At 38.4% G+C, this 65,000-nt stretch overlaps 7 protein-coding genes, 3 long non-coding RNA genes and 2 pseudogenes across 13 annotated transcripts; 9 read left to right on the forward strand and 3 right to left on the reverse strand.

Moving 5' to 3' along the window:
• Positions 1 to 587: 587 nt before the first annotated feature.
• Positions 588 to 6,121, reverse strand: LOC111344309 (uncharacterized). 2 transcript variants are annotated; one of them, XR_015988495.1, is made up of 5 exons: positions 6,010 to 6,121; positions 5,392 to 5,595; positions 3,378 to 3,532; positions 2,701 to 2,722; positions 588 to 2,418 (listed from the first exon to the last, which is right to left on the reverse strand). It is a non-coding gene; the product is annotated as an uncharacterized LOC111344309 (long non-coding RNA). The 2 variants fall into 2 exon arrangements; XR_015988496.1 differs by lacking the exon at positions 2,701 to 2,722.
• Positions 2,332 to 3,566, forward strand: LOC148729446 (uncharacterized). Of its 2 annotated transcripts, none has more exons than XR_015988500.1 (3): positions 2,332 to 2,468; positions 2,986 to 3,184; positions 3,297 to 3,566. It is a non-coding gene; the product is annotated as an uncharacterized LOC148729446 (long non-coding RNA). The 2 variants fall into 2 exon arrangements; XR_015988499.1 differs by having other exon boundaries at positions 3,300 to 3,566.
• On the forward strand, positions 4,579 to 5,986 carry LOC148729447 (uncharacterized). The gene is made up of 2 exons (XM_088724519.1): positions 4,579 to 4,997; positions 5,230 to 5,986. Exon 2 carries the CDS (start codon positions 5,256 to 5,258, stop codon positions 5,844 to 5,846), a length of 591 nt encoding a protein of 196 aa, XP_088580645.1. The 5' UTR covers positions 4,579 to 4,997; positions 5,230 to 5,255; the 3' UTR covers positions 5,847 to 5,986.
• A 1,927-nt stretch (positions 6,122 to 8,048) lies between the features above and the next one.
• LOC148729448 (uncharacterized) lies at positions 8,049 to 10,320 on the forward strand (annotated as a pseudogene).
• A 4,430-nt stretch (positions 10,321 to 14,750) lies between these two features.
• Positions 14,751 to 18,664, reverse strand: LOC148729449 (TNF receptor-associated factor 6-B-like). Of its 2 annotated transcripts, XM_088724522.1 has the most exons (4): positions 17,483 to 18,664; positions 17,068 to 17,142; positions 16,913 to 16,990; positions 14,751 to 16,680 (listed from the first exon to the last, which is right to left on the reverse strand). In XM_088724522.1, exons 1-4 carry the CDS (start codon positions 17,567 to 17,569, stop codon positions 16,603 to 16,605), a joined length of 318 nt encoding a protein of 105 aa, XP_088580648.1. In that variant the 5' UTR covers positions 17,570 to 18,664; the 3' UTR covers positions 14,751 to 16,602. The 2 variants fall into 2 exon arrangements, with proteins under 2 accessions (XP_088580648.1, XP_088580647.1); XM_088724521.1 differs by having other exon boundaries at positions 14,751 to 16,990.
• A 1,201-nt stretch (positions 18,665 to 19,865) lies between these two features.
• LOC148729450 (uncharacterized) lies at positions 19,866 to 21,603 on the reverse strand. Its single transcript, XR_015988502.1, has 2 exons — positions 21,289 to 21,603; positions 19,866 to 20,653 (listed from the first exon to the last, which is right to left on the reverse strand). It is a non-coding gene; the product is annotated as an uncharacterized LOC148729450 (long non-coding RNA).
• Positions 21,604 to 27,216: 5,613 nt separating this feature from the next.
• On the forward strand, positions 27,217 to 30,075 carry LOC148729451 (uncharacterized). The gene is made up of 4 exons (XM_088725150.1): positions 27,217 to 27,392; positions 27,880 to 27,943; positions 28,405 to 28,506; positions 29,058 to 30,075. Exons 1-4 carry the CDS (start codon positions 27,217 to 27,219, stop codon positions 29,691 to 29,693), a joined length of 978 nt encoding a protein of 325 aa, XP_088581276.1. The 3' UTR covers positions 29,694 to 30,075.
• Positions 30,076 to 30,532: 457 nt separating this feature from the next.
• On the forward strand, positions 30,533 to 33,118 carry LOC148729452 (uncharacterized). Its single transcript, XM_088724510.1, has one exon. The coding sequence runs from the start codon at positions 30,650 to 30,652 to the stop codon at positions 32,213 to 32,215; it is 1,566 nt and encodes a 521-aa protein (XP_088580636.1). The 5' UTR covers positions 30,533 to 30,649; the 3' UTR covers positions 32,216 to 33,118.
• A 2,793-nt stretch (positions 33,119 to 35,911) lies between these two features.
• LOC148729453 (uncharacterized) lies at positions 35,912 to 37,683 on the forward strand (annotated as a pseudogene).
• A 3,897-nt stretch (positions 37,684 to 41,580) lies between these two features.
• On the forward strand, positions 41,581 to 43,387 carry LOC148729454 (uncharacterized). Its single transcript, XM_088725151.1, has 2 exons — positions 41,581 to 41,619; positions 41,828 to 43,387. Exons 1-2 carry the CDS (start codon positions 41,581 to 41,583, stop codon positions 43,385 to 43,387), a joined length of 1,599 nt encoding a protein of 532 aa, XP_088581277.1.
• A 6,691-nt stretch (positions 43,388 to 50,078) lies between these two features.
• On the forward strand, positions 50,079 to 50,732 carry LOC111342010 (uncharacterized). Its single transcript, XM_022949053.1, has one exon. The coding sequence runs from the start codon at positions 50,079 to 50,081 to the stop codon at positions 50,730 to 50,732; it is 654 nt and encodes a 217-aa protein (XP_022804788.1).
• Positions 50,733 to 52,796: 2,064 nt separating this feature from the next.
• Positions 52,797 to 54,368, forward strand: LOC148729455 (uncharacterized). Its single transcript, XM_088725152.1, has 2 exons — positions 52,797 to 53,357; positions 53,991 to 54,368. Exons 1-2 carry the CDS (start codon positions 52,797 to 52,799, stop codon positions 54,366 to 54,368), a joined length of 939 nt encoding a protein of 312 aa, XP_088581278.1.
• Positions 54,369 to 65,000: the final 10,632 nt, after the last annotated feature.

Consider the following 65,000-nt stretch of genomic DNA (forward strand, 5'->3'; position numbering starts at 1 on the left):
TCCCTGACAACCTCATCAAATAGCTAGGTATTGCCTTCGAAAAGTAGGCGGCATCCATCGGGATTCGTGGTATCAAAACAAATGGTCGGAATTATGGCCACATTTCGCGGTAAATTACCCATTTAATATCGCTTCCGAGCTCAATTTTTCCAGAATCAGAATATGAACTCTCCATATCTAAAAGCTGAGTGAGGAATGAAGGTTTTAGGCTTCTGAAGTGAAGAAATAATCGCCCAAATTTAGATCACGACGATCCGTTCGATGTTGTGCTGTTCTCACAAAGGTCCGCACAAAAGAGAAGACCGCTGATAGCTTGTGTCGCATGGTTTTGTTCTATCCCAATTTACACCCCAATGTAATATTTGGGGAGAAAATTGTGGCTGAAAAGAATAAATGCTTTTACCTGGAGTTTGATATGATATAATTAATAAATTAATATCAAATATCCTGAGCTTGCTTCTCTCGGTTCCGCGTTGATTGTGTCCACAGACCAGCAGCCTGGGAATAGCCGGAGATTTCGGCTACCAACGTGATAAAAATTTTGACACATGCTTGGTATGAACAGATGTTAGAAGTGTTGCTTCTAGTAAATTTTCAATCGTTTTAATAAAAAAAAATATCACTGACTGCGAGAAGCTGAACACACTAATCCCTGTTTTTGTTAAAAATAATTTTGACATGAAGAGCAAGGCTCAGTGCGATGGACACTGCGGAAATACGTTTTTCGGGGTCCGGTACAGTATTTTGCTGGTCAGCGGCACCCCTTGCGAAAACAAAAAAATGCCGGTAACTTCTTAATGGTTTTCGCCGCGAGTCTCACCTGCTTCACAAAAGTGTAAAACTTAGAAAAGATACTGCAAACTCAGCCTTTAAACTCGGCTCAAATCAAGGAAAGTTCTTGGTCTCTATTATACAATTTGCCAAAAATTAACGGAGGTTGCACACGATGTGAAATTGTTGTTGTTTCGTGAGGTATTACTTGATCTGCGAGTCCATAGAAACAGTGCATTGTTTTTACGGGATGTTGTGCGCCAAGGCGAAAACCAGACGGCTAAATAGTGGCTGCAGTGGTGTTCTGAGGACACCAACCCCTCAGGTTTGTAGAGCTGGTTGCTTTGGACCCAGTGAGTTAGTCTGTCAACTGCATTTCGACCGCATTCGCCGAGAGGATGACAAAACTTGCTCGTGTCTGTCGACTTGGGGGCATTCACGGAAGTTGCACAGCCATCGTATTCCAGCACGCTTTTACAAAATTCTGGACCAAGTTGGACAGAAAATTTCTACTTATAGACCAGGGACACGTTGGTGTAATCTGTGTAGAGCTGAGGCCTACAAAAGATTCAAAAACTGGCCTCTACTTGGGGGAGAATTAAACAAGGTATGTATTATCATAAAATGCCTATTTAAATTGATACTGTGCTTTTAGAGGAGGGTTGGCAGGAGGAAATTTTTTTTCAGCAACAGTATTAACTTCCAACCGTTTTGAAAGCTCATAATTAAGGAAACCAAGGTTGACAACAATTATCAACTGTATTTCGTTAACTTCTGATAAACAAGACTATTTCAACAGTTGACTGGTTTCTAAAAATAACTACCATCGCAGATGTGTGATGTCAAAATAACTGAGAGTCAGATAGACACTGTTAAACAAGAGGTATGATTGTACTCAATGTGTTATGTGAACTGCCACAGTTACACATGCATAATTTTTCTGTTTGAATGGGCCATTTTCTTTGCATGTACCTCTATTCTCACCTTCATTGTAACACTATTGTAACAGGTATGTCAAGAAACTGAAGAGATGGATTTTGAAGCTAGTCAACAATTTACCTCCGAGGTACACTCTTAACTGTAAACATTGTTTGGTATAATAGTCAATGGTACTATGTAGATCTTAGAATTACAGCATGTTACACCATAATGAAAATACTACATGTGGTTTTGAAGAAAAAGAATGTTTACTACGATAAAAAAGCCACAAAAAGCTCATCCCTATCTGTGTCACAGCGGAAAAATCCTGATTACTGGAGGATTGTTGAAGGACAGTTTGGTGACATGTTAGTTGGTCAGGATGGGGACATTATGCTTGAGGCATCAACTTGTAAACGCATCCGGGAGAAGTTAAATGGTAAACTAACAATTTCATCCTTTATGAAGCTCTTTTTTACGTAGAAGATACACTGTAATAGCAATAATACTACAATTTTGATTGAACCTAAATTGTATTTATCTCTAACAGAAGCAACATTCAATGACCTCCTACAAACTCTAAGCAAAAAAATGGAAAAATGCTCAGATCGGTAGTGACTTGTAAGCCAGCCAGTTTTTAAAGAATTCATAGAATCAAATTCTCCAAAACTGTTTAAGATCATCCTTGACAGTATTCTCTCTGAACGTCATGGGGAAAAAAGAGCAGACCTGCAGGAGAAAAGGGCAACAGCTGTTATATGGCAGCTACTATATTACAGGTATTTTTAGTTATAGGCCACACTGGTACTTATATATGAAATCAAATTCTAATGCAGAATACCACAGCAGACCAAGAACATTCACAGCATTTTAAATGAGTCACAACCACATGCATAATTTTTTTTTACAGGAAATTACAAAACAAGACGCAATGCAAAAATAATAATTTTATGAACAATGCAGCTTTTTTAATTAAATCTATTAAAGAAGTAAAACAAGAAACATATTAACCTGGCAGACAATCCCCTGGACACTATAAAATGAAAGACAGTTGGAAGTTACTTCAATGAAAAATGCCTGCATGTGTTACAAAGCAAAATTTTGAAGGTGGCGGGGTGGTGGTGGCAAAAATATGGATTCAAAATATTTGGGTGTAAGCCTAGCTCCTCCAACTCCACTGTGCTTCCTTTCACTTCCTTGCCTAGCATTACTTTTAGATTTATGCATCTCGGTTCAACTATTAATGTGTGTTTCCAAGTGATCAAATGTGTAAAACCTATTTGGTTTGATAATCAGAAATCAGAGACATGGTGAATTCCTGGACGAAAGTTCGATCTTCTTAGAGCTGCATGGCCTCCAATCTAGTGGAATGGCTCTTGGAAAAGTGTTAGGATTTGCAAGGGATGATGGGAAAACTAACACTCAGAAGAGACACAGTATTGCAACTAGTCATCTGGAGAGGGCAGAATACATGGTTTGCCAAGCAATTCAAAGAGTAATTAAAATTTGTGAAAATACATGTCTACATACATAATATTGTTTTATACCTGGATTTTCCTACAGAAAACTCCTACCACTGAATAATTTTATTTTCTGCGTTGGCCTAGCAGAAATCCTTTCAAATACTATGCATGGATGATTTCCACAACATCAACACAGTTAAAAAAACCAACAGAGCAAATACTTACTAATGCTGTCCATATGACAACTCTTCTCATGGACATACAGTCATCTGTAGATGCAGTTCCTCGACCAGTTGACACAGCCAGCATTCACAGATGCGTAATGGTTTCATCTCCTGGAAGTCCACCCCAGCTGTGCAGAGGAGGGATATCCACCAGAGCTGTCATAACAGAAATAAAAAGATTTTGGCCTGAATTTAGTAAAAATTTCTTCCTAGAGAGCTTGGCCCAACCATACAAGGAAATTGATCTCTTTATGTTGCGGCAATCTTTTAAAGAGCTAAGGCAAGACAGAAAACATCTCACTATTTCACTAATATTCCAAACTGATGACTGAGTGTATATTTCAGCACATCAGTACATGTATATTACTGTAGATACACCAAGTGAACCTTGAACAATCATTTATGATCATGAAGAGGAAAAAAAAAGAGACCAACAGCATCTACAATGCAAACTGGTGTAAAATCTGAGTGGCATTCTTGCTTAATGCTGTCCAGTCTTGGAAAAAGTATGAAAAGTGTAATGATTTGTGGACTTCATTGAATACGCAGTGTCTCATTAAGTCAGTTTGTCTGCTAAATATCTGGTTTCTAAGCTTGTGCATTTTGTTAAAAAGAGTCTCTCCTACAATGTACACAAGCTTGTTTCTAATTATTTAACTTTCTAACACTACTGTATATTCAATAATAATTAATTAATTATTACAGGGTTTATTCCAGAGGAAATCCCGAGGAATGTCAAGCCTTGAAATCAACAATACTAATTGATGAGATTGAACAGACACTGCACAGTAAGGATGACTACCAGGCTTGCCACCAGTACATTTTTGATGTAATACCACAATTCAAAGAATTCCTTAAATTACATGTGGTTTCCACTGCGGGTGACTGGCCAACATGGTACCATCAAAAAAAGATTGTCTGCCATGCTAATTTAGATCAAGAAGTTATTTCCCTAATCCCTGAGTTAGGACAGTTTCATGTATATTTGAACAGTTCAGAAGATGTAGTAAAGCAGTACTATCCCGTTTTCAAAGAGATCTATGCATCGGTGTTTGGTCAGAGAATTAGATTACCTGAAAAGCCCAAGCTAGACAGAGTGGCACTGTGCATTGTGCTAGCATTTTGTGATTGGCTGAGAATCCGCACACAAGTAATTCAAGCATTTGGACAATGCAAGGACACTGAATACAGTTGTCTCTCACATCTTTTGAAGAGCTCAACCCTCTGTGTCTTCTGCATTATCCTGTAATTGTGAGAAGTGGGCAATTTCCACAGCTTGCTTCCTCTATGAAGCGTCTAGCCATCATGTTTGTAGCTATGGACAGACACCATTACAATAAGGCATCGCTTTCGTGGATCAGCGATGAACAATACCAACGGGAAAACTTCCCTGCTTATCATGCTGCCAAGTCTGCTCTTTGTTCTCTTTTGAATGAGAAGAAGGTTGAGATCTTCCACTCCACTTTAAGATCAAGAATACGAAAGACAGATAAGGGAGATAAAATCCAAGAAACTGCAAGGCTTATTGCAAGATCTAATTTTTAGGAAGATGGATTCGAAAAGACCTATGTCCCACAATATCTAAGAGGATATAGTGACCAAGACTTGCTTGTACTTTCAGGTATGTATCAGTAGAAGATCTAAGGGGCCTCTGAGAGTTTTAAGTGCTTCCCTTAATACGCCCACTTGCATTTAACAAAAAAGAAGGCATAGATACAAGTATGTGCACAGCAGCTTTGATAAACTTACATTTATCACCAGATTATGTTGCTGTCAATATAAAGTACAGTGTTGTGTATTCTTCTATAAAAAACGGGTATATAATTTTTGCAATTGACCTGTGTAATCAACAGTTTTGGCATCTGAGGGAATCCTGGCCATGTTTGAGAGAGTAGCACTGAATCTAGGCAAATCTTACATGTTGCCAAGGCCACTGAACAGAGCTGGACGGCCTTACGGCAAAGCACCATACTACCTAGCAAGTTTTCAGAAGGAATTCAGTACCAAATCTTTACCTTTGGCATACAGATGGCCTTCCTCCAGACCACAGCCTTCAGTAGATTGTGATGCAGAAGCATGTCATAATCCATCTCACGCATCTATCCAGCGACTGTCCTGTGGCCACACCTTTCATACTCTGTGCATGTCTGATGAGGGTGGCAACAGTGTTGGATGCATCATATGTCTCCCCAACCTGATTTCTGATATTCAGAGGCTGTCTGAGACATGGAATAAAGGATTATTGTCAGGTATTGATGGAGATGATGGTGGAGGAGAAGTACATAATGATGATGATGATGATGATGACGATGATGGTGATGATAGTAGCAACAGATCTCCCAAGTTAGAAATGCCAAAGGCAAAGGATTACAAGTATTTCAAGTCACCCCTGTTTATCAAAAATATTCAGGAAAAAGTTGAAAAGATGAGATCAGCTGTCAATGCCCAATTCGTACGTCACGAGGAATGACCAAAAGGTTGTCATTAACTTGTAATATGGGAAGGGATAGTCCAGTACAAGATGATGTCCATTTCCTATTTCTTTAAAGGGAAGGGGGTAGTTGCACAGGGGTTAACCAATAAACAATTTTGCTAGTTTCAGTAATATTGTAGATTTCATTGTTAAGCGATACCTATCTGAGAAGTTTACTGTTGTTCCAGTGTCGAAAGAAGTAAAACTTAGCCACATCCCACGATTGCAAACGCTTCGTGTCGAAAAGTACAGCTGTTGGGCAAATTAAAAAATATAAAAAAAGGTAGTAACTACAGTTTCTAGCAAACGTACTGAAAACTTGTAATAGAGATCTTAAGGTGGCTATATATAGTTTCCTCGGCGCGCGAAGCATGGGTACGAATGGCGCGAGCGCGCGAGTATTTAAAAGAAAAACAAAAATAAACATGGCGGCAAGACTTTTTATCGCGAGTCGCGTTCCACTTACAAACTCCTAAAAACGTGTTTGAAAATACACTTCTTTCGTCTTCTCTTGACGTGGTTAAACTGAGGAGTCAATTCGCAGCATTTATTGCGCCGATATCAGAGAGGGTAGACGGTCGTGATCGAACGCGAAGGAAGTCGCAGCGTGGTCAAGGAGCACTTTTTATGGTTGGAGGCTTCGCTTTGAGCTCCATGGGCGATGATACGCTGAAAACAGCTGGAGTGTCTGCAGAGGTGCAACTGACACGGGAAAAACAACCACCAATGCGCGAGGAAAGGGGTCGGTTTTCACAAAGGAAACCCACTCGAAGTGGAAACGTGGATGACAGGACTCGTGAGATAAAGGAGTGGAGGGCAAAGAGGAAATTAGATTTTAAAGGAGTGGTAGAAGATTGGTCGCCACCGAAAAAAAGAGAAACCCGTTTAAGTCAGGTGTAGTTTAAATTTTGTTTTCACTATGCGTGCCACCAAGCAATTCACCTAAACGTTTTGAGAAAAGTGCTTCTTTGAGTCTTTCTTTGCTCTAAAAATTGTTCTCAATTTGAATCGCATCATTGAATAAAATCTCGCTTTATGATTGGTTAATGAAGTGAGGTATTTAGCGTGGAATTGCGAAAATCCACTACTTCACTCGTGAATTCCGCCTTAGATTGTACTTGATATCGGTTTTTGCATACAATTTAATGCAGAATTCCCTCATCAAGTAATGAATTTTCCAATAGAATTTTTGTATTATACTACAAATATTTCATAGCAAGTTGTTTCGTCAATATGATTACACCTAAACATTTTGACATTTTATTTTAAAATTCCAACAAATGTTTGGTTAAAGTTAAAACCTAATAATAAAATTATCATTATCATGTGCATATATTGAATTTTAATATGAAAGAAACAAAGAAGGAAAATTGCACTCCACATGGAAGTAGAATTATGGACTTGTATGTTTTGAGAAGTTCATTGAAATGTTGTCAGCACTGTAAAGCAGGTAGGAGGAAACAATTTTTTCTCTGCCCAAAGAAAATCAAAACTAAAGAAAAATCAAAATGAATTCTCAGTTTTATGGCAAGTACATGTACGCATAACATTGAGGCTGTATAAAATGAACAGGTTTCCAAGAAACAGTTATGTGGTTGATTAAACACGTACATCTTCAAAACATTACAAAAATTCTCATAAGCAATAAATTTTTGGGCAAGTTCTTACCCTATACCAAGTGTCACACAATGGTATTTCTATTGATAGCAACAAAAAATGTTTTTTGGCAAATTTGGAACAAACAAGCAGTTGTAAATTTTCCACAAACCACAAGTAGCATTTACAGCTTTTACAAAATTTTGTTAATTTTGCAAAAAATTTACCTTCGCTCATTTATTTTAATGGAGAAGACAAACTGCCAAAACTAAGTGTCAAATTTTCTTGAGTATCAATATTGTCACTTTCAGCCAATTTGTCACTGTGAAACACAACAGAAGAAAAAAAATATGGGTTAGCCACCTAAGCCAACGTCAGAAATTTGTAAATTCATCAGCTCTCTCACAGAAAGTTATCAACTACTTGGTCAAATGTTTTACTTATAGCGTGTCTCAAAATAAGGGGAATCGATCACCCCTTCTAAAATCTTTAAAAGGCATTCTTCCACACTCCTTTGGAAACCACACAAATTGCAATGAATCCTGGTGTGGTGCCAGGAAAGACCCTATTAACTATAAACACTCTGACTTACCCTATGGCAAAGATCTCTATGGTGATGACTTGAGGAAAGCTTTGGACAGAATTTTTGATGAATATTGTATTGATGTAGTGGGTGCAAAGTTATCACCTGGGGCAAATTCGCAGAGAAACGAGGCCTTAAACAGTGTTATAGGGTCAAAACAGTCCCAAAATTAGATACTACGGGGCAAGTGCATGTAATGACTTCTGAGTGGCCTGTGGCATCTCCCAAGTAAACCTCGGATATCAGTACATTAGCCAAAAACTTGAGAGCCTCAACATTGAACCTGGTATACACTGTTTCAGCCACATTGAAAGGATGGATCACAAGGCTACCCATGACAAACTTAGAAAAACCAGCATTAATTTCAAACGCCAAAGAGCTCAACTACATAAGCAGAAGTTAACTCTTAAAGGTAAAAAACAAGCTAAAGAAGGAAACACATACCAAAGTGGAATAGGACTTAACCTTAATCCAAACGATTTTACAAAACTGATCCAAGAATTTGACATCATCAATTTGAAAATTTCAAGGGAGCTGAAAACCTTTGAAACATGCATTCCTGAATTAACAATCAGACCAGTGGTGGAGAAACTTCCCTATGACAGAAACACTGTTTACAGTTTCGTAATTTACGATAATGAAACAAACACGTGCGGGGAAAACCGCAGAAATATGTCAACTTTCAGCAGTTGATCAATCAGGTTTGCACTGTTTCAACATCTATATATTTCCTTTGAGAGAGGTAGAAATTCGTGCTACAAGGGTAAATGGTTTAAGTGTCCGAACAGTCAGAGGAGTCAGGACCCTGTTCAAAGACAATCAACCAATAGAAACTGCGTCACTTGGAAAGTCACTGGAAAATTTTCTAACCTTCTTGGAGAAAACTGTCAGGCGTGTGAAAAGCGATAACAATATTTATACTGTTTTAATCGGGCACGACTCTCGGGTTTTCGATACTCCAACCCTTCTTCGTCAAGGTGGACATCAACTTTGTGAAAAACTTTCCTGTCGTAAAGTTTTCTTTTCTGACACTCTCCCTGTGATCATAATTAATAGCGGGGTCCCCTCTATTAACTATGCTGTGATGAAGAACTTGGTCAAACGTAAACATCCCTCTCTGGTCTCACCGGATGGTTCCACAGTTAAATTAAATCAACAATCCATTTACCAGACACTTTCCCATGAACCTTTCCCCGCACACGATGCAATGGAGGATGTTAAAGCCCTAAGAAGAATAACCTTTGACTCCTGTTTCACCATTTCAGAGGACATGTTGATAGAAAACATGCCATCAACACAGTACGCAGAAAACGACATGAAGATCCTTGATCGTCGCTACGAACTCCTGCAGACGTTCCGAGGAACTCTTCATCATCCAACAAACGCAGAATTTCCCATCAAGCAACAAATTGCTGAAAAAATAGCCGGAAGTGGCATTTCATACCGAGATCTCAAAAATGTTTTCGAGAAGTTCGGAGCAAAAGGGCTTGTTAGCGTATTGTCTCTGCTTCCATCTTCAACAACTTGCAAAGCCCCGCCAGTAACAAAAACAACCCGTATTTTAGCAAAGATCGTTGAAAACTTCAAAGCATCGGAGGAAACTACAAGTTAACACGCATTTCCATATGTTTTTCCACACGTAGGTATATTTTTCGCCGTGGTGGGGAAAAGTAAGCGGCGATTTCTTAGAGTTTCAACTGGCATGTGCTGAAGAAAGAGCGACGCGAGCATGCGCATTACCGTAACTTGAAGAATTTCTGTTTTGATGACGTCACGAAAAACAAGGGTTTCAGACTGATCTAAAGGCGCATATTGGGCGCGTTCCAGACGGTGAATTTTTTTGAAAATTGGCACATGGATAGGATTTTCCTTTTCCTAGCTCTTACAAAAAAGTCATCGAATTTTATACATACATAAATGTAATACGCGTCAAAAACGAAAATTGCGAATTGCTCCGAAAATTATGTACAGATTTTGTTGTGGCTTTATCAGTTGAAACTCCTTGGATGTTAACTCTGTTTCCCCCAAAACAAAGAAAATTCACCGCGTAGAAACCGAGAAACACCGGTTAGAAGTCAGATAGGTCAAAAAAGCAAGCCAAGCATTTCTAAGAGTAGTTGCCATAGCAACAGCTTTGAAGTTCTGAAAGGGTTTCCATATATAGTTTAAGGCTGTAGGCTTTCATTACTGATCTTCTATCGAGTGCTGTGAGATAAACATTTGCCAAGGGAGACTGAATTATTCATGCATATGTAAAACCCAAAGCCTCGTAAAATACTATATAGAGCCACCTTAAATCGCTTGTTAACAAAAAGGCTTCATGCAAAGAAAAACTGTAAGTGAGTCGGAGTAATAATTATTCGTTCTTATGTACTTACAAGCCTCTTCTATTCTTCTATTTACAAGTAGCCTTGAATAGCCCGTTTCATAAGGTGCAGAATGTCAGAAAGGTGACAGAAACAGCAAAATCCTTACCAATGCAAATAATTTCCAAACTTATGAAGCGCCACATGTCGGCGCAAAGCTAAGTATTTGTGGAATCAACTACCTGAATGCATAAAAAATGCCGAATCTGTTGACTCCTTTAAATGCTTATTGAAAACTTATCTTTTCAAAAATTAAGCCACCAGATTTTTTGATATCGTACGTTGTCAAATATATGTATAACACGTAATAATTCATTAGTTTAGATAGAGTAGCGACAATTGAATGTATATGATTTTTACTGAAATTTTGTTAATTGTAATTGTAAAGTGCATAGAGTTCAATTTTACTGCGCTATATAAGAACTTATTATTAAATTAAATTAAGTGATTATGAATACTTTCCAAACGCGAGAATGGCTCTGACTCACCTCTATCGTTACGAACAAATTACACTTTAAATGCAACTGGTGTTCAAACTTTCTGCCTAAGTATGATACAAAACCAGCCTTCTGCTTTGCTTGGATACCCTTTCGCTGCTTTAGACACTACTGAAGTCGAGGAAAGTAACACGATCGACACTTCATCAGCCGGAGTTCGCAAAAAACTGCACTTTACTCCACACAAAATGACTCCACTGAACCAGTACTCATTCAAACTTGGTTTCAGTTTCAAAAGCACATTTAGAGGATCAAATCTCACAAAAAGCTTGAAGTATCTGGGATATTTTTCACCTTAAACCAACGCAAGAGCCGATACCTTCATTGATCTCGCGAACAAATCGAGGCGCTCCTCACTCTTAGGGATCGAGGTACGTCTCAGTGACCTCTGACCGGTCACTGTGACGTTACGAAAACGTATTTCCACGGTGTCAGTGCGATGCCTATATCGTGTATCAGACACTGCTTGACATGTCGTCAAACTAGGTACTATCTTTCACTGATTTAGTTATGAATTCTAAGTGCGTAAAGCACGACAAGATTTAATGTCAGAGATATTATAAGCTTTGAGTATTACACTATAACAACGCCTTCAGAACTTGATATAGGAACTAAAGGCAGTTTGTATCTGTAGAGCATATTCTACACTTTCAGCAACTGTATAAGACATGTTTCACATAATTCTACAGTGAAACATATTGACAATCCCTAATCACGTACGACAGTTTGTCTACGAGGATCTGCTTTTCGTCTCTCAATTTTACAGGGATCTCAAAATGACTACAGATGGCTCTCAACAAAACCACATTGAATTTTTGAAGCGTGTTATTATGGTAACGTTCACAGAGGTCATACGTGCCGTAGCAGATTGGATGCGAGACTTTAATCTCTTTGTTAACTTTGTCTACCAGATCTTGTCTCTCAGAATTCTCCTGGACGCATTGGACATCTTCCTCCTCGTCCAGCGATAACCCGATCACACCCTGATCTTTGCGTTGCATTGCTGCTAGCCGGGAGAAAAAGCTCTGAACTTGGCTCTTTGTCAGCCACTGTTCTCTAGTGAACAAACGTGCATTTGACTCATTTTTTTTTCGCATATCGCATGTCCACTGCAACTTAGGCGGAATCTGCCTTTCGCCCAGTTCTTTCTCCAAGTGTAAACCATGCCGTTAGGTATTCTTTTACATTCTTTGAAAATTTAACACTGCCCCTCGGTTTGCCTATGGCCCATCCTGTTCTTAGAGGCGAGTGGCGCGAAGCATCCCCAGGAGAAGTGAGTGGTGTACTGGAATCTGACGAACAGCTCGAACACTCGATACCAGCTGTATCTATCGACGAGAACTTAAGGGCCCAATCCATTTTGAATGCATCATACTGACTTAACCTGCTGACTGTATGCTTTCCAACGTCCGGGTGCAGCTCTAGTTGCGAAAACGTTTTGAACACTTCAACACATCCAAGCACAGAGCATTCAAACAATGGCATTGTACTCTCTGTTTCCTTGCTGTCCTTTGAACCACGCTTGACCACACGCTTTTCAGGAGGATCATAAAACCCTTGAGATTGTATGGCTCGAAGAGACGTTTGACCTTGGTGCTTGCTATAAATCACGTCATATGGAGTGTACTTCCCTTTACCAATGCCATAACATCTCCAAACTCTCAGACCGGTATCTCTATGTTAGCCTGAGAAAAGCAGCCGTATTTTCGCTCTCTTCGTTTCCCCGCGAATGGACGGCTGCTTTTCTCAGCCTATCTCTTTTCGAAGTTGTGAAAGCTACTAAAATGCTCAATCTTATCTATACAGAGAGTGTTCTTTGATTTGTCGACTATGCTAACTGTAGCAGTTGTTCCCTTCACTGGGTGTTGCGTCAATGCATCTCTCATGTCCACGGCAGTTAGAACATCGTGCCCTTCGTTGCAGTAAGCACGAATAGAGGACCTCATAGGGCATAGGATACGATCGCAAATGTCTTCACCAGACTGCAGCTCCGAGTAGTGATAACTATGAATTTCAATCCCAGCTCCTTTTGCGACATCTCTCACAGCTGTTACTATGGAGCTATTGTGGTAGCAACCGGCTTCATCCGACCTCAGATGGACTTTTTGCAGCAAAGGATTCTTGACTTTTGTTTTGTTTTGTACTCACTTGCGTGCGAGCTTTGGCCCAAATATTAATCAAATTCCAAAATACTGAATTCTGACATTTACCGCACCTCAATATATGTGTAGATCTTATCTTAATTTAAATCGTGCTCCACATTTCAGGACAATACCTGATTGGTAAGCTAGAATTTACATAAAAATCATACTTACGAGAACCTGTTGGAACGATTTGTGCAAAGATCGTATTAATTTCCCTTGACACGTCGAGATGAACTGCATTTCTAGTATTTAGCTGCTTTTTCCGGCCGTTGTGCAGCAGGTGCTGGCAAGTGCAACGTGGTCGCCAGTTTTTACCCATGTTTCCTCTATGCTTTTCGCCGATCCAAAGTACTTCAAGTTGATTAGGGGAAAGGTCATGTGGCAACCCTGACATGTTAACGATAAGCTCATATTCTTGTACCTTTCCTCTAAGCTGACCTAAGTGACATGCTTGTAGATGATCATTGATGCCACCTCTACATTCTGAAAGCTTTATCAACCTCGCTGAAGACTCCCTACAGACTGACGCCTTTCTGGTTTCGAAAAAGAACTTGCACGCTATACTACACTTGCAGGCCTTCCAGAAAAAAATAAAGGGCCAGCGGGTTCACCCGCAATCGTTAATGCGGACCTCTGTGAAAACGGAACCACAGCTGTGTTCCCTTAGTGCTATCGTCCAGCTTTAAATTCCACATTTTAGCCCCCAAACTTCGACATATAGACTTCTGGAATTCTATGACTGATTTTGGAAGAGAATGTAGCAGTGATCTAAAGTTTCAACAGGACATTAAGCGTGAAACATGGCTTTAGTTTTCGAGTTTAGTTCGCAACAACCAGTTAAAGAAGAGTGTCGATAGATGCCGACCGCTGAAGTTTGGATTTATTAGCTGGAGTTATCATTAAGTTCACCAGTTTGGGGAGCGAGGAACATCTGAAATTTCACATAAACCCAAGATGCACCGAAGGTAAGCTGTATTTATAAAGAACTCTGCTCCAGTGGTTCGATTTTAGTGTAGGTGAAAAGATCGCCAATGCTCGTGCAAGTGCTGATTCAAACGGTCATAACTTTTGAAAAATCGAAAACTTACACGGGTTGTTACATGTTTTTGCCTATAAAGGTCTAAACTTCACGGCTGTGTAGGACAGGGTGGTCAACCAGGTCCCAAATCCCAAAACTTAACGTCTAAATCAAGGCTATTTACGGCCATCGGTCGATGGCGATTTATAGTGGTCAGAATATGTTAAAATTCGCCTTTTTAAATATATTGAGAGGGCAAATTCTAACTTTCTTGGCAAACTAGAAAGGTTTTTAAGCAATCTGATATAGATTCGGTTGCTTAACTATGCGAATCAAATATTCTACAAAGTTACAAAATATGCCTATTTTTCAATTTTCGAGGCGTTGCGACGGTCCCTGCAGACTGGGAAATAATTATGGCCCCTAATGCAGTCAGAAAATTATCTCGAATCAAACCAAATCTGATTTAGTTCTTTCCTATAAGTCAAAGTCTTTCTGTTGACAGAGTTTCAGGCAAAATTATTTTTGAGACGAAATTGACCGGGTGGAAATAAGAGAGACAACCTTTTAAACATTTAAGAATAAATATAAGCGAGAAAGATACACAACGTTTCGATGACTCCATGTCATCATTCTCAAGTGAGAAGAGAATAAAAATGAATAGTTAATTTATACCGTACGAAGGTGACAAACGTAAAAAGTTAAAATTTTTTTTTTTTTAATTTAAGTAAATAATTGCGCGTGTTGAGTTCATAAATGTAAACTATTAAATAAATAGTTCCGCGCGTATGGAATCCGATTGTTTGTTCAAAGAGGGCTTTATCTTCTTTATGAAAAGCATTTCATGAACTAAGCAGTCCAGTTTCCCGGTGCACTTTTTAAGTACGTTGAAATGCTTGGTCAGGTCGCCGATGGTTTGTAGGCCGTGGTCGTTCTTTAGATGTTTGCCGATGGCCGAATTACGGTGCTTATTAATACGTTGATGTAAATGCCGGCTGGTGTACCCGACGTACTCTGCATCACACAGATCACATTTATAATTATAAACAACGCATTGATGGCTAACTATAGGAGGTTTAGGCTCACGTACTCTGAGATCTTCACAGATTTTGCGACTCTTAAACACGAGATGAAGGGTGTGATCGATTTTGTTGCTTAGATCTGATAATTGCCTTTTCACTGCGTCAGCTGACTTTTGATCTTTAAAAGGCAAAACCACTCGGTGAACAGCATTTTCTTAAATTGTCAAAATCTTTACACTGTAATGTGTCTTGTGTTGTGGCTTAAGCAGTTAAACAGAAAATTACTCCAGTACCAACCCAAAAACAACTCAATATAAAAGTGAACTAGTAAACGCGTCAAGAAAAGTGAAAATGGATCCTTTCCTCTTCAAAGAGTCTAAAATCAGACACTTTCCTATGCATCATTTATCTAGGTACTTATTTCTGACATTGATAGTTGATATTCATCGCGAAAGTATTCTACTATACATTTCAGTTGTCATATATCCTACAATTTCCCCTTAAAGTAATTATGACAGGCATGACATCAGTGCTGAAATGATTCGACTCATTTCCTCTAAGTTGCTCAAAATTGTCTGGTCATATTTTTTAAATACTAATAATCCGTCAACGCTGCATACATAAAGGGGAAAGCATATATGATTGGCGCAGATGAAAAAATTATCACCTGCTCAACTGCCGTTCGGGGGAGAGGAGGGGGTCCTACAACCTTGCCCAAAGTTTTCATCTGGGACCATTGTCGGTTCTGAAATAGTGCACCACTGAATTTCTATAAGCATATCAAGATACATCTTTCGTTAACAGTTCTATATTGGAATTTATGGGCACCTTAAAATATCCAAATATTAAAGGTTTACAGGGTCATTTTCTGCTTTCTGTACTTTTCCAGTCCAACGTCCTCACGTCTCAGAATTTAGTTTGGCTGCGTGGACAAACCTCCACTTGAAGAAACATGGCGTCCTCCACAAGGTAACACGATGTTATCATTTTCTTGTGGGATACAAATCTCCTACTGCCGATGGAACTGATGTAAGCATCTGAATTCGGTCTTTTTATAGGGCGATTAATGAAGCGCTCGGACACATTTATCTTGTCCTTTTGGTCAAGGAGTCTAAATGTGACGTCACAACGAAAAGGCCATGGCAAAATGGCGTCGAAATTACCTTTCACAACACGTAGGAATACAGAAATGTACGTGTTCCTCTCTGAGTGATCTCCATCAGGTCGTAAACAAATCGAACATTTGTAACCATGTTTTCCAGTTAGGAATGGAGAGCTATATATATCTTTGCTGGATCTACTCTTGGCGTTTTTTAAGATGTCGCTGCAATCAGTTATCTTCCACACAAATTTTTCGCTCATCAATTCTGACATATTTTTTTCCTGGGCAGTTACTTTTGCTTCGAGAAAAGCATTGACAGATTTTAACTCCTGCACTTGATGTTTTAGGGTAGATTTCTCCTGTATTAGTATTGTTTGGTCAAATTCAAGGGCTCTTAATTTCTCTTCAAATTTAGAATTCGCCTTTTAAAAAATTATGCAGGCGTTTTCAAAGTGGATTCTCATTGTGGTCTGGAGGTGCAGTTCGACTTCCTTTCTTGGAATCTGAAACGAGGAATAAATGTCACGGAGATAACTAATAATTAAGATGTTATGGAATTGGTTGGACTTATCTGCACCAATGACAGCCGCCGTAACACGCTTTCAAATATGAGATTATTTGCAATTATTCACAGAAATTAAATGAGGAAACTGTAATTTTTAAGCAGTAAGGTCGCTTGTTTCCTACTGTGTAAGTGATCAATGATACAAAGAAAAAAAATAGAACAAAAATTGCCTTGGTGGTGCAACCCATATCAACATATGGACAGGAGATTATGGCCAGCAGACAATCGTTGTCATTGTGGGTCTCGATCTGTTGAAAAGAAAATAAACCTTAATCAGCTTAAGATTTCAATGAAATACCGCGTTTATAAACCTCGTTCAACATGCCTTTTCTCGTAAGATGTTTTCCCGACAACCATTTTCGCATACCAGTGGCATCTTTGCACAATCATCCATATGTTTCTGCAAGGACCAAGATAGAGATATCTTTCATTTTTTCAATAGAATGCCCCACCATTAGATCCTACTACTCATTATTTATGATATCGTCAGCATTACAACGCGTCCTATAACTATTTAGAACGAGACAGAAAGAGAAGAAAGAGACCCCATGAGGAAGGTAAATTTCTCTAACAGTACTTTCCAAACCATGGCAGCTGCTAATGACTATTTATATCACAAGCACCCACTGCTATTATGAAAAATGAAGGCCCTAATGATGAATTAGTGTTCAAGGTCTTTGGATAGCTTAGAATTCGTTATTCTTTACGAAAAAAATATACTCGATATTATTGTGACTTACTTTCATCAGACATTTCGGATGTTGCTCCCCACAATAATCGCAAGGAATCATTCTCCATTCACAACTGCTTATCACATATCCTTCCATTCCGAGCCTTTTAACTGAAGCATTGCACTTTTCGTTAGCACAGGGTACAAGATAGAAACTGCACGATATCAGGTGATTCTAGGAAAACAGTAAAAATCTCAGCATGTCCACGTATGTCATCCTCAGGCTGACACAAATAAAAGCTAAATGTACGTAACTTAATTTTTAAAGGATGCGTCAGTGATCTTTCCTGGGGCTTTCTCATTTACAGGCTCCAAAATGCATGAAAATGTAAAGATTACGCTCTTAAGATTTCTTTCCCTCTTCGTTTCTCCTTCTTTGTCTTCTATAGAACCTTCCCTTAGAATGTTTTATTATTCTTGAAGCGCTAGAACCGGTGAGGGTCGTGTCTCTTAGGTCCTGAATCACATAAGCACGTATCTATTAGCACCTATAGCACAGAAAGCATATTTACCCTTTTATACTAGGGTAATCTCTTTTACATCTCTGACAAAGAGGTTAAGGATAGGTAGTGGGATTTAAAATTAACATTTGAAGCCACATAGAGATTCTGTACCTCTTTTTCCCTCAGTTCATCGATCCACTCGCAGCCGTCATTTGGGCATAGTATGGTAAACGAGAGGATCTTCCTTTCAGAACGTCTCAAAGTTTAAATTAAAGTTGAGCTGGATCTATTACCCCCCAGAGCTCCTACACAGAACGGCAAGAATTGGGTTCATTTCAAAGACGACTAAAAAAAGTAGCGCTTGGAATAAAGTAATTGAAGAATCTGTTTACGAATGCATTCTCTTATTACTAAAATACTTTTCAACCCTTTTTAGAATCTGTCTACGAGCTCATCCATTTCATACTGAAATGCTTTTTAAGCTAGGAAGTTAAAATTTTCTGCTGCATTGAATACGGGAAGTGACACAGATACTCCCTGAGTATTCAAGAAACCCCATACTTGAGAAAAAAGGCTCACCACCATCTTGGATATCATCGACTGCACTTACGTATCTGACAGCCCTTTGTTTACAAAGGTTTTTATAAAGTTTTCAAGCCTTTCCTGGACTCTAAAACTCAAGAGGTTGATGACAGTGCGATAATTCTGGAAAATTGTGGCAGTGACATACAGGATCAAACAATGGTCGCTGATTGCTTTGTTGAATACTTTACAGGGATAGCACAGGGTATCGATGACTCTGGGTTGCTGAAATTAACTGAGGAACAATTACGTGACTTCAAGAGTGTTCAAGACATACGCGACAGTATGAGAATTGTGAATGGACCCAAATTTAGCTCCAGTAAAGTCAGTCAAACCGAAGTGCAGTCAGCCCTTGCAAACTTGAACACGAACAATAGTTACGGTCATGATGGGCTGTCTAACAAAGTTCTCAAACTAGTTGGTGGTGCCTTGGTGCCATCCTTAACTAAGATCTTTAATACATGCATTGATGAAAATTACTGGCCCGTGGAATGGAAGAGAGGGGATTGGGTCCCAGTTTATAAAAAGGACAATCCGAGGGACGTTAGAAACTACAGACCGATGACAGTACTGAGTACACTGGGTAAAGTCTTCGAACAGTTACTGGGCAAACAGCTAACTATTTTCATGGAGCCTCGTCTTAACAGAAACCTGACAGCTTATCGTAAGAAAAACAGCTGTGAGATCACCTTAGTTAAGCTGGTGGGGGATTGGAAATGGACACTGGACAACAAACACGTGATCGGAATATTATCGACAGACCTTTCGAAAGCATATGATTCACTTCATCCGCCATTGTTGTTAGCAAAATTGTGGGCCTATGGTTTCTCGGAAAGTGCGATAGACATGAGATGCTACTTCACAGAAAGAAAAAACAGGGTGCGGATGAGATCAGGAGATTTTAGTGAATGGAGAGAGACAAGCAGAGGCTGTCCACAAGGATCAAACCTAGGACCACTGCTGTGGAACATATTCCAGAACGATCTTGTCCAGAATATTCATACAGATAGGCTTGCTATGTACGCTGATGACCATCAAGTGTACTCTGCTGGACAGAAGACTGAGGATGTAGAAACAATCCTGAACGATGAGGGAACTCGTACCTCTGAATGGTATCAACAAAACCTACTCAAGTGTAACCAAGATAAATTTCACGCTTTGAGTCTAGGACCAGGACACAAAAAAAAGAGAATGAACCTAAATATAAAGGAGATTAACATAAAATCAAGCTCCGGGATTGATCTTTTAGGAGTGGCAATTGATGATGACTTGAACTTTACTAAGCATATCAATAATGTCTGTACTAAGGGGGAAAGGAAAGTAGGAGTGCTTATGAGGTTTAGGAATCTAATGCCTACTGAAGCTAAATTAAGAATTTTTAAAGCTTTTATTTTACCCCAAGTTACATATCGTCATATAGTATTGCACCATTGTCGCTCGTCAGACGAGAGAAAGCTTAAAAGGCTGCAGGAGCGTGCAATGAGGGCTATTTACTGTGACAGGGCTAGCACGTATGAAGCACTTCTAGATAAAGCAAGACTTCCAACGTTATGTAATCGCAGACTCCAGGACATGGCTATATTTATGTGTAAGGTTAAGACTAATTTAGTCCCACCATACATTTCTGAACGTTTTAGTTGCGGCATAAGTAGGTACAATCTTAGGAATGCAGACGATTTCTACTTACCAAGATACAACACGGTGACATACGGAAGACATAGCCTAAGGTACATGGGACCTTATATTTGGTCGAAGCTCCACAAATCAATCAAAATGGCTGACTCTCTAACTGCATTTAAAAAGGAATTCAGAGTCCTTGACCTATCAAATGTTACATCGAAAACTAATTGTGAAAATAGTGAGTTATTTAAAACTTGATTTTATCAATTTCATATTGTTTGTATATAGTTTTTCTTCTTATTATTATTATAATTATTAGTTTAGTTTACGTAGTAGGTGTCCCCAATTAGTTTTTACTTGTAAAACTAGAACGATTGACACGTTAATAAAGTTATTCATTCATTACATTCGATTAGTAAATTTGCATTTGCTTTTGCATGAACAAGGCTTAATTGTCACCGGTCATCTGCACCAGGCTGTGCTCAAGTTCCTCTCTGTTAACAGGACAGTTACAGACTTGATGTTGAATTTCTTGTCTATTGAAATTTAAATGATAATAATTAAGATCAAAAATGTTGATTTCGATATATTTTGAATGATATAGTAATATCATTTACATATATTATGCCAATAACCGTGAGCGTTTATATCATTCGACGATAAACAAAGTTTACTTCTCTGCTTCCCCATTTCCAAAATCTGGCCACCACTCGCTTTCAACTTGAACTACATGACTAACGTTGTGGACAAAAACTGTGATAAATGACATATTGCCAAAATAACTACAGGCTAATGGTGCCCTAAAATCGAGAATTGAGACTTGAAATACATCTTAATTGCAAAGATAATAGCGTGCCTTTACCATTGCATTCCCGCCGTTCGTGGACAATAATGAATTATCCACGGTAATGCTTTTCAGTAAAGTATCATCTCATGACCTTTGAATTACGAGTAGAATCGTGAGAACTCTTAATTTTATTTAGTGCGATATGTCAGTCACCCAGCTTAGCTTTCAACGACATTATGCTTTCTTAGAGATGTTATGACAGACTTATCACAGGCACGTTTATGTCGAGTTTCAATACCTTAACGAAATTTCTTAAACGATGAGAAGACCGTTCATGTAACTTGCATTGACGAGGGACAATAAAGTAAAGATGCGAGCTCAAACCTTGCAAGATGTTGCTCGAGGCATTGTCTACAAAATCTGTGGCCACATCTCGTCAGAACTGGATCTTGCAAGGGTAGTTCACAAATTAAACACAGCAAATTGTCGTCAATCGGACTCATAAAATCCTCTCTATAACCTGAAGGTAAATGAGCGTTTTTCAGAGATTTCCATTGGCCAAGACTGTATTTAACTCCAACAAAGTTAATATTCTGTCGACTGCTTCACACCGACTGTCACTTGACTGAAAACAATTCTCTGAAAACAATACAAAATTTCCGAGAAATATCTATGCTTGACTGAGTCGACATTTAATTATACGAAACTCGTGACGAACCGGATGACAATTTCCTTCAACCTGTTTGAGAAAGATGACGCCTTCACGTCATCAGAAAATACACGAGACCTTAGAGTCTTTCTTTTCACCGTTGCATCAGAATTTGAAAAAAGAGAAGCCATTATAGGGTTTTCTTTTTTCGTACTGCAGCAAATTTTTCCAAATAAGTGTGAAAATTTACTTTCCATAGCCATTCTCATTTGTTTCATGCTTTATTTTGCATTTTTAAAGCTGAATTAAAACGAAAAATCTCAATAAATCTATAATTAATCGAAAATATTTGAATTCGTAGAATTAAACAAATTGATCGATAGAGACCAAAAATCATGGCTTGGTTGCGCTTGAAAGATGCTTTGCAATATGAGTCGCATTTTTTTGCATATTGCATCATAATTAAGTACTAGTTTTCAAAATAACGCAATCCGCGTCGAATGAATCTCGCCCTCCTTCGAGACACGATGAAGACTTTGTGGAAGCAGTTGACAGAGATTTTCAGTGCCTGATGTGTCATCTGCCACTAAAGGAACCAGTTCAAACGAGATGTGACCACAGAAACTGCAAAGGATGCCTTCACGCGCATATTAGAAGGTATCAATAAATGATAAACACCTTTCGATATTAATCTTCACTGGCTTATTTAACCATTACGCTGGAAGTGTAGGTCTACTAAGAAAGAAGATATAAATCTGTTTCATGTTCATACACTTCAGTTGCATTGGTAATGACCGCTGTGAACATTTACTAAATGACTCAACTTCATTTAATGGCAATACGTTGCCTTAGTTTCAATCATTTCGTAAACTATATGCTTTCGTTTCCACGCGTCCTTACCAAAATACATTTCAATCCGTATTCACTGCTGCGTCGACTGTTTTCCGAATATCATCTCCAAAGAGTCCAATATTTAGTTCTTATTAACTGAGCGGGAGGTCTGTATGGGAGAATCTTGACCGAGGTCGCCAGTACAGACCGAACGCAGTGAGGTCTGTACCAGCGACCGAGGTCAAGATTCTCCCATACAGACCGACCCAGCTCGGTTAATAAGATGTTATATGCCAATTTTTTATATTCTTTGTACCTTTTTTTTCTAAACCGGTCTAGATGCCGGTCTAGATGGGAAAATCTGGACCACTTTCAATATTGATTTCAGCCAATCAAATTCATGAATTCGTTTGTTCCCAGTCCTTGTGAGACACAGCCATATAATAATTTGGAATATAAAGCGGAAGTCAAATAATTTGATCTTGCTTGAGATACAGTAGTGTTCGCTCTCGTTTTGATTGCTTCAAGGTGAAACCTGATCATATATCGTCTACTCTGAACTTGATCAAATTAGTCCAAAAATCAAACACTTGCAGTACCTGTAAAAACTTGCAAACAAACAAGATCTCTGAACTCATTGACATATTAAAGCTTATTTTATTTTTTTTGACAGGCGGCGACGACAAGGAAAGTCCTTAACTTGTCCGTCGGACGGACAGAATACGGACCCAGACATGATAATTAATATATTTAGCTTCTTAAACTTTATGACTAGTTTGCTTGTTGAGGTGTTTTCCATTGAATTTGAACACGCAAATAAGTTCTCTCGAAACAGGCTTAAATATTTCAAGTATTGAACAATTTTTTAACTTTTTTAATTTTTGTAATGTACATTTTACTTGTCTTGTATGTATACCCCATAGATATTTTTTCCGTATGCCTTTTTTCGAATATCATAATCTCAAGGCACTTATGTTTGTAGTCCCTGATTAACAGAAAACATGAGATTCTAGACGCGAGAACTTATACCTATCCCCATGCAGTTGATAATCTCTTGAAGAAAACAAATTATTTGTTTAATAAAACAAACTGAGCTCCTCATTATCACCCATTACTTTTATTTCACTTAAAACGTTAGGACTTGACCCATTTGAAGGCTGGTGACATAGGTATAAAGTGATGTAATGATCTTGTTTTAGAACATTTTCCTTGATACAGCAACAGAAAGAAAGATTCCCTTTCTTGCAATGTCCAAATGATGGCTGTGAATGGGCTGAGGAACTGAGGGACAAGGAGGTAAAAACTAACGCGTATCTGATATAGCTGAATGAAGACCCCCATCAGCATACCGCTCCTTTAAATTACTGTGGCTCCTATATGGAGAAGAATAGACGTAGTGTCAGTGAGATTAATAATCCCTAGCTATGAAACAGAACAGATAACTTTAAGCCAATAAATCTTAAATGCTTTGTTATTTTTTATCTTTGAAAAGGTCCACTTCCGATCGTGTCTTTTCAACTAGTGCTGTGCGCTAACAAAAGTTGGCTGATCAAAATTTGCCTGTTCACGACCGGGAAAAATGCCGAGAATTTTCATGTAGGCTACAATAATTTTAAAGCCATTCAACTTAATTTTTTTCTCATTTTCCCTCCGAAACAACTATCAACACTTGTCGCCCACTCCCAATATTTTTGTTTAGGGGCACTAGGCTCTCAGTCATTAAATTCATTTATTTAAATTTAATTAAGAGGCGGGCGAACGAAAAACATTGGTTAGGGTCATCTAGCATAAGGCTAAGGAACGAGTGCTGACAAGAATTCTTTTAAGAAATCCATTCAGACACATTAGCCCCCTGGAATACTATATGATTCGTCAATTTAGAATATTTACGAAAAGCCGGCATTTATGTCAATCTCTCGGAGTTTACAGTGCCATAGCGATTGTCACTAGATTTGATTTCCACCTTCCTGTTAACCTGTTCCCAACTCCCGGCTAAGTTCGTGGATATTCGGTATCGTTTAACAACAATGAAAACTAACTCATTTAACAGTAAAACACCCACAGTAGATACCTACACTTAAGTACTGAGTAATTTATCTGATGTGAGGCAGGTTTCGACTCACACTGAAGATGAATGTCTACGGACTATCATTGTCTATATGCGCGGGTGGGTTGTAAACAAAAGGTAAGGAATTAAACTAGAGGCCAAGGGAAGCAGCATTTGTCTGTCATTTCAAGAACTTTATAGACATATGCCACTATGAGTTATAGAAAAACGTAAACATAACTAGACCTTTATTCAACGGCGTTGAGATCTCTAACTAAGGGTTGTCCCAAATACCAGTTGAGGAAGCAGAAATAAGTTAAGAAAACAAGTGCATGGATCGAATTTCAGATTTAGACGAAAATTAATTACGTTGACGAGGGAATTCTGCTTCAAATTGCACGCGAAAACCGATATCGCACGAATCGCGAGGCCATGAGTGCGATATTGGTCGGTAACTGATTATTTACAAAGCATAAAAAATAATAAGTCGTTAAAACTTGTACTACGAAAACTAACGGTGTATAAGGTTGACATAGATGAAAGGTTTTCTGAGTGATGTTTTGTACTATAGGTTGCTTGATTTCAATTTGATAATAAAGGCACTTTTGGAATAGCTTTTCATGGAAAAGGTTTCCTGTTATTCCCCTCCGATTTGATGTCCAGGTGCCCGTTAATACAAATTTCCGAGGTTACCGGTTCCGTGAAGCTGAGTTTTTGTTTATCGCGTTTTCATTCGAGATCGAGATAGTGATAATTTTGAAAATAAAAAATTGAAATATCACAAAACTAGGGAGAGGATAAATGATAATCTTAGGAATTTCTTGAGCTCGGAAATATAAAATTTCAATTCCTTGAGTATGAGGAAGAAAAGAAGTTTTCTGTTTAAATGACGGCTAACAATCGCCCGAGATTGCTAAAAAAAAAAAGAAACAAGACATAGAGAGTAATCGGGAGGAGTCGAATTTGCCGTTGTGTCCAGTTAATCGAGCAACCTCGTCGTACATAGGATTAATCTTTGGCATGTACGCATCAATTTTATGCGTCTCAAAGTTTAAATCAAAGTTTTTGTGTGGATGTTTATTTTCCATATCCATTCGCATTTGTTCCATGCTTTTTGTTGCAATTTTTAAAGCTGAAGTAAAACGAAAAATCTCAACAAATCTAAAATAATTTCAAATGTTTCGTAGAATTCTACAGGTCAAGTTATAGAGACCAAAAAGCCTGAAGATGCGGACAGTGATGATTTAGAATAGTGTTGTCATTATGCAAATGTAGTCTCGATTGAAATCATAGCTGGTTGTGTTTGAAGTAATATTTAAAAAACGAGTGCGAGTGTTTCATCAGGGGTTCCAAACACCGAGAAACAGATGAAAGCACTCGGCCTGCGGCCTCGTGCTTTTTTTGTTTTGAGGTGTTTGTAACCCCTGATGAAACACGAAGCACGAGTTTTTGGTATAGCTTCTGAAACGAGTTGCCGATTCTTCTTTGTAAACAATAGATAGAGAATGTGATAAAAATAGTTTCGTTGGAATGTTCCATTTGGGAGTTAGCCAACTTATTATAGTTTATCAATTCAGTTTACTGTGCGAGATATATGAGTCAAGTTTAAGGTTTCGGATTCCTAAAACTTCTGACGAGGAAAACGCGTCTAGTATCAATTCTGTTCAGAAATCTACGGTTTACAAGAACAAGTGGGCGATACAGATCATGTCAGTTCAGTATTTCAGGGAGTAACTTTCGATAAATGTATTGTTAAACTCGTCATAAATTCTACGAACTGCGATAACATGTGAAGTACCCAACTATTTTGTTACAATCTTTGAAGGAATAAAATTTTGTTGTTTGCTTGAGATGTCATTCACTTCAAATTAATTTATTGATGTCATATGATTTTCCGAGAATCAGTGCACATTTGGATATTGTATCCAAATCTCTAAAGTTTGGATACAATATGCAAATCTTTAAATATTTTCATCCAGTTTTTCATTGGGAATCCTGTTACGGTATTTTCCAAACCGCCAGAAAGATATAACTCGTACAACTCAACTACTTTATTGACTGACGTAATAACTACGAAGCGATATCGACTACCAGTACAATAACTATCTTTTTCACTTAGCTACGGCGCGATATAAATACTAATACAATCAGTATCCTTATAACTTAGAGCCCTTTACAAATAATATCACTTAAATCTCAGTGTACTACCGCACAACTCACAGTTCTCTTGAAAATCTTTAACAAAATGTCGACGTCCGTAATTCTTTCTCTCACGTAGCCTTCCACACGGCTTTCAATTCCAGTAAACAACTCTGTCCGGCTCTCGCTCCTCTGGGCTCTTCGCAACAGCAGTTATAGCTCACTAAAAGGCCTTTCTCTTTAAGCTAGCGTGACTCCTTATATATCTTTCAGAAAAGTTCTAGAATGTTCTAGAGATCTGTAATATTGCTATTTTTAGAAACATTACACTATGATTACATCATAACAAAAATATGCTGAGTCACGGTTCTAGAAGGTTCTCCTTAAAGTTCTCGCTTAGTCATCATGACTAAATGTTCTAGAAACTTCTTCGTTCTATTTTTAATAATTACGTAACGCAACGCACTCTAGAAAAATATGGGCGCTCTCCATAACAATCCAAAGTCATGCACGTGATGTGGCATACCTGCAGTGATTTGTAGTTGACTTTATCAATTATTAATGGTTTGAGAAATATATTTTAAAACAGTAGTCATATATTTGCATATTGCATCATAACTAAATAGTAGCTCGTGGGGTTTTCAAAATGGCGGAATCCACATTGAATGAATGCCGCCCTCCTTCGGGCCACAACGAGGACTTTGTGGGAGCAGTTGACGAAGATTTTCAGTGCCTGATATGTCATCTACCACTAAAGGAACCAGTTCTTGCGAGATGTGGCCACAGATACTGCAAAAAATGCCTTCAAGGGCATATTAGATGGTATGAGTAAATGATAAACACCTTTCGTTATAATTCTTCACTGGCTCATTCAATCCACTGTGCCACATTATGCTGCAAGGGTAGTTCTACTGAGAAAAAAGAAGATAAAAATCTGTGTTACGTTCATATACATCAGTTGCGATGGTAATGGCCGCCGTGAAAAATTTCAAATGATGCAATTTCATCTTATGACAATGAGCTGCCTTAGTTTCAATCATTTCGCAAACTATATGCTTTCGCTTCCACGCGTCCTTAGCAAAATATATCTCAATCCGCATTCACCGCTGCGAACGTTTTCCGTAGTATCTTCTCCAAAGAGTCCATTATTTTGGGATAGAAAGCATTATAATAGTGAGTGCTCTCATTTTAATTTGCTTCAAGTTGAAACCAGATCAAATATTGTCTTCTCTGAACTTGCAGAAGCCTACTAACAAATAAGATTTCTGAACTCAAAGAAATATTCGTGCTTATTAAATTTTTATTACAGGCAGCGAAGTCAAGGACAATCCTCAACTTGTCCGTCAGACAGGCAGAATCGGGACTCAGACAAGGTAAATAACCTTTTTGCCTCTTAAACTTAATGACGAGTTAGCCAATTGGTTGTTTTCAATTGAATTTGAATACTTAAATGAGTCTTCCCGTGAATGGCTTAATTATTTCAGGTATTAAACATTTTTCACGTATTTTTAGTTTTTTTTTTTTTTATTTAATCATATATCAGTTTACTTGTAAATATATTTCATAAATATTTTTGTAATTATTTCTTTTTCGAATATCATGATTTCAAAGCATCCATGTTTGTAGCCCCTGATTAAAAGAATACAAGAGATTATAACTGAGAGAACTTATCCCCATGAGGTATATAATCTCTTGAAGAAAACCAGTTACTTGTTCAATAGAGCAAAGCTCCTCATCATCAACCTTTTTCCTGTATTTCACTTGAAACTTTAGGACCTGACCTAGTTGCAGGCTGGGAACATAGGTATATAAAAATGTAATGATCTTGTTTTAGGACATTTTCCCCGATAGAGCAACAGAAAGAAAGATTCTCTCCCTTGCAATCAGATGTCCAGATGATGACTGTGAATGGACTGGGGAACTGAGGGGCAAGGAGGTAAAAACTGATTTAGTTGAATGAACACCCTCATCAGCTTACCTTTCCTTTAAATTACTGTGGCTCCTATACCGAAATGAATAGACGTAGTGTCAGTGAGATTAATAATCCTTAGCTATGAGACACAACAGATAACTTTAAGCCAACAAACCTTAAATGCTTTGTTATTCTTTCATCTGTTGAAAGGTCCACCTCAGATCTTGTCCTTTTCATCGAGTGCTGTGCTCCAACAACAACTGTAACACAAAAGTACAAAGAAGACTTCTTAAACAACACGAAAATATTGCGTGTTACTGGAGAATCCTTCAATGCACATATTGTTCTGAACCCCAACCAGCGTTCTCAAAAACAACTCTATCCTATGTTAAGCGCTCAGAATAATTCAACATCCGTAAAAGTTATTAGTTAACAAGAAGTACATTTTCCGGTAGGTCGAGCGTCAGGAAATGGAGTCGCATCTTGAATCAACAAGAGTCCATCTTGACCTCACTTTCTCTAGCAATAATAACACGGAAGATGAGTTAAAGGACACAAAAGCTAAGTTAAGTTAGATAAAAGCTCAGTTAAATAAGACAAAAGCTGAGTTAAGTGAGACAAAAGCTGAGTCATGTAAGACAAAAGCTGATTTAAGTAAGACAAAATCTGAGTCAAGTGAGACAAAAGCTGAGTTGAAAGAGGCCGTGAAACAACTAAAGTTAAGTGTAAAACACACAAACTCTTTCCTTTGGCGGATCGACGGTTTCAGTGAGATTTTAAAACGGGCACAGACCGATGAAGACAAAAATAATATATACAGTGATCCATTCTACACAAAAACTGGAACAAAAAGTTATGGTTACAAGTTAAAAGTATGTATTTGTCCAAATGGCGATGGTGATAGCAAAACTACTCATCTTTCGGTTTACATTATTGTGATGAAGGGAGAATATGACGCATTATTACCCTGGCCTTTAGCTGAGAAGGTGAAGTTCACATTGATTGATCGACAGGAGGATCTAGACCAACGGCAAAACAAAACTATGGAGTTCGTTGGGAAAGATCTTAGAAGCTTTGCAAGGCCTGTGACAGACGAAAACATAAGATGGGGTTTTACCGAATTCGTTTCTCGTGAGGAACATTATGCGAGACGCTTCATTGTGGATGACACTTTGTTTCTTCAGGTTGAGATTAAGTCAACATCGAGTTGATTTCATGTTTCAATGCTGAAAGTAAAAAAAAGGAAAAAGTACAGATTTAGGATCTCGATATGATCTTGTCATATCACATCACACCGTGATGAACATCTCAAACTATTTTGTTTATTGATACTGAAGCTAGGTCGGTGAAGGTACTAAGTACCAGATATACAATGCAATCAAGAATATGCAACATTAGATTTTGATCGAATGCGATGAAAATTTGGATGCCGTATTCCTGGATACTTCGAACTATGATAGCTTAAACAGTAAGATTCCAATTAAGGTTCTAGCCTTTTTTTTTTTTTTTTTTTTTTGCGGTACAAAAGTTGAAAAAAACCATTCGACTCAGGCACATAGGTGGATGTTACTAATATTGGGAACGGGGAACGGGGAACGGGGAACGGGGAACGGGGAACGGGGAACGGGGAACGGCGAACGGCGACGGCGAACGGCGAACGGCGAACGGCGAACGGCGAACGGCGAACGGCGAACGGCGAACGGCGAACGGCGAACGGCGAACGGCGAACGGCATAACATTTAATAACATTTAATTTAACAGGAAAACATCAGTTATGTCTTCAAGAATGTAGGTGTATGAATTCACATTCATGCTAATGTTTACAATAATATTTACACTGCATTGATCATATTCAAGAGAAAGTTATTCCAATAATGGGCGTGAAAGTCATTCAGCTGTTTGCTTTACAACATTATTGATTTTTCTAGGTTGTAACGGTGAAGATATTGGAGGTAAACTTCATTACCTTGCAGTACAATTACTCTATGAATATAAGAATAAATGCCGCGAGCTTGTAGTTCTGAGTTGATTGTTCAAATGTTGTGCATGAATTCTTTGTTTTCACCCACGTGACTTTCGTCTTGACGACGGTTGCTATCCGCCATGTTGGTGCCCAAACAAATAGTTACAAATGCGCTTATAGTAAGGTGAACGTGAGATAGTAGAAATGGTTCTTTGTGTAGTTTTCGGCTGTGGCAGTAGAAGCGATCGGGAGAAAGGGATTGGATTTTATCGAATACCATCAGTTATCAAAAATAAGTCTACCTTCGAAGAAGAATTGACAACAGAGAGGAGAGAAAAGTGGATACAAGCGATAAGTCGGGGCGACACAAAAGCAAAAGACGTTCTCAAAAGCGAACGAGTATGCGGCAAGCATTTTGTCTCTGGAAAGCCATCTCCTTACTGGGACAAGCACAATGTAGATTGGGTGCCAACTTTAGAGCTCGGAAAGAAAAGTTATGGCCGTGAGATAGACTATGAAGCGAGAGCAAAGAGGCAAGAAAGAGCGAAGAAAAGAGAGAAACACGCCATCGAGCAACAAGAACACGAAGCGGCAGAGAAGCGTCAGAAACTCATCGAAAGCAGTCTTCCTGTGGCCCAGATCGACTTTAATCAGCCAAGCACCTCCACAGAAGAAGAAAAAACTGGAAACGAAGATGCCTTTTCCGGTGACCTTACGACATGTGATGAAGGCAGTGAGTCTGATGAAATCAGAACGCAAATTATGAGAGATGCCGAGTGCCAAGCAGACACAGAGCTAAAGGATTCGGAATGCCAAACCACCGAATTAGAATACATGTTTCAAAAAAGCACGTATCGGGCACCGGATAAAGAGTTCTTTGACTCTGACGAGAAGGTTCGCTTCTATACCGGTCTACCTTCCTTGGAAGTGCTAATGGTTGTGTTTGACCATGTAGCTTCACATGTAAAAAGGCAAACTCAGTCACTCGATAGGTTCCAAGAGTTTATTATTGTACTCATGAAACTTAGGCTTAATGTACCGTTACAGGACCTTGCCTACCGTTTTGTTGTATCGATTTCAACTATTTCAAGAATATTTTTCCATTGGATTGTGGTAATGGACAAGAGACTGTTTCCCTTTGTTTACTGGCCAGACAGGCATCAACTTTGGAAGACAATGCCCCAGTGTTTCCAGTATGCCTTTGGCAGGAAAACAACTGTTGTTATCGACTGTTTTGAGGTGTTTATTGAAAGACCATCAAACTTGCTTGCCAGAGCACAGACATTTTCCAGTTATAAACACCACAACACTATCAAGATTCTTGTTGGTATAACCCCCCAAGGAACGATTTCTTTTGTTTCAGAAGCCTGGGGAGGTCGTGTCTCTGATAAATTTGTAACCGAGAACTGTGGTTTTCTGGACAAGCTTCTTCCGGGAGATATGGTGATGGCTGACCGAGGATTTACCGTTAGTGAAAGCATTGGTCTCAAGCAAGCAAGATTGGTAATCCCAGCTTTTACAAAGGGAAAATCTCAGCTGGACCCAGTGGATGTGGAGCAGACTAGAGGAATTGCAAATGTAAGGATCCATGTTGAACGTGTGATTGGATTGCTCAGACGAAAATTTACGATTCTAGAAGGTACCCTGCCAACTGACTATCTTATATCTAATCATGAAAACTCTGATCGCTACACTCCACTGGTGGATCACATGATAAGAGTTTGTGCAGCTCTTGTTAACTTCTGTCCTCCTATTGTACCTTTCGATTAGGCAAACCTCCCATTTCAAATAGTTATGTTGTGTACGATTGAAGATAAATTTAGAAACAAAGACACATGGAACTCTCCAGAAATGTGGATATTCCAATAAATATTTTTAATGTACTTTACCATTTGTTTAATTTGTAAACCTTGGATGTTACAGTGCAATTCAAAAAATGGTGAACAACTGAAATATGCCTGAATTGTTACTGTGAACATTGTTTATTACTTTTTCATCAAACTGTGTTCTATCCAGAATACCCCAATCAGGTTTGTGCCACTTGACTAATACCCACGACTTATTTTGGTGTTCACATTTTTTTCTTAGTTGTACTGTAAATAGTGAAATAATATTGTATCTGATGATCGAGGAATTCTCCATGAGGGTGTCAACAATATACTTCAAACCCTTGATCATTCTTTTAAAAAAAATTTAAAGCCTTGGAAAGAGAAACCAAACCCTTGTTTATGTCCCCTTTTAATTAGATATTGCTTGTTGATTCCTTCCTTTGAAACTGGAGGGTTGTTTGACATTGTCTTTATGTGGGTGTGCCATTGTCGAAATGAGAGGAAAAGAAATGAAACATTGATTTGACTTAATGTTGGCATGCAGATTGGATGAAGAATGCATCCAGCCCTGTAATCTTTAATTTATAATTATGTTAAAACAAGAGATATTTTAGCATTCAATTACCATTGGCTGTTGTGTGTCTTAGTAGGGAAAGCAAAGAATACCATGAAAATTACAACTGAGGTACAAACAACTTTGACTGGCAAGTGTGATTAAAAAAATTGCCCTGCAAAACTTAGTTTTCTTTTATGAACAAAGTAAATGATCTTCTGATGCATGTAATGTACATAGATTGAGAACTGAAATTGATTAAAAACAAAATTACATGGATTTTATCCTTCACTTCAGACTGTATGCATAATCAGTGTACTTAGAATGTAGGGAACAAAGTAAATTTGCCATTACTTAGACATGATGCTAAGTGAGTTCTCATACTTTGAGTATCAAAATTTATGAATGTGGGATCTTCTCCAAAGACCAGGCAGGTGGAAAATGCAATTGCAAAAACCCCACAGTCACTTCCATTTGTTTGCTGCTGCACTGGCATAGGGTTAAGAGCAACCAAACAGCCCCCTAACAAGTCATTCGTTTGTTCTTCAACCTCTTGGGTTAAAACAGAGTCATGATACAGGCTGTCATAAAGATTGACATGTCCCAGCTCACATCCAATTGAGCTTACACACACCCAGTGACTGTGACCAGTGTGCAAAATTTGTATGAATTCACCACTGACATTCTGAGTGGAACTGCTCCTTTGGAATGGCTGCTGGATCGACACCGACCACAGAAATTTTCTTTAAATATCGCTCTCGAACACGGCTTTCTAGGCCCTCCGCATAGCTCGAAAGCACGGGTATCCTGAGAAGAATATTCTCTTGCGATTCTGGATTTTTTTCGCTTGAAGTATCCATAGAACAAAGTATTTGAAAGAGGGCACTATGGAGATGGCACTATATTTGCATGAAATTTCACACCTGAGATGAGCACCAACATGGCGGACGATTAATTTGCATAAATGTATGACGTCAGCTGCAAACCAGCAATTGTAAGATACTCACCTCTCCGAGGATTTGATTTCTATGCAACCTGCAATGTGTGCCAGACAAAAACTAAATTTATGAGAAACTTAACATTTCAAAGTAAAATCCTTCAATAAAACCTACGCTTACCATCCATGCTTTTTGTTCCGACGATCGTGTTCGAAGAGCACGTGCTCAAAACTAGTTGCTAGATCCTTTTAGTTCCCTTTACTCCACCATTTTGAATTCTCAGGTGGGTTACCGCTGTACATTCGTTCCCCGTTCCCCGTTCCCCGTTACCAGTTTTAGTAACATCCCACACAGGTGAGAGACTATTAAAATGTAGTTATACTTTTTTACGATTAAAAGGGGAATCAGCCGGGGTTTTTTTTGTCAGAGAGATTTTATTATTGCCTGTATTGTTTAACGTAGATTTTAATGATGTGCCATGAGCATGGCAATGGCGCCAAATGATAAAAGCTATCATTGTTATCATCAGTTGCTATGATGCTTCCGACTCGTCTCTGTCGGTAAGTGATCATTTATAAAGCAAACAAAATAATGTTATGAGGATCGAATTATTTTTACTGATTCTGTCACGCAATCCCAGACTTTTCTAGAATTATCTATAATCTGTAATATTCCAGAAACTTCTTTCATGTGACTCAGCAGTTTCCAAAAATAGTACAACTTGTAATACGCCATAAATAGTAATAGAACATTCTAGATAACTAAATTAAATGTATAAAAGCTGGCTTGTGAGATATACAAAAAAGATTTGCCCGAGGGCTTACCCTCGTGGCTTGCTGACTGAAGTTGTGGAAGCTATGATGTGACGAGGCTATGACCTTTTGACCTTGCGATATCCGGAGACAGGAAAGAAAAGAAAAAGACGATAGCCGACAAGGGAAGGAGATGAAAAATACAGAGTTCACTATGAAGTCCTTCGGAAGAATCTGTGTGCAAGGAAAGAATGCGATAAATCAAGAGAGCCAAGCGCTGTGGTCTTCAGTCGGCGGATGTTGGAATTGGAAGTTGATCAAGACGACGAACACTTACACGGCATGAAGGATTGTAAGCCTGCTTTATGAACTGCTTAACTTAATCTTTAACCTAAGTAAATTAGAAAATGTAAAACTAATTAAATAATAGTTAAAATGGGTAACTGCTTGTTGTTACATTTTTGTTGCGTGCCATATATCGTACTCGGGAGTCTATTTTCATATATGCTTTGTTAGCGGACATTTGTTGGTCATTCGTGCACGTAACAATAATACCTTGTTAAAACTTGTACTACGAAAGCTAAAGATGTGTAAGGGTGACATAAATGAAAAAGGTTTCTGAGTGATGTTTTGTACTGTAAGTTGTTTGATTAAATTTGGAAATAAACCCACGTAACTATGAACGGTTTTCCATGCAAGATGTATCTTATGATTTCCCTCCGGCCTGATGTCTGGGTGCCCGTTCATTACCCGTCCGTTTGTCCCTTTTTCATTCGAGATCGAAGTATTGATTATTTTGAATTTAAAACATTAAAATATCACAAAACTTGAATGACATTTGGTGATTACGCCATCGTGTTTTGAATTCTGTGGTTGTGAGGCCCACATATGTCTCCTCCTTCTCACATGTGGTGACTGTGGCCTGGTTCTCACAGCCACAGAATTCAAAACACGATGGCGTAATCACCTAATGTCATTCAAGCACGAACAAAAGAGTAATGACACTGAGCTAAGCAAGTACATGTGGGAACTGAAAGAAAAGAAAGAAAAATTTGCAATCTCGTGGAAGATCCTCGCAAAAGCTAGAACGTGTGCAAATCTAAGCAAAAGATGCAATTTATGTATCGAAGAGAAATATTTTATTATATCGTGTCCCCAAATGGCGACGCTTAACAAACGCAACGAACTGGTTGCAACTTGCAGGCACTAAAGAAAGTACGCTCCTAGATATAGTTAAATTGTAAATCGAACGACCAATCATAAGCGCGCGAAACGTAAGAACGGGCAAGATGAGAAAGGTCTGCGACCAGTTTTCCCTTTAGCTTCCTGTCGAGTAGATTTCTGACCATAGTGCGATTAATCAGCTCAAAACAAGAAAAGACATCGTTTTGCTAATGGCCCATTCGTACGTTTCATCACACCAATGTTCTGCAGCGGACTTAAAGAAATGTAGGATACTAAAGGATTTGAGGAAGAACAAGGACATTGTAATACTGAAGCCTGACAAAGGAAATGGCTTAGTTGTCATGGACAGGAAAGCCTACGAACAGGGTATTTTTTTTTTCATTATCAGTGACACTTCTAAGTTTAAGGTTAATGATAACGATCCTACATTACAAAGGGAGGGTAAATTACAACGTTTTTTAAGAGCGCTTAAAAATAAGGACCACTTAGACAAAGATACCTATGAGAGAATCTATCCAACTGGTTCTCAACCAGCCAGGTTTTATGGGCTACCTAAAATACATAAGGCTCGGCACCCTAATGAAACACCTCCTATTCGACCCATAGTATCTTCAATAGGTACCTACAATTACAATTTATCTAAGTTCCTTTGTAATCTACTAGAGTCACATGTCCCGCGTGAATACAACGTCCGCGACACGTTTTCTTTTGTACATGAAATCAACCAGTTATCAACCTCAGGGAAGTTCATGGTATCTTTCCATGTTGAGAGTTTGTTCACTAGTATACCTCTTGATGAATGCATTGATCTGGCGATCACATTTATCAAGGTAGCCCTGGTCTAAAGATAAACGCTGCTGACCTAAAAACGCTTTTTACCTTCGCAACAGCTGAGACTGGTTTCTTGTTTAAGGGTGTGTTTTATGATCAAATAAATGGGGTTGCCATGGGGTCCCCACTTGCTCCAGTACTTGCAAACCTCTTTATGGGACATCATGAAAAAAACTGGCTAGATAACTATTCATTCTCTGAAGTTCTGTTCTACAGACGCTATGTTGATGACAACTTTTGTTTGTTCAATAGTGAGGAGGACGCGCTCGTTTTCTTTGATTATATCAATGCCAGGCACCCTAGTATTCGTTTCACAATGGAAAAGGAAATCGATAAGAAATTATCGTTTCTAGATATATTGCTAGACAACAGTCATCCATCCATCGTCACCAGTGTATATCGAAAGAAGACATTTACTGGTCTTCTTACTAATTATTTAAGCTTCACCCCTTTGATTTACAAATTAGGTTTAGTCAGAACATTGACTGACAGAGCATATAAGATTAATAATTCCTGGGTTGGTTTTCATCTGGATGTCAAGAAACTTATTTTCTTGCTATGGAAAAATTGTTTTCCATCTTGGGTCATAGACAAGATCATTTACAGGTATCTAGCGAAGAAAAATAATCCTTCTCCTACTGGGCACAACGACTCTTCTAACTCTGGTAAACCCACTTCGCACAATTATAAACTTCCCTATGTTGGTCGGTTTTGAAACATCACTCAGACTAAGCTAAGACAACTACTCAAACGTTATTGTAGAGCTGATTTAGATGTTAAGTTAGTCTTCAGTACGTTTAAACTCAGAAACATGTTCAGTGTGAAAGATTCAGTACCGCTGGGTCTACGTTCGCATGTCGTATATAAATTCTCGTGTGCTGGCTGTAGTGTCAGTTATATTGGCGAGACCACTCGCCACATTTGTACACGAGTTCGTGAGAACCTCTTGTCGGACAAAACCTCGCATATTTACAAGCACCTGCAATCATCAAGGGCCTGTCTTGACTCTTGTGATACTGAATGTTTCACGATCTTAGATTCTGCCGCTTCAAAATACCAAATTAAGATAAAAGAGGCATTGCATATTAAGTGGGAAAAACCCATTCTTAATCAGCAACTGAAGCATCTAGAATTGTCTCCTTCCTTTTAATTATGTTGTTCCTTGGTCTTTTATTTTATTACTATTATTTATTCTTTTTTTTTTATCTAGTCAAGCGCCCGCTTTTTACATTTTTCACGTTTTTAATATTCAAATGTAACGTAAGCCCTGACACGTAATTTGTAACGTACCTTAATATAAATTCAAATGTATAACCGTTAAATGCTCATTTGCAACTGAAGATGACATGAGAATGTCGAAACATGTCTTGTAAATTTAAACTCAAAGTTGTCGTTTCTTTTTTGAGAGTTATTGTCACTGCTGTCTCTACGTCCTTTTGGTAATCAGTTTAACTTAATAATATCCTCGAGACCTGCAAATTTTCTTGTGACAAAGCCAGCACACGCATTTTGTAGACGTTGGAGACGCTTTTCTAGATAAACAGGCATGGGATGAAATACCGTGCTAGCATAGTTCAGCTTTGAGAGAACTAGGCCTTCTGCGAGATGTTTTCTAACGTGGAATGGCGCTAGATTTTTTAGCCTACGCAGAAAGGAGAGAGTCCAATATGACGAGCTTAACAGAGAATTAACATGTGTGTTCCATGAGAGATGTGATCTATGTGGACATCCAATAGCTTGGTACAAGAAATTCTCTTCAGCGCTGAGTCCCCGCAAACAATAGGAAGATCCCGTTCCTCTAAATTATGATAGCGTGACATTTGAGGTGTGGAGATGAGCATCCAGGTTGTCTTAGCTGGATTCAAAGCCAGATTACAGCTAGTGGAATAGTTCTTGAGACTTGTGATGGTTTTATTTATCTGGCCTGCTAAGGAGTCCAAGTTGCCGGGCTTCGAGTGGACATAGAAAGTCGTATCGTCAGCATATTGATAACAATCGCACTTTAATTCCTTCTGAAGATCAGCAACGTAGAGATTAAAAATTAGTGGACCAAGAATGGAGCCCTGCGGGACGCCAAATTCAACTGTAGCCATGTCCGATTTTCTATCATCTATTTGCACCAACTGTCTTCGATCCGTAAGATAATCAACCATCCATAGTAAGAAATCCTTAGAGAAACCAAGATTATGCATCTTGGTGAGGACAGACTTGAATTGGACGGTGTCGAATGCTTTGATGTAATCTACACAGACCATTAATGTCACCCCCCCTCCGCTAGACGCTCGTATCAGGGCATCTCGAATTCCTAATAGAAAACTGGTAGTGGAATGTCCCTTGTGGAACCCCGAGATGGTTGGACCAAGAAGCGCTTCCTCGTTTATGTATTCAACAAGCTGGTGGAGCACTAAGCGTTCAAACACTTTAGAGAGCGTTGGCAGGATACACACGGGGCGGTGATCTGCATCACATCTAGGTTCGCTAACCCTGGGAATCGGAGAATTTGTTGCAATCTTCCATAGTTTAGGAAAACTCGATATCACAATGCATCTGTTAATTATGTGCGTTATAGGGCCAGAGATATAATCCTTTGCCAGTTTCACAAACTTCACCGGTATCGGATCCATGCCAGTTGACGTGTCAGAACGAAGTTTACTTACTTCTTGATCCACATCTTGTCTAGTTACACAACGTAATTTAAAAGAAGAGCGGAAAGGCAATGGCTTCTCTGAAAAGGAGTGTACAAGTTCTATTAGGTCTGATCTTTCGTTTGGCTTGGTGCCCAGTGTTCTTTCATTAGTTTTAATAAAGAATTCGTTCAGTCTATCCGGATCTGCTTGACGACGTTTGGGGCTGGGATGGAGAATACGATGAATAACTCTCCAGACTTCCTTAGGTCCTTTTGAAGAGAGCGCGTTGGCTACGAACGACCGTTCGGACTTATTAATTGTTGATTTAAGTTTGTTACGTACTTCTCTAAACGACCCACATCGATCTTCAAACGACCGAGGACGATCTCAAAACGACCCATAACGATCCCACAACAGAAGAAACCACAAAAAAAAATTGAAAAGCACACTGAATAACAAACATAACGACTCACAACTACCCAGAATACCTTTGATAGTCCGGTAACACATTCATAGGGCTGTCAAAAACAGGGCAAAATAAATGTGCAAATGCAGCTTTTCACGAGAAAGCATCTCCATTCATATAGACATTTGTAAATCCGATCGATGTCTCTTCGGCTGGCCATCAAATAAAGATAGGTATAAGTCACATGAAAAGTTTCATCAGCTTTGCTCTCCGTAAACATCCATCTACATTTGTGCCGCGACGCGCTATACTTTCTTGCCGATTTCTTCGCTAGCAAAGTGAACTGGGATTGTAGTGTACTAGTGTTATGACAATGAGCATCAAGACGGCAGATGGTTTGGATTAGCTAGAACTCTTTGATTTGATATATTTTTTAAAAAAAGTATCAGAGTTCCGGTCATTTAATGTTTTTAACACCTTGACCGGTTACCGCCCACATAGGCACAGCGCATTTAATTAACTCGAGTAAGCAAAGCTAAATAGCAGCCATATTTTTTTTGGTATAAACAGTTGTTGATGTTCCTCCAAAGATTTAATGCCGCCAGCACGAGTGACCGCGATAAAAAAAACCTCTCAGTGGCACAAAGCGGTTTGATTCACAACGAGCATCTCTCACTGCGGTCAAATGGACCAGTACGTTAAGACATGACAGATTGGTTTCAATTACATTCGCGGGAAAAATGACAGATCTGATGAACGTAAATACTAAAAAAATAAAGTGACCTGAAACCAAGTACAACAACCTACAGCCAACTTAAGAATGCTATTTTTATGATGTTGAGGCATTTTAGTGAAAATTTTTAACTAACCCGTTAGGGACTTTAAGAAATGCACATGCCACCGGAAATTGTGTTTTGGAAATGTTGTCTTTTGGTTTCTTTTGTTGTGGGATCGTTGTGGGTCGTTTTGAGATTGTCCTCGTTCGTTTGAGGATCGTTGTGGATCGTTGAGGGTCGTTTTGGGCCGTTGTGGGTCGTTCCATGTTTTAGTAACTGCCACATGGCACCAAGTCATTTGCTTCGCGGTTGAATGACTTTAGTTCAACATCTTTATTCGTTGAATTCGGCATTTGCTTCCCTTGTTTCCTGTTTCTCCATTCTTTTCTCTGTCGGTTTTTTTCTTCTGGAGTGTTTTTTAATATTTTGATAACTCGCTCTTTTCGTTTTTCTTTATCTTCAAAATCCTTCACAACTTCCGACATAATTATGTAGCTAACCATAGTTAGTAGAGGGGGAGCTTTCTTGCTTTGAAAATTACACTATTAATTATAGAATTATTTAAGGAATGTGCACTGACAGTATTAGGACAGAAATAGCGAAAGCAATGAATAAAATTCTTTGAGTAAAACTTTAGCTTGTGTATAAGCTACCGGCCCTTAAATTCGCGTGAAGAATCGCGTACAAATCATAATAATTGCGAAATAAATGCATATCTATACACTCACCTTCTCAACAACAGCTTCTAAATAGTCCTCGAAGTCGTCGTCTTCGTGTAAAGCTTCAAATATTGCATCAAGATCGTCTCCAAACAGAAAATCAGTACTAGAAGTCCCACTAGCGACTAAATACAGGAATGGCTCCGACCTGTAATTGTATGATAAAAATAGTAATAGTTAATAAGTTACATCTTAACTCCTTGCACGTGAGTATTGTTTAACCGTGTGTCTCCAAGCGGAACAATGAAATAACAATGCGAGCGAAAACACCGATGTGTCAAACAAGAAATAGTTACTTACATAACGAGGGGAGGGCCTTTCTTGTTCTGCGAGGTAGTTCAATAGTGATCCGGCGATGACTAAGTTATCCGCTGACAAATTCCTCTGACTAAATTCAATTGGTCAGTCTGGGCTCAGTTCAGGCGAACGATCAGAGACCGGAGCCATTCCTGTATTTAGTCGCTCCAATTGGAGCGACTAAATACAGGAATGGCTCCGACCTGTAATTGGATGATAAAAATGGTAAAAGTTAATAAGTTATATCTCAACTTCTTGCACGTGAGTATTTCCTTTCTCCAGGTGTAGTAGAGTTGTTAAAAATTCTTGACTTTCACCCACGTGACACCACACTTGACAACGGTTGCTATCCGCCATTACTGTGCCCCTCGAGTGTAAACAAACAAAGAGATGTATTGTACTTTAGACTGAATATGGTTTATTGTATAGTGGTTGGATGTACTTCTAAAAGCGGAAAAAATCGTCTTAGCTTTCATACAATACCCAAGATTGTATCAAATCAAGGAGAAGAGCACGAAAAGCTCACGAGAGAGAGAGAAGAAGGCGCTGGATTTCAGCAATTAGTCGAGGGGATATAGAGACGAAGAGAATCCTCGACAGTGAACGAGTATGTGGGTTACATTTTGTCACTGGAAAAGCTGCAACCTCCTGGGATAGACATCACATCGACCGGGTGCCAACTCTAAACCTTGGAAAACAACAAGCGAAGCAACCTACAGTCAGTGAACACAAAGAAGTGAGTTTGTGTGCCGAAAGGGCCAAAGAGCTCAGGAAGAGAAACATTGAGCGTCAACAAATCGAAGCAGCTAAGAAGAAAAAAGAGCTGGAACAAAGTGGTATCGCTGTACAAAACATAGATTTTGCTACTGTTAGCGCCTCTACTAACGATTGTACAAGCTCAGACCCTCGTTCTGACGAGGCTTGTGGCAGTACAAGCTATGAATATTTTGACGGCAACGGGACAGAGAAGGGAACTCGAACGGTCGTCCACAACATGGTTGATTGTTCTACTTCAACTGAGGACTTTGAAGTAGTTTCAGAGGGGAGGAAAAATAGAGGAATTCAGAAACTAGAATTCGATTATTTGGTTAAGAACTCTGCGTATCATGCTCCAGACAAAGACTTCTTCCATTCTCCATATAAAGTTCGCTTTTACACCGGATTGTCTTCGCTTGAAGTACTAATGGTAGTGTTCGAACATGTAAGTCCGTACGTATCACGACGATCCAATTTAACCAATTTGAACAGCTTTCAAGAATTTATCCTAGTCTTGATGAAGCTACGGTTAAATGTACCATTTCAAGATTTGGCATACCGTTTTGAGGTGTCCTTAGCAAGCGTGTCAAGAATATTCACCTCATGGATACATGCAATGGACTCGAGGCTGTTTTGCTTCATTTATTGGCCAGAAAGGGAACAGCTATGGAAAACTATGCCCATGTGTTTTCAATATACCTTTGGTCGTAAGGTAACTGTGATAATTGATTGTTTTGAGGTTTTTATTGAGAAACCAAAAAATCTTGTTGCCAGAGCTCAGACCTTTTCTTCCTATAAGAATCATAACACTGTTGAGATTCTTATTGGAATTACACCCCAAGGAACTGTCTCTTTTGTTTCTGAGGCTTGGGGAGGAAGAACCTCAGATAAATTCTTAACCGACAACTGCGGAATCCTAGAAAAACTGATACCAGGAGATACCGTAATGGCAGATAGAGCATTTACAATTTCTGAGAGTGTTGGGTTAAAGCAAGGAGAGCTAGTAATTCCTACATTCACCAAAGGAAAAGCTCAACCAGACCCAGTAGATGTAGAGCGTTCAAGAGGCATAGCCAATGTTAGGATCCACGTGGTACGAGTAATAGGTTTACTACGAAGGAAATACACTATATTAGAAGGAACACTCCCCACTAAATTCCTGATTTGTGACCTGAATGGTCCCACAGAGAACCAGGTACCCATAATTGATCGTATTCTAAAAGTTTGCTCAGCCCTTGTAAATTTTTGCCCATCAATAGTACCATCTGATTAGCTAATTTTTAAAGAAAATTTTAGTGCTTTCTAAAATTAATTAGCTGCTGATTAAGTGAACTAAAGGAGCAAAGATAAATGTTTTGTTAACAAATAATTTTTTGTAAACAAGTGTCAATCACTTAAATTGAGAACATTTGTAATATAAATGCACGTCAAGGATGGCAAATATCCAGCTCATAGTGATTGTGGTTTTAACTAAAAAGCAACAACAACAAAAATTGTTGGATTTTTTAATCAAATATTCTTTAAATATTAAAAGTCATGTTGCACATTGTTAGTATAATATTAAAAACAGGAACAAAATATTATTTTCAATGTAAGGCAAAATTATTTCAAAAATAGCAATATTTTCTTATAAAAATAAAGTGCAGTGTTTGTGCTTAAATTCATATCTTTGGTAAATTCCATGACAAAATTGTGCAATTCTATATATCAATGTGAATGATTTCACATTATTTTACACCAATAGACATGTTTAATGTTATTTATAAAATTCAGAAATGGTCAATATAATCTTATGGAAATAAAGTGCAGTATTGGTCCTAAAATTCATATCTGTGCTTAATTCCATGATCAAAAATATACAATTTTAAATAATGATGTAAATGATTTCACATTATTTTACACCAACAGAAATGTTTTGTTAGTTATAAAACTCAGTGATTTCTCCTGCATTTAGTTTGCAAACAATTTAGCTGCAAAATAAGAATGAATGAATAGCACAAAATAGCGCTTATAAGGACAACAGATTGCACCATTTTGTATTACAAGTGTTTTGTGGATAGCTAAAGGGCTGCATTGTTTGCACTCTATTATACAGATTTATCAAGAAATTAAAAGGAATTTAATGCTAATTTTCCCATCTTTGAGACATAATAATAATTAGTGAACGCATTCTGGGAATGTCAAAAGTGAAGTGACTTGGATTAGTAGCAAAAGCTAAACATGTGGCAAACGCAATAGAAAAAACCCCATAGTCGCTACCATTGTTCTGTTGCTGAACGGGTACAAAATCTAGACTGATCAAATTTCCTCCCAGGAGGTCATTGGTCTGTTCCTCTACTTCTTGACTAATTACATCATGATATAAACTATCATAAAAGTGAACATATCCAGATTGACATCCCAGTGAGCTAACACAGACCCAGTGATTGCTTCCAGTGTGTAGAATCTGTATAAATTCACTAGACACTACATCAAAGTTTCTGACTCTTCCAAGAATTGGCTTTTGTAAGCCCTCAATTGCTGGGTTAACTTCCTTTATCAGGACTTGAGCATATTGGATAATGTCACCAGTAAGCCATCCGGCAGGATCACTAATGATGTCATAATCTGTGTTGCTTAATTTAGCCAGAATAGCATAATTGTAAACAGAACCAGAACTAGTTGACACTTGCATAATTTTTATTTCATCCTCACTATCATCATCATCTGATAAGTCTGATGCTGCAGGCGATTTAGGAGTTGTAGAAGTAGAAGTGGTAGGTTTATCACGAGGCATTGTTTTGACCTTTTTTCCTCGGCATGTATTACATAGCCAGGTTGTCTTGGAATTGTTGGGCATTCTTTCAAATCGCAAGCATTTCACATGGAAAAAATTTCCACTGCTGCAGTCCACATTGTGGCACTCAATGAGTCTATCGGTCATGGCTGCTTTTCCATTACAGGCACAAATTGTAGTATTTAACATAGCAGCTTGATTTACTTGAGATGGTGCAACTTTGCCCGTTGCCCCTTTTTTAATTGTGGTAGTTTACAGCAGTGAGGGCAGTACCATTGCTTTGGCATTATCACATTATCTAAGGAGAGGCATTTAGTGTGGAATTGCCCATATGGACAGTTAACATTGGAACAGGATACAATGTCATCATTGGGCTGTCCTCTACAGAAACATATGGCATAATTTCTAGAATTGGGGTGGTTTTTCTGTCATTTCGTCTATGGCATTTGGAGTTTTTTTTCCGCCATTTCGTCTTTAGGCATTTGGGGTTAATTTTCCGCCGTCCCGACTTTAGGATTTGAGTTCTTCCGCCATTCCATCATTTCGTCATTCCGCCGTTCCGGCATTTAGGGTCACCTTATGTTTTTTTAATTTCATTATACCTGTGGCTCGGGCGGTTTTCAATTAATATGGCGGAATCAAGTAAGAACCGCCTTCCTTTGGGCCACGACGAGGACTTTGTGGAAGCCGTTGACGAAGATTTTCAGTGCCTGATATGTCATCTGGCGCTATAGGAACCAGTTCAAACGAGATGTGGCCACATATATTGCAAAGGATGTCTAGACGAGCATTTTAGAACGTATGACCTAAAGATAAACACCATAAGGAAGTGATCCTCCCACACTGGTGCATTTAATCTTATCGTGCTATATTTATCAGTGAAACGTCTTCGGTAAGTTCATATGTTCGTAGACAATTTGGTTGCGGTGGTAATGGGGACCATGTTAATTTACTGAATGATGCAATTTCGATGCACTCGCCGGATTGGTTTCAATCTGTTCATAAAATTTGTTCTTCGCTTTCACATTTGCTTTGCACTTATGCATTTTAATGAATATTTACCACTACGAGCGTCTTCAGAAGCATCTTCCGCTCATATTTCAATATTTTGGGAATAAAGAAAGTGGAAGTTAAATGATTTGATAAAATTTCGTCTTCATTGTTATCTCTGCTGTATGTAAATGATATGCATTTTTAAATGTTCCAGTGTTCTGGATTTCCGCCTACTTTCAGATGGCATCAATATTTTTGTCACAAGCCCCAAATTTGCCTTTCCTTTAATCTGTATTGAATGCATGAAGAACTGCCGAAACGGTAGATAAACCAGAGTGTCTCTAAAACTAATATTGACTTTAAAAATTAAGCTTTGTTATTTCCATCCTTCTAAATAGAGAAACTTTGGTCAATGAGTGCACATTCCGGCCTTTAGTTCTCACTGTTGTAAGGTTTAACTAAATTTATACACACTTCAATTATCTTCACTGCCCTTGTTACATATCAATACCACAATAATTCACTCCCTTGGGCTTTTGATAACTAATGTTTTCATGGAATTCATTAACACATAACTACCATTCTAGACTATAATCAAAATGGAGATATTGTTACGTGCACGAATGACCAACAAATGTCCGCTAAGAAAGCATATATGAAAATAAACTCCCGAGTACGATATATGGCACGCAACAAAAGTGTAACAACAAGCAGTTACCCATTTTAACTATTATTTAATTAGTTTTACATTGTCTAATTTACTTAGGTTAACGATTAAGTTAAGCAGTTCATAAAGCAGGCTTACAATCCTTTATGCCGTGTAATTGTTCGTCGTCTTGATCAACTTCCAATTCCAACATCCGCCGACTGAAGACCACAGCGCTTGGCTTTCTTGATTCATGGCTTTCTTTCCGTGTACACAAATTCTTCCGAAGGACTTCATAGTGAACTCTGTATTTTTTTATCTCATTCCCTTCTCGGCTATCGTCTTTTTCTTCTCTTTCCTCTCTCCGGATATCGCAAGGTCAAAAGGTCATAGCCTTCTCACATCATAGCTTCCAAAAGTTCAGTCAGCAAGCCACGAGGGTAAGCCCTCGGGCAAATCCCTTTTGTACTTCTCACAAGCCAACTTTAATACATTTACTTTAGTTATCTAGAATTTTCTCTTACTATTTATAGCGTATTACAAGTTGTACTATTTTTGGAAACTGCTGAGTCAGATGAAAGAAGTTCCTGGAATATTACAGATTATAGATAATTCTAGAAAAGTCTGGGATTGCGTGACAGATTCAGTAAAAATAATTCGATCCTCGTAACACCCTCCCCCTTCAGCAAAAGAAAGTTTAGCCGAAGAATGAACTTTCTTGCAGTAATCCTACAATACATCCTATGCCCTAAAACCGTGATTACACTATCACTTCTCCTTACATGACTCGTGATCACAAAAGATCACAAAAATACTCGCATTCCTGCAAACAATGGAAATATCATCCCAACACATTGATCAGTACTCTCTCTCTCTAGAGCACTATTAGAAACTCACAATATTTCATCTTGAACAACCTCAATGACTTAACTCGTCACTCTAATAACTTCGCAAACAGCTTCTGACTTTGACCACCTAGGTCCTCAATACAACCTTTGAATCGCTTCAACTGTAAATTGTTTAACTCTGGGCATACAAGCAATGATAACTGTCAATAATACTGGATGGTTCAAACTACAGGGTGAAATAGTTCTTAACTACATTCTTACGAGGATCACCAATTACTGTAAGTAACTGCTCATGTCACTACAATAACAAAAATACGAAGCGGACAGAAAAAAAATAACTAGTAGGTAATAAAAGATTTTCCCAGACAAGGAAATGACTGCGAAGCAGCGAAATGACTCGCGGACAGGGAAATGACTCCTGACAGCGGAAATGTCTCCCGGGCAGGAATTTCTCCCGGACAGGCCCCCAATTTTGTTACGTGCACTAATGACCAACAAATGTCCGCTAACAAAGCATATATGAAAATAAACTCCCGAGTACGATATATGGCACGCAACAAAAATGTAACAAAAAGCAGTTACCCATTTTAACTATTATTTAATTAGTTTTACACTGTTTAATCTACTTAGGTTAAAGATTAAGTTAAGCAGTTCATAAAGCAGGCCTACAATCCTTCATGCCGTGTAAGTGTTTGTCATCAACTTCCAATTCCAACATCCGCCGACTGAAGACCACAGCGCTTGGCTTTCTTGATTTATCGCATTTTTTCCTTGTACACAAACTCTTCCAGAGGACTCCATAGTAAACTCTGTATTCTCTATCTTCTCCCTCTCTCGACTATCGTCTTTTTCATCTCTTTCTTCTCTCCGGATATCACAAGGTGAAAAGGTCATAGCCTCGTCATATCATAGCTTCCAAAAGTTCAGTCAGCAAGCCACTAGGGTAAGCCCTCGGGCAAATCTCTTTTGTACTTCTCACAAGCCAGCTTTTATACATTTACTTTAGTTATCTAGAAGGTTCTATTACTATTTATAGCGTATTACAAGTTATACTACTTTTGGAAACTGCTGAGTCACATGAAAGAAGTTTCTGGAATATTACAGATTATAGATAATTCTGCAAAAGTCTGGGATTGCGTAACAGATTCAGTAAAAATAATTCGATCCTCGTAACAATGTATTTACATCAATGGTATAAGAACTAACTATGAGAAATATAATTTGCACTTCTGTGGTCACGGTCCATACATTTGAAACAATGAAAAGGGTAAATAAAAAGTCTTTCTCTGCGATCATTTAAACAAGGAATCAAAGTAAAATGTTTAAGTAATTATGTTAAGAGCAGTGGTGTAGTTATAAGTATTTTCGATAGTGTAAACTCTCTTTCTTTAAAGTTACATGTAAAACCTACGTCTAAAATTATATCAATTATCATCTGATGCTTTTCGATCCCACTTCCATTCTCCTATTCCTTTCTTTCTTTCTTTGTCTGACTGCTATTAACTCATGTTATCTATTTACATGTACCTGTACTCTGTTTAACAATTGGTTCCTAGGTCAGCTGCGTTCATCGAGATCTGATATGAAGTCCGCGGGAAGTTTGGAGAGCACGAAAGATGCAGAAGAATTGCTCGAGGCGTAGCCGAGAGGAACTCTAGCTTCTTGAGTGCTCTCCAAACTTCCCAAGGGCTTCATATCTCGATGAACGCACAGCTGATGTAGGAACCAATTGTTTTATAACATTTTCAACACTGTAGTTTATGTATAAAGAGCAGAAATTCCTTCTCCTACGCTTTCCTATATTTCGGAAAAGTATATCGCCATGCTTCAATGATCTTGTCTCAGATTGGTCAAAAATTGACAGATGAATTCATGTGTGGAAATGAAGTTAGAGTTCCGAAACGAGATAAAACCGTTAATTGGTTTGTTTTCCCTCCCTCTGGGTTCTTTCTCGGGAGTTAAAATATCCATTCCCAAAGAAAAAGTAGACAGATCTTCATCGGCTTGTTCACTTGTTATCATATCTAGTTTAACTTTTTGCGGAAGTTTTTCCCTTTTTTTAATGAAAAAGGCTGAAGTCACTCGCGAGAAAAATATTTTTTCGCCAGGCATTTGTTTGCTGACGTCACCAGCGTGCACAATGGAAAATTGAAGCACGCTCGCGCTATTGAATTTGGTTGCACGAAGTTACAAGCTATGTTATAATGTTCTTTAATTAGGCAAATGAATTGTTGGTTGTTGTTGTTCTGAGATGACCATTTTCAAGAACCAAATGATATAAAAAAAATAAAATATTTGCAGCAAAAAAGGAAAATCTCTAACCCAAAAAAAATATTATTTTTAAAACTCATTTTTTGTGGCTACTGCCTCCTCTAGGAGGTCCAGCCACAATTATGTTGTCGAGATGAATGAGTGGGTGAGTGTAACAGTTGGATTTTGATCTGTACCCAATTTTAACCAATTTTTTCTGGTGCTCCTTATTGTTTTTTTATTTTTTTTTATTTTTTAATTTTTTTTTCAGTGTCTGGGTAGTTCAACATTTGCACTTAATACGCAGTTGAATTCTCTCTCTATGTGATTTCTGGATTATATAAGGCTCTAGGACATTATGATTTCAGTTCTAGCCACGTACTATGGAAGACAGCAGAAAGCAATAATCATATGGCATCACAATCATTTCAGGGTTGTGTGATATAAAGCAATGTACACCTCTCCATTAAGTGATATCGCCTGTAAGCACGAGTTGAGTTTTCACTTAAATGCGGATGATACGCAGCTCTACGTAACATTCGAGATGTCATCCCTTAATGATATGGAGCTGAGCAAGTGTAAACTGGAGGCCTGTGTACGGGAAATTGACACCTGGATGCTTCTTAATAGATTAAAATTAAATAAAGACAAAACTGAGCCTCTTGTCATATCATCTCGTAACGGCCTTGCTCGACCAGCCTTGTCACTTAATCATGTCTGTGATGAGAGAGTGCTGGCTTCTTCAAGAGCAAGTAACATTGGAGTTCTTTTTGATGAATCTCTAAATATGGCTCCTCAAGTGACTGCAATTTGCAAATCGGCATTCTATCATCTTCGTAAAATTAATATCATTCATAGATATCTCACCGCTGATGCAGCCCAGCTTCTTGTTCATGCCCTAGTCACATCAAAACTTGATTACTGCGACTCGCTATTATATGGTTTGCCTAAGTATCTGATTAAACAGCTTCAGCGTGTTCATAATGCAGCTGCTCGTGTTGTTACTGTTTCACCAAAGTTTTGCCATATTACACCTGTTCTCAAAAAACTCCATTGGCTTCCTATTGATCTCCCAATTGAATTTAAAATACTTACAATTACATAGAAGGCTCTTCATGGTCTTGCTCCGACTTAAATTAAACACCTTTTCAAAAACTGTCAACCACCACGCAACCTTAGGTCTTCAACGAAGAATCTTACTTGTCGTCCCTGCCTTCCACACGGATAGTTATGGTCGTCGTGCTTTTTCTGTTGTCGCACCACTTCTCTGGAACAGTCATCCTCAGCTTGTTAGGGATGCTGGATCACTTTACATTTTCAAAAGACGGCTTAAAACTGCTCTTTTTACACGTGCTTTCTAAATTCATGAAATGATCTTGGTGTTTTATAACCTTAACTAACTAATTTTAATTATTTTAAACTATTTTTGAACTGTGACTTTGTAAATAGCGCCTTTGGACCCATGGGAAATGGCGCTCTATAAATGTCTTATTATTATTATTATTATTATTATTATTATTATCATCTCAAGGTTTCTTCTTCTCAAATATTATCAAGTATTCATTGTCATCTGTTAATTCTATTTGGTCAGTGGCCCAGTCCCATCTACCGAAGAACATTTACAACTTTACCATCCGCTACATCAACAACTCTCTTCTTACAGGTAAGAATTTGGTAAGATGGGGATTATCACAAAGTCCTGATTGTTCCTTTTGCCTTAATCCTGAGTCACTCCTTCATGTTGTCGCTGGTTGTCAACAATGCCTTGCCCGCTTTATCTAGAGACACGACTCAATCCCTAACTTCATTGCCAAGTCCCTTCAACCTGTAATTAATGTTAGCTCCTCAATCTATGCAGATCTTACGGGTTTTCTAAATCCCTCAATAATAACTGGTGAAAATTATCGCCCAGATCTTCTTTTCCTAACCCAGTCCAAGTGCCTATATGTTCTAGAATTAACAGTTGGTTTCGAATCTAACTTGTACAACAATGTAGTACGTAAAATAAGAAAAATATCGGAACTTGATTAACGAAATGAGTAGAACTTTCAGATGTGTGAAATTTGTAAGTCTCTCCATGAGCTCCCTTGGCGTTTTCTCAGATAAATGCTCTACGTCCTTAGGCATGATGAATGACATAGGCATTGCCAAAAAGCAGCAACTTTACATAATCAAGAAAATGATAAGTATAGCTATTAGAGCAATATATTACGTCTTTTGTTGTAGAAATAGGAATTGGGACAACCCAAATTTAATGAAATTTTTATTCTCATGCAGCATTTGTAAATTGCCTATACGTAGTGAGATTTACAGTTGTACATTTAAAAACACAAATAAAGTTTCCATTATTATTATTATCATTATTATAAAGCAAAAGTTTTCTTTGCAAATATATCTTATTTGGTGTGATTAGCATAAAAATTGGGGGAAATTTGTTTCTTTGAAGAAAGAGAGTTTTACAGTTTCAGTCATTAAATTCTGTAGATCCAGAGATATATTCTCATTAGTTCTTGCCATGCGTGACACTGCAAAAGACGATAAATATCTCAAAATAATTTCATAGTGGCATCCACCAACACATAATTAGATTCAAAACCTTTCCCTGCAGAACTATCTCAGTAGACGTGATCCTCACATCATGTAAACTTTGAGGAAAATTTGTTTTTTTATGAAAAGAGAACATTTTTCTGGGTCACTAACTGTGCATAGTGCCTGCTAAAGATGATATATTGAGTTATTCAATACTGAATGATGGAATGGTGGATTGTTGGAGTGGTGGAAAATTTTTAAGACAAGGAATGACGGAACATCAAAAAACAGAAGTCTCAAAAATGGACTTGCAATAAGATACAAAAATTATTTTCAATGAACTGGCAAAATTAAAAGAAGCATAGGTAATCATCGTCTCTGTTTTAATATTGACACCTTGGCGGATCCCCTTAGGGACCCCTGAAAGACTTCATGGGCACCCCGAACACGGGAAGTCATGTGCGCGTTAGACGATCGAACTTTATAGTTAGCGGGCATTGAAAGGCTCAGTTTATTGTTGATTTTTGACTGAATGACATTATAACCTTGTGTCAGGAGTGGGATCCGAATTTGCCGCATTGTGAGACGAGTTGATAGGACAAGCAAGTTTCCTGTGAATTGTATTTCTGTATCTTGTATAATGGCCGAGGGAGACTCTCGAACGCCCGGTCCACTGCTCCTAGACGCGAATGCTGCTGAGAATTGGAGGAAATTTTTTATGCAATTTGAGATCTTCCTTGTTGCGAAGGGAATGGATAATAAAGCGGACAAGCTAAAAGTAAATTTGCTGTTTCATTGTGCTGGGCCAGAAGCTATCGAAGAGTACAGTCACTTCGTGTTTACGGGTGAAGAAGACAAAGATTGCTATCAAGATGTCTGCCGCAAATTTGAACAATTGTGCCAGGGTGCCAAGAATGTAATTTATGAGCGACAGGTGTTTAATCAGCGAAACCAGAGGGAAGGTGAGAAGATTGACAATTTCGTCAGTGAACTGAAAAGACTGTCCTTAACTTATGAATTTGGCGACCTCCGAGATTCACTCATTCGTGATCGTATTGTTGGAGGAGTTTTGTCAGACGAATTGCGAGGTGAACTGCTGAAGAAACCAGATTTAACGCTGCAAACTGCTCATGATTATTGCCGTATATTCGAGGCAGCCGAGAACCAGAAATACAAATTCAATACAGCAACCGATTATCGGGTGCAAAGAGTTTCATGTCCCTGGATGCTTGCAGTGGATACTGGCAGCTCCCGGCGGATGATAAAAGCTCAAAGCTCTTAAAGTTCAATACCCCATGGGGTCGATATCGCTTTACAAGGCTCTCTTTTGGCATCTCTTCTGCCCCTGAAATTTACCAAAGAGAGATGGACAAATAATAATATATAGATCAATTTCTATAGCGCATTTCCATGTAAATGCTCTAATGCGCTTTACAACAATGTGCGGGGGACTTTTCCAGACTGCCGGCGGCAGTTTACAATTAATAAAGGAGAAATTTTTTACAGATGCCCCCTCCCCCCCTTCCCAGTAAACAGGCCAGACCACATCACAGTAATCTCGTGATGTGGGTTCTTTAACGTCCCTTGCCGAAATTAACTAATTGATAGGTGCAGGAGACGGGACCTCCGGCTTTACGTCCTATCCGAGAAGACGAAGCAATGTGAGTGAAGCGTCTTGCTTAAGGACACAACGTCAAGCCCCAGCCAGGACTTGAACCCGGGCCATCTGACCTAGAGTCCAGCGCACTGACCACTGGACTACTCACGCCTCGACAAACTCTTTCAAGGGGTTCCTGTGGAGATTATAGTGGATGATTTCCTGATACATGGTAAGGATCAAATTGACACTGATCAGAAATCGAGAAGAGTACTGGATAGAAGCAGAGAAGTAGGATTGAAGTTCAATCCAAAGAAAGTGAAACTTCGTGTTCCTGAAGTAAGCTATGTTGGACATGTGTTCTCAGCCGAGGGATTGAAACCTGACCCTGATAAGATCCGCGCGATCAGTGAGATGCCTCCTTCTTCTGACAAAGAAGGCGTACTTCGAATACTAGGAACTGTCAATTACTTAGAAAAGTTCATTGGAAACAAAGCTGATCTACAAGAGCCAATTTCACAGCTTACCCAGAAAGATGTGGCATTTGTGTGGGAGAAGCCACAACAAGAGGCTTTGATAAGCTCAAGTCTATCATCACTAGTTAACCGGTGTTAGCATACTTTAATAACAGCAAAGAGACAGTGCTAAGTGTTGATGCCAGTAGCACAGGCCTTGGTGCAGTAATCAGGCAGAAGGGCGAACCAGTTGCCTTCAGTTCGAAGACACTGACTCCCTCAGAGAAGATGTATGCAAATATTGACAGAGAGTTGTTGGCCATTCTATGGAGAGTACAAAAGTTTCACACATGTGTGTATGGGCGCAAAGTTATTGTTGAAGCAGACCACAAACCATTGGAGTCAATTTTTCGGAAACCACTGAATGAGGCCCCTCCAAGGCTACAGATAATGTTTCTGAAACTCACCAAATATGACCTTGTGGTGCATTACGTTCCTGGAAAACAGCAGGTCATTTCAGACTGCCTTAGCAGAGCACCTCTCAGTGAAACCAAAGCATTAAGCGAACCTGAAGATGTCATAGGAGTTAATCTTGTTGAAGAACTTGGATTAGAAAGCAGTACTCTGAAGAGAATCAAGTAGAGCTCAAGTGGTGATGAGACTTCTAGAGTAGTTATGGAGTACGTTTTGAGAGGATGGCCCTCTGCGAAAGAACAAGTTGATGAACTTTCCCGGAAATATTGGAGTTTCAGAGAAGAGCTAAGTGTTGAGGATGGTATGGTATTTAAATCAGACAGAATTGTAGTGCCACGACCATCGAGGGCTGAAGTGCTAGATGAAATTCGTGGAGCCCACATAAGAAAGAGCAAGACCCTTTCCTTTGCGAGGGATTACGTTTTCTGGCCTTCTATGACTGCGCAAATCAAAGACAAAGTCAGTTCCTATGCTGTGTGTAATGCGTTCCGCAACCGACAACAGAAAGAGACGTTACATCCTCATGACATTCCAGGATTACCTTAGCAAGTAGTTGGGACTGACTTGTTTGATTAAGGTGACCAAACATACCTGTTAGTCACTGACTTCTATTCGAAGTACTATAAAATAGAACTAATTCGCCAGAATAATTTGGATATACCAACAAAGTTGAAATGGTAAATTGGTCACCGTAATGATTACAAAAGCTGACGTTTCGAGCGTTAGCCCTTCGTTGGAGCGAAAGGCTAACGCTCTTCGCTCCGACGGAGGGCTAACGCTCGAAACGTCAGCTTTTGTAATCATTACGGTGGCCAATTTACCATTTCAACTTTGTTGATATATCCAAATTATTTCTAAAATTATGATATTTAAAAAGGAAATAAGTAAATTTATAACATACATTTACCAGTAAACTGAAATTTATTTTTATGAAAATTGCTAAAAAAGGGAAAAAGGGTTTTATACTTGAACTGTTTAAGACTTAAATTTCCAACAATAGTCCAAACCTTTTTAAAGGTCAAAGGAAAAACACCCAGATGAAGCAAACCAATCCTAAGGTTTAAGATGCTTAAAGGGTTATTTAACCGTTTAGAATGTAAAGCCCACCGGTTCCAGTCAGTTGGACAAGTTAAGGACCGGTTTTGACTTCGCTTCCTGTGAGAAAAAGTTGATAGTCAAAGACTGCATGGGGCTACTAGTATAGCACAATTTTTGTAGCAATGAAAAGAACCAGAGGTTGTAATAATGACTCTAAAGGGTAATGTTGCAGAGTATTTGTCTCACATGCAAAACAGGAAACCTAGCTGCAGCATCAGTAGTTTACGGCGCCTGTATGGCAATAACCGTAGGGTCTGGGCCCGAGTGACTCGGCCGAGGGTAATTTATTCACGCCGCGTAGGTGTACGAGGGGTCTTAAGGGTATGAAGGATAATATATTCATATAGCATAGGTGTACGAGGGGTGTTTTGGGTTAATTATTCAAGTCGCGTAGGTTTACGAGGGGTTTTTAGGGTTAGGGTTTGTGATTTGAAAAGTAACGGAACAATAAAATCCAAGATGGCGTCGGAAACAAAGGAAACAAAAGAATCCAAGATGGCGTCGGAAACAAAGGATACAAAAAAATCCAAGATGGTGGAGAGATTAAGTAAAAAGTGAATGGACCCTATATTATGCGTTTGGGTATCGCGGGTTAGTCGCCTAACCGAATATTATTATAAGCAAAAGAGGTATTTATAAGAATCCCAAAAGGTTATCGTACCCATATGGTACCGTTTATAAGGAATACACTCAAAAAATGTGGTAACAAAAAAAGTGTTTATTGCCACATCTATATACAAGGTGTAAATTAAGCTAAATCAAATTGTATTGCAATTAATATAGTGTCAATCATTGCTCGTCATCAGAACTATTGTACTCAGTGCTGTAACCAGAAGAAGATCTGATAAACTATTTGACGAGACGGTCAGAGAAGTCAACGCATGACCAAATCCACTAGGAGGTCATACCTAAGTTGAAAGCGGTGTAGACGGTGTCAAATAAGAGCAGTGTTTTCGTATAATTTTTTTCTTACATTCAAAATTCAAGAGAGAGAGAGAGATGATTTCTACCGATCTCGGTCTCAGCTACATGAACGAAATATTGGAAAGCATTGCTAGATTTGCAGACGCCGACACATTAGAGCGAATTATAAAGAGAGGAGAATTGTACTACCAAGATCCAGAAGAACCTTGTTCGGACTACGAAACGGGTGAACTGGTTGAAAAGAGGAACCAGATATTTAAAGCCGTGTTGGAATATACAAAACTAGTATACGCGCGCGAAGTTTCAGAAGCAAAGGATGGCCATGAATAGGGTCGATAGACAACATTACACTGTGGACAATCCAAAAGTAGCCGTTGTGGAGATAGAAAGCATCTTGGATATTATTTCGCATGCGGATGAGGATTCTTTGAGGAGAATGATGCGGCATGCTCGAGCTTATATGAAACCTCATAATTTCGATAGAGTGATTAGAGAATCCAAGGAGACATATCCAAACGAACAATTTAAAAATGATGAAACATATCAATTACACAGGAACGAAATCATGAAGTCCATTTACAATTACGTGGAACACATATTTGACAGTCACGAATGGGATGAAGAGGCAGAACTTTCAGACTAAATATCATTTTTTTCTTGCGGGCAGGTGAATTTTCAGACAAAGAGAGCTGAATGCCGTGAACTGGTCATACCTTGATGACAAATATGGTCGAAAGACAACATTATATTGCTGTCAATCCTAAAGTAACCGTTTAGGAGATAGAAAGAATCTTAGAAATTATTTCATACGCGGGTGAGGATTCTTTAAGGAGAATGACGCGTCATATTCGAGCTTATATGAAACCTCATAATTTTGATAAGGTTATTAGAGAATCCAAGGAAAAAAACAATAAAAATAATGAAACCTAAGAAGGTGTTTAATCCTCCCTTAGGGAAATGATTTCAAGATAAAACGAATATTCAAAAAACGTTCATTTTAGAATAAAATGAAAAAGATTGTCGTGACCAGGATTCGAACATGGGTTATTGCGGACACTCACACACAACCACACCCCTAACACTCACCCTAAGCCCAATTCCCTAACCCCCTTATTCCTAACCCACTTAAACCCAAACAGTCAAACATAAACAATGGAAACAATAGAATGCAAGATGGTGACTCATGCTTCCAATGGTGAAAGCGATTTCAAGATGTCATTAGCATTCGTATCGTGTAAAAAAATTCGAGAATAAAAGAGGTTTGTTTCCGCCTAAACCTATGACGGGATGTGAATAATTCATCCCACTCCAATAAAATGAAAAGAGTTCGGATGGTGATCACACTTGTTCTAATCATTTTATTCCTCAACTTTACTCAGTTCTTGGGACTCGTATACACTCGCGGTAAGACATTACCACTAACAAATGTGACAGTTTAAAACAGTTTATTACAGTGATCATTCTATTTACACTCTTTCCTTCTCTTCCTGCTCCTGCGCGCGCGTCCGGAATACGGTCGCGTAGCGACCGTGGCAATGTTTCCACGTTTTAGTCTTGTTTCGTCACATGTAAAGCAAGTCCATATCATATGAGCTAAATAAGTCTTTGGATTATGCTCCTTGTAAATCTTCCACTCGCTTTATCACATATAGATGTCGAGGTTTTGTGTAAAACGTGCTTGTATATATGTACTTGCTATGTTGCCTCTCTTTTACAGCTTTTATTTTGTGTTTAAACGGAGTATCCAAGAACGGTTTGATTGTATTCATCTTCTCTTCGACTTCCATGTAGGGATGAGTTTCAGTGAGATACACCACTTGTCTCATTGGATGAAATCGAACTTTCTTCATCATCACTTTGGTCCCACGAATGATCATACCATTCTCACTCATAGCTACTCTTATACACTCATTGCTAGATTTCCATTGGTCTATCATTGATTGACACACGTCATAACTCGGTAACAATTTGGACAGACAGATCATTGACTTTGATCCGAAAACATGTAATAATGCTATGACTTGATTAAAATTTGATGGTCAGATAATCATGAGACAGTTACAACGCCTGCTGGCATTTCGCATTAATTTTACCCCAGTTTGTCTGCTCTATGGTTCATTTTTCCCGAGAAATGGAAATGTTCATGAGCATGGTGCTGCGTTTTTGAATACCCTTTTCGTTCGATTTTTTTTTCCTGATAATTTTTTTAAACGGGAGATCTAATTATTTCTCTTGGAATCATTGTCATTGAATTGCATCTATGTATCGTTGTTATTTTCCTCACTTGCGGAATTTTGTATAGAATTTAAAACACTTTCGTCACTGCTAGTGATCACACTCGCGCGTTACATTTTATTTTTAATTAAGATTTGAACTAAAGTAAACATTTTTTTGAGAAAAAAGCTCTTGCGTGTTTACACTTCGAACGGACCATTGTTCACTTTCAGAGAATTTTGAATACTCATGTGATCACCATCCGAACTCTTTTCATTTTATTGGAGTGGGATGAATTATTCACATCCCATCATAGGGTTTAGGCGGAAACAAACCTCTTTTATTCTCGAATTCTTTTACACGATACGAATACTAATGACATCTTGAAATCGCTTTCACCATTGAAAGCATGAGTCACCATCTTGCATTCTATTGTTTCCATTGTTTGTTATGTTTGACTGTTTGGGTTTAAGTGGGTTAGGAATAAGGGGGTTAGGGAATTGGGCTTAGGGTGAGTGTTAGGGGTGTGTTTGTGTGTGAGTGTCCGCAATAACCCATGTTCGAATCCAGGTCACGACAATCTTTTTCCTTTTATTCTAAAATGAAAGTTTTTTGAATATTCGTTTTATCTTGAAATCATTTCCCTAAGGGAGGATTAAACACCTTCTTAGGTTTCATTATTTTTATTGTTTTTTTCCTTGGATTCTCTAATATCCTTATCAAAATTATGAGGTTTCATATAAGCTCGAATATGACGCGTCATTCTCCTTAAAGAATCCTCACCCGCGTATGAAATAATTTCTAAGATTCTTTCTATCTCCTAAACGGTTACTTTAGGATTGACAGCAATATAATGTTGTCTTTCGACCATATTTGTCATCAAGGTATGACCAGTTCACGGCATTCAGCCCTCTTTGTCTGAAAATTCACGTGTCCGCAAGAAAAAAATGATATTTAGTCTGAAAGTTCTGCCTCTTCATCCCATTCTTGACTGTCAAATATGTGTTCCACGTAATTGTAAATGAACTTCACGATTTCGTTCCCGTGTAATTGATATGTTTCATCATTTTTAAATTTTTCGTTTGGATATGTCTCCTTGGATTCTCTAATCACTCTATCGAAATTATGAGGTTTCATATAAGCTCGAGCATGCCGCATCATTCTCCTCAAAGAATCCTCATCCGCATGCGAAATAATATCCAAGATGCTTTCTATCTCCACAACGACTACTTTTGGATTGTCCACAATGTAATGTTGTCTATCGACCCTATTCATGGCCATCCTTTGCTTCTGAAACTTCGCGCGCGTATACTAGTTTTGTATATTCCAACACGGCTTTAAATATCTGGTTCCTCTTTTCAACCAGTTCACCCGTTTCGTAGTCCGAACAAGGTTCTTCTGGATCTTGGTAGTACAATTCTCCTCTCTTTATAATTCGCTCTAATGTGTCGGCGTCTGCAAATCTAGCAATGCTTTCCAATATTTCGTTCATGTAGCTGAGACCGAGATCGGTAGAAATCATCTCTCTCTCTCTCTTGAATTTTGAATGTAAGAAAAAAATTATACGAAAACACTGCTCTTATTTGACACCGTCTACACCGCTTTCAACTTAGGTATGACCTCCTAGTGGATTTGGTCATGCGTTGACTTCTCTGACCGTCTCGTCAAATAGTTTATCAGATCTTCTTCTGGTTACAGCACTGAGTACAATAGTTCTGATGACGAGCAATGATTGACACTATATTAATTGCAATACAATTTGATTTAGCTTAATTTACACCTTGTATATAGATGTGGCAATAAACACTTTTTTTGTTACCACATTTTTTGAGTGTATTCCTTATAAACGGTACCATATGGGTACGATAACCTTTTGGGATTCTTATAAATACCTCTTTTGCTTATAATAATATTCGGTTAGGCGACTAACCCGCGATACCCAAACGCGTAATATAGGGTCCATTCACTTTTTACTTAATCTCTCCACCATCTTGGATTTTTTTGTATCCTTTGTTTCCGACGCCATCTTGGATTCTTTTGTTTCCTTTGTTTCCGACGCCATCTTGGATTTTATTGTTCCGTTACTTTTCAAATCACAAACCCTAACCCTAAAAAGCCCACGTAAACCTACGCGACCTGAATAATTAACCCAAAACACCCCTCGTACACCTATGCTATATGAATATATTATCCTTCATACCCTTAAGACCCCTCGTACACCTACGCGGCGTGAATAAATTACCCTCGGCCGAGTCACTCGGGCCCAGACCCTACGGTTATTGCCATACAGGCGCCGTAAACTACTGATGCTGCAGCTAGGTTTCCTGTTTTGCATGTGAGACAAATACTCTGCAACATTACCCTTTAGAGTCATTATTACAACCTCTGGTTCTTTTCATTGCTACAAAAATTGTGCTATACTAGTAGCCCCATGCAGTCTTTGACTATCAACTTTTTTCTCACAGGAAGCGAAGTCAAAACCGGTCCTTAACTTGTCCAACTGACTGGAACCGGTGGGCTTTACATTCTAAACGGTTAAATAACCCTTAAAGCATCTTAAACCTTAGGATTGGTTTGCTTCATCTGGGTGTTTTTCCTTTGACCTTTAAAAGGTTTGGACTATTATTGGAAATGTAAGTCTCAAACAGTTCAAGTATAAAACCCTTTTTCCCTTTTTTAGCAATTTTCATAAAAATAAATTTCAGTTTACTGGTAAATGTGTGTTATAAATTTACTTATTTCCTTTTTAAATATCATAATTTTAGAAATAATTTGGATATATCAACAAAGTTAAAATGGTAAATTGGCCACCGTAATGATTACAAAAGCTGACGTTTCGAGCGTTAGCCCTTCGTCGGAGCGAATAGAGGAATTGTGGGTTGTGTCTACTCGCTTCGACGAAGGGCTAACGCTCGAAACGTCAGCTTTTGTAATCATTACGGTGGCCAATTTACCATTCCAACTTTGTTGATATATCCAAATTATTTCGTTACTCCCACCGAAGTAGCCCCAAAGAGTTTCTTTCGAAACTATCAGCCTTTATTCATCATAATTTTAGGTTTGTTATCCCTTATGAGCTGACAAAAGCACTTGCTCAATCAAACAAAGCTCCTGATCATCATTGTTAACCTTAATTTCAGTTCAAACTTTAGAATTTGACCTGTTTTTTGATCATTGACATAAGACCAGGGCTATCGTGATTGTGTTTTAGGACATTTTCCCTGATAAGGCAACAGAAAGGAGGATACTTTCTCCGGAAATCAAATGTCCTAGTGAAGGTTGTGAATGGACTGATGAACTGAGGACCAAGATGGTAAAACTATTTAACATTTTGTTCAGTGTTTATGACTGCGTTTGTCGATGTAATCTTTTTGCCAAATCTCTTTTTCATAATATTACTGTAGCTTTTGCATGAAGAAGTGTTGACCTAGAGACCGTCGATGGGACAATAAATATTAGTATATACTAAAACAGTGGATAGCGTTAAAGGCGCGCTCTAATTGGCTAGTCAAACTCCGAATATCCTTTGCTATTTACCTCCTAGCAACTCAGGAAAAAATGGCGGCCCGGTTTGCATCCGTGACAAGCGAAGAAATCGCTCAAAATTAACGACTGTGGTGTATATTATCTCACTGTTTTAGTATATTCTAAAACAACTATTCACTTCAGTGTCGGTGGTTAGCGGTGGATATTTACCGAGCCGAGAAGCGGCTCGGTAAATATCCACCGCTAACCACCGACACTGAGGTGAATAGTTGTTAACTAACCAATAGGACAGGGAAGATTACTGTGAGCCAGTTAGCTTTAACTGACATTCTTTGTTATCATGGTGACTTTGCTGAATAGGTCCACTTGGGACCTTGTCCCTCTCAACAAGTGCTGTGTTCTAACATCAACTGTTACAAAAGAGTCCAACTAAGACATCTTAAAACAAAATGAAAATAATGAGTGTCCCAGGAGAATCCTTCAGTGTACCTACTGCACTGAACCCCATCCAGAGTGCCTGGAGAATGTAGGTACGTATTGTGGCAGTCAAAGAGCAATTTCTATAACATTTTCAGATGCCATATGATGCACTCCTGACAAGGAAATCTTTTAATGTTTTATCAGATAGAATTGAGAGCTTACAGATCAAATAAGAACGATTTTTATATCAACAAAAAGCTAAATGTAAGCTAAATTAATTATAAAGATATTTTGTGTGTAGATAAATGAGGTATTTTGTGTGTTCGAGTTATCTTTGATTAAATTCAGTTTGAGTGTGATTGCATGTTTCTTTTTCTCAGTTTGCTTGGCCTTCTTGTGTTTCTCCAACTTATCAAAGACAAAACTTGGCATGGTGGCAGGAAGTTTTTACTTGCATAATAGTTAAGCGGCTGGTCAGTGCATGTGAATTGATTTTTTTAATCGGTTGTCCAAGGTTACATGTGGAAGAGCATGCCAGGCAGATTGCAGAATATCATAATTATATCAATTCTTGCGAAAATTTTTGTTATATCAGCAATTCTTTCATACATTTCTTGCAGATTTTTATGATACCATGATATATCATTTTTGATAAGACTATATGGTATTTTAATTTTCCTACTGATAAACTAAGCATAATGCATCGTGATAATATCAGAAAATCACGTCATCATGATAATATTAGAATATCATGATATTATCAAAATATCGATATTAATATCATTATCTCATGTTTGCTATGATCTGACTAAGCATCCAGGGATTTGATATTTTGTTATATCCTGATAAAATTAGAATATCATTACAATATCAAAATATTGATATCAATAGGATAATATGGAATGTTTTCTAGGATCTGACTATATGTCTAAGGGTTTGGTATTTGATATATTTCAAATTTATGTAAGGATCCAGGTGTCTATAGGGGTTTGATATTTTAATATATTGTTATAATTTCAAAGATCATGATAATATCAAAATAGTGATATCAATATCATAATCTCAAAATTTTTCTAGGATCAGACTATGTCTCAAGGGGTTTGAAACTTTGATGTATCATGAAAATATCAAAATATCATGATAACATCAAAATATCGATACCAATATCGTGATCTAAAATGTTTACTGGGATCTGGCTATGTGTCTAGGGGTTTGATATTTAAATATATCATAATAATATCATGATTATATCAAAATATCAATATTGATATCATAATCTCGAATGTTTGCCAAGATCTTACCAAATGTCTAAGGGTTTGATATTTTGATCCATCACGATAACCAAGCGAAATCTTCGAAGAGTTTTGGGAACGATTAACCACTTGCAGAAATTTGCACCAGTGGGCTGTCAGTGCTTACCAGTTCTATCAGAGCCTTGCTGAAGGAAGGTGCTGAATTTGTATGTGAAGGAAGTGTCCATGAAGAATGTTTCAAGAAAGCCAAATCTGTTATTGCTTCTGCACCTGGTAAAGTTTTATGATCCAAGAGAAGAAGTTGTGTTGCAATGTGATGCTTCTTGGCATGGCTTAGGTGCCTGTGTGATGCAAAGTGGACAACCAGATTGAGAAGGAGCTTAACTTGCTATAGTCTTTGCCGTTGACAAGTTTGAGACATATGTTTATGATAGAAAGTTTAGAGTGGAAACTGACCATAAATAATTGGAGCCTATTCTCAAGAAGAGTTTGTTCAGTTGAGTGCCCCTAAACTTCTCCAAAGAATGATACTGCGTTTGCAGAACTTTGACTTAGAGGTGGAGTACAAAGGAACCCTTCTCCAGTTAGCTGATACCCTCAGCAGAGTTTATCTCCAACAAGATCAGATCAGTGGCTCAAAGGCAGATGTCTTCCTGGCAAGAAATTATCTCCTTTAGAGGAAAACATCTCCTTTTACAGAAAGAGCCAATGATCAGCCACGAAATGACATGCAGACCTTGGCAGAAAGTTGGATTACAGTGACCTGTTTGACTTTGAAGTTATAAGTCATAAGTGACAATGGACCTCCTTCCAAATCGAGAGAGTTCCATGAGTTTTCCTTGGCCTAAGAGTTTGAGCATAGTACAAGTTCCCCTCGGTATCCTCGGTTAAAATGGCAAAGTCGAAAATGCAGTTAAAACAGC

Source organism: Stylophora pistillata, chromosome 6 (genome assembly GCF_964205215.1).
Source record: "Stylophora pistillata chromosome 6, jaStyPist1.2, whole genome shotgun sequence".
Taxonomy (NCBI): Eukaryota; Metazoa; Cnidaria; class Anthozoa; order Scleractinia; family Pocilloporidae; genus Stylophora; species Stylophora pistillata.

Coding starts and splice junctions, on each gene's coding strand:
- LOC148729447 (XM_088724519.1), top strand. CDS start 5,256: ATGTTTGAGAGAGTAGCACTGAATCTAGGCAAATCTTACATGTTGCCA.
- LOC148729449 (XM_088724521.1), bottom strand. CDS start 17,569: ATGGAAGGATATGTGATAAGCAGTTGTGAATGGAGAATGATTCCTTGC. Junction 17,143..17,482: donor ATCCGAAATGTCTGATGAAA/GTAAGTCACAAT, acceptor TGGTCCTTGCAG/AAACATATGGATGATTGTGC. Junction 16,991..17,067: donor AAAACATCTTACGAGAAAAG/GCATGTTGAACG, acceptor TCTTTTCAACAG/ATCGAGACCCACAATGACAA.
- LOC148729451 (XM_088725150.1), top strand. CDS start 27,217: ATGGCGGAATCCACATTGAATGAATGCCGCCCTCCTTCGGGCCACAAC. Junction 27,944..28,404: donor AGAATCGGGACTCAGACAAG/GTAAATAACCTT, acceptor ATCTTGTTTTAG/GACATTTTCCCCGATAGAGC. Junction 28,507..29,057: donor GGGAACTGAGGGGCAAGGAG/GTAAAAACTGAT, acceptor AAGTTAAGTTAG/ATAAAAGCTCAGTTAAATAA.
- LOC148729452 (XM_088724510.1), top strand. CDS start 30,650: ATGGTTCTTTGTGTAGTTTTCGGCTGTGGCAGTAGAAGCGATCGGGAG.
- LOC148729454 (XM_088725151.1), top strand. CDS start 41,581: ATGGTAAAAGTTAATAAGTTATATCTCAACTTCTTGCAC. Junction 41,620..41,827: donor TATATCTCAACTTCTTGCAC/GTGAGTATTTCC, acceptor AAATCGTCTTAG/CTTTCATACAATACCCAAGA.
- LOC111342010 (XM_022949053.1), top strand. CDS start 50,079: ATGTACACCTCTCCATTAAGTGATATCGCCTGTAAGCACGAGTTGAGT.
- LOC148729455 (XM_088725152.1), top strand. CDS start 52,797: ATGGCCGAGGGAGACTCTCGAACGCCCGGTCCACTGCTCCTAGACGCG. Junction 53,358..53,990: donor ATACAGCAACCGATTATCGG/GTGCAAAGAGTT, acceptor ATACATGGTAAG/GATCAAATTGACACTGATCA.